At 41.9% G+C, this 72,089-nt stretch overlaps 2 protein-coding genes across 4 annotated transcripts; one reads left to right on the top strand and one right to left on the bottom strand.

Annotated features, from left to right (window-relative positions):
• Positions 1–29,324: 29,324 nt before the first annotated feature.
• Positions 29,325–35,051, bottom strand: LOC119741754 (insulinoma-associated protein 1a-like). Its single transcript, XM_038217636.1, has one exon. The coding sequence runs from the start codon at positions 34,221–34,223 to the stop codon at positions 32,850–32,852; it is 1,374 nt and encodes a 457-aa protein (XP_038073564.1). The 5' UTR covers positions 34,224–35,051; the 3' UTR covers positions 29,325–32,849.
• A 6,862-nt stretch (positions 35,052–41,913) lies between these two features.
• Positions 41,914–69,182, top strand: LOC119741694. 3 transcript variants are annotated; one of them, XM_038217549.1, is made up of 20 exons: positions 41,914–41,959; positions 44,907–44,978; positions 45,781–45,948; positions 46,234–46,394; positions 47,553–47,729; positions 48,518–48,735; positions 50,871–50,953; positions 52,111–52,307; positions 53,625–53,843; positions 55,741–55,851; positions 58,486–58,644; positions 59,163–59,367; positions 60,707–60,938; positions 61,963–62,132; positions 62,503–62,595; positions 63,647–63,780; positions 63,991–64,130; positions 65,562–65,745; positions 66,539–66,691; positions 68,465–69,182. In XM_038217549.1, the coding sequence occupies exons 2-20, from the start codon at positions 44,963–44,965 to the stop codon at positions 68,708–68,710; spliced, it is 3,066 nt and encodes a 1,021-aa protein (XP_038073477.1). In that variant the 5' UTR covers positions 41,914–41,959; positions 44,907–44,962; the 3' UTR covers positions 68,711–69,182. The 3 variants fall into 3 exon arrangements, 2 of the variants coding, with proteins under 2 accessions (XP_038073477.1, XP_038073478.1); XM_038217550.1 differs by having other exon boundaries at positions 41,920–41,966; positions 44,911–44,978; XR_005272766.1 differs by lacking the exon at positions 65,562–65,745 and having other exon boundaries at positions 68,465–68,601.
• Positions 69,183–72,089: the final 2,907 nt, after the last annotated feature.

Genomic DNA, 72,089 nt, shown 5'->3' with positions numbered 1-72,089 from the left:
AGGAAAGATTTTTTGAATTCCAGTAACAAAACTGAAACTGCAACTTACCATTTGTCTGTTTTTCCCCTTAACCATTTTGCGTCGGAGGACGTGATAACACACACGCTGTTTTTGTACACAGACACAGCTGACGGGTTCAAACATTAAGATTGCCTCGACTCGCCTCCGGGTGACTTCTAAACACGCTAATCCCTCATGTCTTTTGTACACACTCACAAAGTCCGTGAAGTCTGTGGAGGCAGACCGTGTGTTGATCTTGAATTGGCCGTTGTGCATGACCTATTGTTGTACAATTATGCTCTAGTGCACACCCTGGAGTATTGAAACATATGAGTTTTCGGCAAGAAATATTGTACAAATACTGTTGAAATGACAATTGCGAATCAGTATTTGAGGCGTTTGGCTGTATATCAGAAGTTGGTTGGAAAATTTTGCCTTTTGCAAAAATCGAAATTTTCGGCACAAATAATCCCGGCTCAAAGTGGTTTAAAAAAAATTCATATTTACTTTCAAACATCAAGACTTCTGACTTTAACAATTTGTAAGTTTCAGGTCAGTCTAGATGTTTTCTGCATTGTGCATTCAGGCTCATGACATTAGCAAGGCAACAAGAGTCAATCAGAGCATGAAATATCTGTATTTAACAAGAAAAATCACTATCACTCATCCACACTGGGAGTGAGCAGTTTGGGAGCATACGAGAGGGAGTAAGCTTTACTATGCCGATGTCATGAGATACCGGCCAATGGATTAAGTAGATTGGCTCATTAATATGTATGATGTGTAATTATGAATTATGCATGACAATAGGCAGCCAATGGGACAATGAGAATCCTTCTCCCTGACGCACACCCTTCCCATACTCCCACGTCATTTTGGTTGTTGATTGTAGCTGGCCCAATCCCCGGTTCGTAAAATACCGAGCTTTCTTTGGAACAAACTTTTGGATATTTGGTATTTATAACACCTCTGTTGATCCTACTGTCTCAATACAGCTTTGCCTTTTATCTCATGCACTTTGTATTCTGGAGCCTCACGGTGTTCCTTTATGTCCTTTAACTGTTGCCATAATTCGTGACTGAAGCCTGTCCTGTCATTTAAATGATTTTAGCAGCATCAAAAGCTTCAAAGGGTGAGCCTACCTTTTATCCTTGATGAGTTTTCTGTAGCCGGCTCGGTTCGGATCGGTTAATGTCAAACTTCCATTTGCAATTGATTTTAAAAAAGAAAAAAAAGAAAGAGAAACGTGTTTTGGATGTTGGACTTGTATAATGCCAATTACATCCCCGCGGAAGATTGGAAAGTCCACCTTTGCCTTGGGTTTGGGACCCCGAGCCATCAGGCATTATGCCTGATTGATCACGCAGCAGCTTTCTTGCCTTTTGTTGATAGGCAGCTCAGTGTACACGTGTTTGTACACTGTCATGTATATGAAATCTCTCCGCTCTCTCTCTTAATGATAGCCCTCGACGTCTGATCTAGCCCCGTTGTTGCAGGGCTTGAGCCCTAATCAAATGAAGACACGGAATTGAGCAAATTTGTTGACTCGGTCTCTCCCCACCCTTCCAGCATCCAACGTTCATTTCGGGGCGGAACGGGAGGCGCGACACTCTGTGTGCCTGGGACGGGCGAGAGGCAGTGTCTTTGCCTCACAATTAGACACGGTCGTGCCCCAGATGGCTACACTTAATTAGTTTATGGATTCCATTAATGCCTGCCAGTGCATTCCTCCGATTCAATCACCCGGGCCTCTAAACTGCAAATCAGCATGCAGAATCTGCCAAACATAAGCCAGGCAAAAACAATTTTTTTTTTTGCACTGGTTCCTATTCTCCTTTTTTTTTCTTCAGTTCATCTTCCTTTCCAATTGAGCACATAAAACTCAGAACTTTGTTATTGATTAACAGCCACAATAAAAAAAAAGGTTGAAGACAAAGTTTTGTTTGTGCGTGGGTGGTTGAGAAGTTATCGTAATTTGCGAGATACACATTGAAGTAATGGAGGAAAAAAATCCACAGGTATTTGGGTCCAAGCTAGATGCATGAGGATGCACTACAGATCCGCGTTATTTCAGTTTTTGACTGCCAGCCCTGATTTCTCGGCCGAAGCTGATCACATCCTCTTATTTTGTTTTGAAACTCTGCAAGATCTCAGATCCGTTCTTGAGCCTTCCCTTCGCTTTCTCAACTCCCCCAGCAAAGAAACAGTTCCCACTCTGTATCCCTTTCCAATAAATGATTAGGTAAGGACGCATTATGAATGCATACAACTGCTGATTGCTTCCCCGGCAATTTTGATGTTCAAAGTCCTCTTTGTGATATTTGAGAAAAACAAATGACTTAGTAGTACTCCTGGGCCTGATAGCTGTGTGGGGGGTCCATACACAGACCTTGCAGAAATCCTCATTCAATGCAACAAGTTTCTCAACAAATACAGGGTGAGTAAAAAAAAAACGAAACCCAAATGTCTGGACCATTGTTTTAGTGAAGTTCTGCATGTAGCGCTTCCAAAATCTAGGGTATGAAAGCCCAATTCATAAGCTTTCTTTTAGTACAAGAATTATTCAAATCACTCATGTACTTTTCAAGTTACAGAATTTTAAACACAACCACCGTTTTATAGTTCTGTCCATGGATCAACAGAAGGTAAGTGTTCTTTCAGCAAAACAAAAACAAATCACATAGGGATGTGTGTGAATTGTTTTGTTTTGCTGAAAGAACGCACACTTTTTTTGTGATCCGTGGACAGAACCTTAAAGCGGTGGTTGTGTTTAAAATTCCGTAACTTCAAAAGTACATGAGCGATTTGAATGATTCTTGTACTAAAAAGAAAGCTTATGAATTGGGCTTTCATATCCTAGATTTTGAAAGTGCTAAATGCAGAACTTCACTAAAACAGAAGTCCTGACATTTGGGTTTCGCTTTTTTTGACTCACCCTGTATATGCACAAACTACAGCATACACTATCAACCGTTCGTCAGTGGTTTCAATAAACAATCAAATTTACACAACATGGCAGAACAAGACATTGTACTGCCCATTATGTATTTTCCATTTCCACTAATGTGAGTGGGGCCAATTTGGGACAGAAGTGCTGAAATCACCGTCACTGCACTTTAATGTGCAGGAGAAGAGCATTGCGCGTGAAGTACATTGACACACTCAGTGATGACGTCAGTTCTCGCACGTGAGGTGCATTCGTATGGCCGGTGTATAGAACAGACACGACCGCGCAAGCTTTGTGTTTATAACATGAGTCATACTAAAACATTTGTGTACTTGTATACAAATGTGAAGGGGTGGATTTTACACAGGGGCAGTGGAGTGGGTCGGAGTAAAGGAGGAACAGTCTTATTCTGGTCCTCTTTTGTGTAACTCCTAAAGGCATCAAATTAGGTTTTAAAGAGACCAAATTTTGCAATAAATCACCTAGGAAACCGACTAGGTGCGTTATAATTACTGTTTTTTTTAAGTTGAACAAAGAAATTGACTGGAGCGGGGTTCGAACCTGCGACCTCCGGATTACCGTTCTGGTGCTCTACCAACTGAGCTATCCAACCCTATGTTGGCGATTCCCTAATATTTGTTAATGTCTTTGTTCAAGGGCGCTTAGTCAGAAACCATTAACCTGCAAATGCCATGTAGCCAGGGATCAGGCCCAAAGTCACGATGCTAGCAACATCAGCAATGTTGCAAACCCGGAAGAGTAGCAAACAGGGATCACTCAGAGAGGAGATGGCTTTGTATTACAAATTTTCAAAGAAGCCACACATGGAAGCTGACTAGGTGCATTATAATTTTTTTTTTTTTAAGTTCAACAAAGAAATTGTTTGGAGCGGGGTTTGAACCTGCAACTTCCAGATTGCGGTTCCGGTACTCGACCAAATTGTCCAGATAGATTATAGAAATGAATGACTTTACCCAAGTTTTTGATCATTGTTAACACTAGTATTACAATCTCCACATCACCATCACTACCATGTACATGCATATCTTCACCACCACAGTAACAATCAAAGTTGTAATCAACACCCCCAATTTGGTCCTTCAGTTTCACATCAAGACATCATTTTTATAAGCTATTCAAAAGTACTGTGGTTCTCTGTTACATCGTTATTGCTATTCCTTGGTTATTAGCTAATATCTCCTGTTACTTATGACCTTGGTTGTAATGAACGTGTCACTTGACTCAACTCTAACAATAGTGACCGTTTTAGCCGATTTTCGGCTAACTTTGACGGATTTGTTGTTAAAAAAGGAGTTTGACAGAAAATTTGACAGAATAGATTGTTTTGGGGGCTGATTTCTGGCAGAATTCTGCAAAAATGGTTATTTAACAAAAAAACAGCAAATTTGAAAAAAAGCTAGATTTGTTTCAAAAAACTTCAATCTTTTCAAACAAACCCTTGCAAAATAGGACAGGTTGCCTTGTCTATATGCTGAGGTTCACTGGGAATCAGATTTCGTCGTGACGCAACCTCGCTTTGACTTAAATTTACACAATTTCATAACACCTTTATATGACTATAGATTGTTTATAATGTAATTTGAATCTTAAATAAGGCAATATTACAACGTCTCCATGTGATTTTAAGTGTGTATAGTGTATTTCGAGTAATTCATGGGAATTTGGCAGATTTTTTATAAATCTGACAGATTTTTGATCAATCTGACAGATTTTTGAAGCGCATTTAGCAGAATTTGGCCATGACCTTACGGTCACCCTGACTCTGACTCTGGTTAATATCAGTTCAATCACCATCATGCTTAATCCTCTCTCTAAACCCTTCCCAATGCCCTCTTCCAGACCGCATTCCTTCCCCCTCCCTTCCCCCTCGCCTGGCTTTTTAATTTTTAATTTCTTTTTAATACAGTACCTCCATGATTAGAGGATTAGAAGAACAACTACAAGCTTATCTAGTACCTACTTTTTACAATATCATAATCAGGGTTGCACAAGATACGGTCTCTTCTGCAAACACTTCCAACTTAGTCTAGCAGAGGTTCCAGCAATACGCTTGAGTATTGCATCCTCAATTAGAACTGTGCTGGTACAATGCGGTGGTATTAGCTTCTAATTGTTTTAACTTAAGTCTTTTTCCCATTTCAAAGGTGGCGCTTCTAACAAGTCAGGAAGTGACAATGCCCCGCCCACCTTGACCTCGGCCATTCTGGATGCTCAGATCCAGGCCCACCACTCCCGTGCTGGCACGGTCAAGCACTCCTCCCAGGACAAAGCGCCCCTGGCTGGCAACATGAGTGCACCGAGTGGAGTGTCGCCCAGTGGTGTACCCACGGGTGGCTCCGTTGGTTTGGCCTCATCATCCGGAGGGACCCAGGGAGCACAGGCTCCAGGTACGGCTGCCGGTGCTGGGACCGTTCAGCGACCCACCAGGCTTGTTCATCCGGAGAAGCTGGTCAACCTTGCCGCTAGCACTGGACAGATTCCAAGACCTGGTGAGTCCACTCATTGATGGGATAAAAACAGGCAGGTATGCTTTATACTTGCTGTCCTCGATGCGAGTGGAATACCTCAAGAAGTGTGCACCATCTGTGTTGCATACTCCTGGCTCAAAAATGGAGGCTCATCTCATTGTCCCAGAATATTAAGAGATTTTGTCCTTTAACCCTAAATTTCTTAGGTGTGTGAAAAATCATATTAAAATTGGAAGATTCAGGTCTAGAAGGGTTTAACTCTGGTAATATTTAGAGAATGTATCTTCTTATATTGAGATATTGAGAGGTATGTGTCATGAGGTGTTTAGAGATTGTGTCCTGGAACATCGAATAGTTTCCTGGGATATGGAGAAATAGTGTCTTGAGATATTGAGGGATTCGTCCTTGAGATATTGTGTTCTGGGATATAAATGTACTACAATATCGAGAGATGGTGTTTTGGGCTGTGAGAGATTGTTACAGCATCTACCTCAGCTTGGGAACTAATGTGCCCCATCGGGCTTGATTTGTTTTTTACTGTAGTCTCTGGCTCCATGGATGAGAAGGTCACCCTTGATCCAAGCAGCGCAGGCAACACCCCAGTTGATCCCACCGCTGCCACCATTCCACAACTCAAGACTCGTTCCAGGACCAAACGGGCCTCTTCGTCGGGGTCAATGACCTCGGAGTCCACACCTCCCGAAAGTCCCGCAGACTCCAAGAAAAAGTGAACATTGGAGCCGGTTGGTTGCAATACCGTAAAAAAAAAACTTCCTTCAAAGTTGTGTAGGATTCCGTCACACGTTCTGCTGGGATTAGGAATCATTGACCAATTAATGATCGGCTCAACTGTGTGGTTGTGTAAGGTTGAGGGTAGAAGTATCAATTTGTACCCGTCATTTATACATAGATCATGTCCTTTAAAGGACTTCTTACGCAAATAATCCAGCAAGGATGACTTGCTTCATGATTGGTTCCATTTCTTGAACCATTTGACAGTGTTTGTCAGCCGAATGTGATAGGCGTTCACTGTCACAGAGCAGAAGTCTTGCGGCTTTGTTTTGAAAATTTGAGCCACGAAATAGCAACATGCACCTTTGATTCTCCACTGGTTGCATTGTAGTCTTTTTTTTTTGGTCAAACTTCAAGTTATTGTCATTAATGTAAACTGAAAACTATTGTATAAGAAACAATTTAAAAATACATGGATCATGTGGATCCAGAAGAAAAAAAAATTATACAAAATTTTTGGTTGCAAGGCATCAATGCAATCACGACGCGCACGGCCTGTGCAAAATGTATGTACCAATTATGTGCTATGGTGATGTATATTTGACAAAATGTGGTCATCAGAAACCACTAATTTATTGCTGGTATTAAGTTGTAGTTTATCTTTGAAATACCATACTTTTATGAAGTCTACCGACAAAATAGATATAATTATGTACAAAAGAAGAATAATTTAATACATCTTAGTCGTGGTAATTTTTGATGTTCAGTTTCACAGGTGAGTTTCTCCTTCTTTCTTTGTTTTTTTTTTTAAAGAAGAGAAACCAACGTTGTTTTTTGTCGTTAAATGTCAGGAGTAAAACGTGAGTTTGTTGACTTGGGTTTGGCATTAGGGAAAGGCTTGACGTGCTGAGCTTCTGATGGTCTTTATGTACAGAAATCTGTCATAGTAAATACACTAGCATTCCTATTATCTCTAATACTCAAATGGACTGTCGCGTGCAGTTTATGACAAATCATATCCATTTCGACGTACACTGCGAAGAGTAATCCTCGATTTGCTAGACAGAAAAAAAGGGGGGAAAAAAGCAAAAGTGCTGCAAGTTTGTGCATTAGAATTGATAATTGATGCGGTGATTAATCGGCGCGTCGGGTCCAAAGTGCGCCTGATGGGTACAGTGGCGGACGTTAATAGCCTGGTTTAATGCAGGCTGATCCGCTTGCTCTCTCAGTGTACATTCTCCGGGCTCATTTGTCATTCCGGCAGACACCTTCCTCTCACTTCCTCCGTCTCCCAGCGTCCCGTCCGTCCCCCCCCCCCATGTCCTCACTGGAACCGATCCTGTGGCATCTTTGCACTGGAATGAAAGGGGGTCAACACCGAGTCCTGCCGTAATGGCTCGCGTTGTCGGGCGTGTTGTCACATGACACCTGCACCGAAGCAAGTGGGACATCTTAACTGGAAATCAGCCGTCAAGCTTTTGTCCTCTGAAAAAAGGAAATGGTTGTAGAGATTTTGGCATATAAATTCAGCATTTATATGAAAAAAAAAATCAAACGCTGAACTGTTGATTAAATTCAGGGAGTCGGGTTGGCGTAGCGGTACTTTCTTCGCCTTCCACCGCCAGGTTCGAATCTCGCCCGGGCCAACATGTGGATTGGGTTTTCAGTCCCTACCTGATTCCGTGGGTTTTCCTCAGAATATTCCTCTGGGCTTTTCCTCCCACCTTTAAAACTGTCATTTCTTCTCATTGTCTTCTCTCCACAGGTTTCTTCAGGCTTTCGGGCTACAGTGCCTTGGGCACTTTTGAGGGATCCTTGGTTTCATTACCAGAAAGAAATAAAATAAAAGAAATTCCTGAAAAATGTATTTCTCTTATTCTCCCACATGGGTTGTTTTTGTTAATTCAAATGAATGGTTTTGTTTTGATGTGTAGGAGTTCCTAATTAAGACAGCAGGAATGAAGTTGTACATTCTTGGCTTTTTGTGCCATAACTATCTTTGGAATAACATCCAATTCCCAGGGACCTGATGCCATCAGTGTCTTCTCCGGACAGTGAAGTATTTCTAGTATGCAACCTTTCAGTCTTACCTAACAGTGTCTGTCTAAGGCACGTGTCTGGAACATAGTGAATGCCCAAGGATGGGAGGAATTCTGGCATGTCTTAATTAAGAACTATGATTTGTTATGTGCAGTGCTTACCAGAATGTACCGTGTGTAGGTTTGTTTTTGGATGATGGCTGCGTTCGTGAACGATCAAGAAATGTCTGTTGTCCATAAGCAGGATACTTTATCATCATTTTTCTCTGCCCAGTGATCGAAAGAGCTCCTTTCTCTTACTGCACAAGCACAGGTTAACTTAACCGGATTGCCTCGTATTCTGTAAGCTGATGGGCAGATATTGATCACACGTCTTGTCCTTGTGCTGTATAATTTATCATCATTTTCCTCAACCTGGTGGTAAACTGGAGGACAAATTATCTAACCCATCTTATGTCATATTTGAGAAATACAGTAACAGAAATTATCTGGCTGTGGTTGGTCACAGATCAAAAGACTTGTCTGCAGTGTAATGATGGTCTTTGAGGATTCAGTGATATCTCTTCAGTGAAGGTTTGCGATGCGATAACACCATGAAATGTGGAAAGTCTCTTTTGAGAAGATCAGTATATCAGTATCGGAACGTTGAGTTTCACAACCAACCGGTTCTTTTCAGAACCTAACATCTTCTCATCAGATTGTCCCACATGGTGTTATCGCAAACCTTCACGAGTTTACACTACCCCATGCAAGATTTCAAAACTTACTCAGTGATATGTCATTCTATTGCTAGCGACTTGGTTTACATTTATTTTGTACATGTACTTGAATGTCTCCTTAATTCCACATATCTATATATTGTATTTGTTTCCTTACTTACATTTGCCCCCTTTTTATTATTTTATCAATATTATTATAAAGAATACAGTATCCTCATGTTATCGTAAGGTGAACAGACTTGGAGAAAGCTTCTCCCACCTTATGTGACCACTTGACTCACATTGAATGTGATCTATTCTCACTAAATCAAACATGTTATGTTAGAAGCTTAATATTTATCAAGTATTGGAAGAATATATCAGTTTGTCGTTCGATATCAGTGTAACATAGGTATTTAGCCTCATCGAAGCTGACTCTTCAAATTGAGTCATCTCCCTACCCCCAATAAATTCAGCAATGCAAATCACTCTTCATAACACTTCGCAATATTACGAGGTTGCTGTTGGTCATTATCTTACCTGAACGTATTGCCAAGTTGTGAGAAACTCGTATAAATTTTGGTTGGCAATATCAATATTATCATGTAACGGAGGAGGGAATTTCCCCGATTTAGTACCAAGGACTAGGCAGACTGAAATAATCCGACTCCTACGCACCGGGGCAGAAAGCGCAGTCACGCACCGAACACAGTGAGTGGTTTGTTGGTCTGATTTGGCGGCCAGAATTTATTGGGGAAATTTCGAGAAAAACCACTCACGACTAAATCACATCCTGGCCCCTATATGTAATTCCGTTTCTCATATATTGGATGACGGGCGAGCGACATTTGTCGGCATGGTTGCCGGTTTTACGCAACCGTGTTCGGTAGCATTGTTCTCGCAGTGATGAATTTGTTCAGTAAACCTCACTGTTTGAACGATGAATTTTGGAATGAATACTCTAAGTTAGTTCCAAAATGCAAGCCAGTGATTGTCGAATGTATATTGAATGGTTTGGATTTTTACTTGATGTGGTAGGACCTGGACTATATTATCTCGTATTCGTATAGTCTGTACCAGATGACTAATGGCCCAAGCCCACTGTTTGGGAGATCAATTACGCAAAGTGATAGCGTTTGATTGATGGAGAGACACAATTCTGCCCGTTGTTGCCGCTTCTCATTATTATATACGGGGCGCATGGGTATTAACTCTCAGTTTAGTATTTGTATATAATGGCACTCGGATTAATAAAATGATAAAACATGCATTTGATGCATCTGGTGATGTGGGACGGTGGGCGAGAACGGGGTTCTGAATCAACCGGGCAGCTTTTTGTTCCTCCTGATTTGAAAGAAGATCCTGTGGCGTATCCGATGTACGATGCGAATTTACGCATCTCGTTACGGATGGGTGTAACCTATACTGCCAATTTTCGAAAATGTGTCAGCGGCTCTTGAAACTTTCACTGAAATTTCCTGGGTCCAATTACCGGCAAATGTTATCAAATTCATGGGCCAGTGCCGACGTGTTATAATAAGCATAATGGCAACTGGCAACAAAACCAAGCTGAATGGAGCGGCGTTTATGTGTTGTAAAGTTTAAGTGCAAATTCTTAAATTATGCTGAGTGGTTGATAATTCGTCATGATTTTTTGTATCATTCATGATATTGAGGTATCATTCATGATATTGATAATGTTTAACACTTGTTGACATGTATTCGGATAGTACCATTATACGATATCTAATAATAACCAGATAATTTTGTAAATAAATATAAATATATACTTAAAAACCTGACTCTGTGTGCCGTTGAAAGTGATTAGTGTGTTGAAGACATTCGCATGTAAATAGAACTTGATAGATGCCGATTCTTAGAGAAAGAGTTAATTGCAGTTTGTACAAAATTACTTCCGGTTGTCAGTTTCAAAGAAGAGTAATTATAATCTGGTTTGGTTTGCTCTTGCGTTGACTTATATCCATTCGTGATATTCCGCCAAGGAATCGGCTGATAAACTCGCCCCTTGAACCCATTCCCCTTGTAAACCATCCCCCGTAATGAACCGTGCGCGCTCCCAAAGGTTTTGTTTTGGCCGTTCGTCATCAATCCTACTTTAAGTCCCGTCAGTCGGTTGCTCAAACCATCCGACATCTCTCCACTTGTCGGGCCTGATCAAACCTAATTGCCACGACATGGATCACGGTATTAGTATATCGGCGTTAGATGGCCTGCATCCTCTCTCTCGGTACAGACGCGGGCCGCTTCAGTCGCGCTACCCCAGATGCTAATATCACTGCAAGGTCTAGTGCCTGATTGCGGAGGGCGTAATATTGACGGTGGTTGAGAGCCGAGTTAAAGGGGGGAAAGTCTCGTTGTTACGGCTCTCACTCGCACCCAGACGCGCCAGACACAAGCCCCGGGGGATTTCTCTTACATTGCATCGCCACCCGAAAATCACCAAACCGAAAATGACTCATTGATTTCACGCGCCAAAATAGTCACCATAGCGACAACTGGGCCAGAAGAAGACACGATAATCAAAGTGGTGGCATGCAGACTGGTATATCGGTTAGCATTCTTCTATTCCCCCCCCCCCCCCCCCCGCCTTGGGTCTCCTAACCTGGGGGGTATGGGATCGTGTATCAAAGGTGCCGACTGGCAGAGACAAAAGCCTCGTCAACGTGAGTCATTGTTAATTTACTCGGCGCGGTGTCATTTAATTTCGAAAACGTCGCAAATGAATCATTTTCGCCCTGCAATTGTTGGAGGATTAATAACGGGGTCCCCCACCGATGTCGCCGGTCGGAGTAATAAAACTCGAGCAGGTTGGCTGATGGAGGGAGGGAGGGGGCCTGGTCGCAATAATGTAAGGCCTTGGGCTTCGGGTTCAAGATCAACACCAAAATGTCTAAACTTTCTCTTATGGATGAAAATAATACCCTGGCTCAGATCCGGGGGGTATCATGCTGATTAAACTCATCTCAATTTTCACTTCTTTGTTTGATTCCCACAATATCCGTAAATCTGGGTCTCGACATACTTTACTCATCATCATAACAATAGGAAGGCTGGAGAGACGTCTATAGCGCCATCGTCTAGTATAATTCATTGAATCAACGACGGACAAGTACAGTGAAGACGACAAGAGCCAGACTTTTTTTTCAAGCCGGCAATATTCCTTAGCGGTTTAGTTACTTGTCGAAAAGTAACTAAGTTAATAGCAAAGTTACTTACTTTGTTACTTTAGTATAAACCGTTTTAGTAACAAGGAATTTTTAAAGCATTATTTATAGCCTACAACAAACTTTTGCTCAGTGGAGTTCAGCTTAGATTAGAGTACATGCATACTACCTTGTAAACCCCATGTTGTCATTCAAGGAGCAACCCGATTGTTTTTCAACTGGCAAATTGTCAACAAATCTCTTTTAATTTCTCCTTTAAGGAACGTAGGGACATTTGCAGTTACCCTGAAATGTACCTACCGATGTAAACTGTGAAAATCCACAAATCAAACTGAAGATAGGAATGGCACTAGATAATGTGAAATTATTCCGCCTGACATGGCATCAGCGGCGTGGCCAGGATTTTTTTCAGTGGGGGAGGGGCACCGGCATGTTAGCGGGAGGGCAACAAGGACGGATTCACAACAAAATGTGTCCAAATTTTCAGGGGGACGGCTGGCCAGCAAGTAGCTGGACATTCGAAAAAAACGGAGAGGGGGGGGGGGGGCTGTACCTCATTTGACGTTAGGGTGTGCTCTTTCCCCCTTTTCCTTATCTCTTTATTCGTAGTTTCTTAAGTCTGTATGAGTGAAGGGAATTAGCATCAAGTTATAAAATTCGTCTACATTCGTCTACACTCGTCTACAGGCCCACCCTGTATATACATTAAACAGTTTGTAAGCTACTCATATGTCAAGAGATATACATGCAGTACAGAAAAGGGGGCCGTATCATAAGTCCGACGTCTCATAGGTCCGACGCCTCATAAGTCCGAAATTTCAGACTTATGAGGCGTCGGACTTATGAGGCATAAAATTTATTTATTCCGCCTCATAGGTCCGACGCCTCATAAGTTCGACGCCTCATAAGTCCAACTTCGGAAAAACAAGGCGTTTTATTTGTCGGACTTACGAGGCGTCGGACTTCGTGCCTTTATTTGGTTACGGGATTCGATTTTGTCGGACTTATGTGGCGTCGAAGCTATGAGGCGTCGGAGTTATGAGCGGACCCCCAGAAAAGCACAATTTGCCGAAAGTTGGCATCGCAGAACCACAACATCCACTTTCGTAAACAAATGTCGCATTTTTCTTTATGGACCTTTCCCTAAACATCTGTCGCATGGCGCCTTGCGTGTTAATCCCCGCCCCCGCCCCTCCCCAGACATCGTCGAAACGGACGCGTACCGCGTTGTTTCTGTGTGTCTAGACGCGTGCTCTCGTAAGAAAGCCACTCGTCATACCAGTTAACTCTCAACACGTCCCCAGCTTCATTGTCCCATCGGTGTTCAGATACAGTCGGTCATCACTTCGTTTTTTATACGGAGCCTGATATCCTTGCCGATAACTCACAATGATGATAGCAAACAGGTTGGATGTCAGCCTTCAGTGTATATAGCCACTCACCGGTGTTTAGTATGAATTCATACCAAGGGATATGGCCACTCATCATCATCATCATTATCATCATCATCCTGGCTACTATGCCTAGTGTCTCTGTGCAGTCATTTAACACCATTAGCAGGCCGTGTGGAAAGCGACTCACCCCGTCTCATCCAAAAACACCGCCGAAGATTCCCCCCTCCATCAACCTTTCTGCTCCTTGGAGAGCGACTTCCCTTTTAGCGTGATGGCACTTGCCTTTTAGCAACGATCATCCTTTAGGAAGAAAATGATCAAAACGTGTTGCGCGGGGCACAACACTCTCTTGCTGAAACTAATGGATGCAGTCGTCTGGAATGATAGGGGCCTGAGAAAAGCCGCTGGGACAGCATGAATGTCATCTCCTAAAACCCCTCGCCTCCTAAAAAAATCACTCGCCTCCCAAACCTCGAGAAAAAAACGTTAAATGGGAAGGCGAGAAAAGGAGCATGCAAAAGTCCAAGTTGAGAGAGAAAACACAAGAGCATGCAGAACAAAATAACAGATAACTGTGCATGACCAAACAGAAGGGCAGTATGCATAAAACAAAGCCGGGTATGATGAGAAGAAAAGACAAGACAAGAGTAGAGAAGACAACAAAGAATAGAACAGAACCGGGAATAGCTGAGAAAAGCAGTTAATACGTGGATGACCATGGGTAAACTAGGGCTGATTCGCATGGCGCATAGTTGAGCCTCTAGTGCAGAGAGATAATCCGCTTTCACACTATCTCGGGGTTGACGTAGGGTTGAAAACATGCGGCGTTTTCACAACCCTGCGATTGATTTCACCCCGGGTCGAACTCAACCCTGCTCCAGACTAGGGTTGAGATTTTCAACCCGGGTTGAAACTCTCGCAGGGTTTGAAAACGGTAGTAACTGAGAAAAATAAGCTCGGTTTGCACGAAACAGGTGTGAAACGATGAGGGGTTAAATACAGGGTTAAAATATCAGAAAACAACTCAACCCGGGCGGCACTGGGTTCGCCCCGAGGGTTGATTTCAACCTGGGTTGAGAGGATCTGGTGTGAAAAGACTTTATAGTTAATATAAGCTGAATAAGGCTGAGAACAGAAAAACGATGGAGCACTGACTTCATTGTAGCACAGTTGTGTAATGCAAAACCAAACTGGGCAGGGTAACAGCCAGGGCGAGCGGGTATACACCAATCTGGACACACTATATCACTTCTAGCACGGAGGCCCCCTCCAATGGCGAAAGCATTGTGCTAGCTATTGTTCAGATAATCAGTCAATGGGCAGGATAGCTTTGCACAATAGAGGGCGCAATGCTTTGGCCATTGAAGGGGGCCTCGTGAGTGTACAGGGCACGTGAATGCCCGGATTCGTCTATTGCAAAGCGAGCAGAACACAGTGAGCGGAGCACAGTAGAAGTGACAGTAGAATAGACAATGGAGCACACAGAGTTACAGCTGAGAAGAGTTAGAGGGTAGAGCGCATCAGCCTAGTGGAGTTGAGTGAAGCAAATGGAACCGAGCAGAACAAAGAAGAGAAAGTAGAAAAGACCACAAAGCTGATGGGTAGAGCGCAGACAGGCCTAAGGGTCACGGTTGTGAGGTGAACTGAGCAAAGGGAGAAGAGAGCGAAGAACAAAACAGAAAAAGAACATTAAGGAGTTGAGTGAACAGCAGGATGCAGCTGAACAGAGCAAGAGTATAGAGCAAAGCACAGCCGATACAGTTGTGAGGTGCAAATTCCTTGTCATGTATCACATTCTCAGCAGGCAGCCGAACCTTGCCAGTGCCGCCTCCCTTTCAACATAGCTTGCCCATTTAATGGACCACCCATACTGGAACTTGTATCCTTGTGGAGTCATTCTTTTTGTTCTCGTGTACCGTGTTCGAGTTTGAAAGTGTACTTTCAAAATGCTCATATTTTAACCATAATTAATTTCCTGGGCTGTAATTCAGACTTAATATCCCTTACATAAAATACTTCAATTTGCGACATATCAACACACCATGGAAATGCCTAGTTTTCGAGTAAAATCCATATATCTAATTCGTGATAACCTTGTGGAGACGTATTCACCTATAGAAATTGCTCTGTGGAGACGTATACAATTTTTTGTTCCCGATTGTGCACATGTCTCCACAGGGTACCGTGTACCAAATCTCATCTCCGCACTCTGCGACGGAGTGTTCAAAGCTCACACCAAACGCAGCACGGTGATACACTCCTCAGCATCACACTAGATTTTTTTTTAATCGCTTTGATGTTCATGCGTTGATTTAAAGGGTTGAAAGAATGAACCCTACGAGCTCTTTAACGAGTTTTCTTCACATTGACATCATCTCAGTTCCTTCTTCACGAATCCCAATGGGAACTTTTTGTTTAAATTAATGGCACCAGGGCGTCACGTCTTATGTATCGGCGTTACTGTCGGTCACCTATGACGTGCACGAACAATATCTCAAAGGTCTCGCGTGTTCTTTCTTTTCACCCCGACTGAAGAAATTCCCCTCCACTTCTCCAGGGTGCAAATCTCGTCTGATTTTTTGTAAATACCCGAGTGTTTGCCCAGAGCCGTCTTGGGACATGCTCTTTAGAAAATCAGTTTGCTGCTGATGACGAGAGAGGAAATGGTTTGGTATTGTCTGAAGCACAATGCAAATGACTCGGTTGATTGACCGAACGGGAATAAGGTTGACGACCATAGAGAGGAAATCTACAAAAAAAAGGGGGGGAGGGTCAGTTTTCAGCAATAATTGTACTGTATGAATGAAAATGCCCTATTTCAGCTTTCAAAATGATTTACGTTAATGGCCATGGCAAAAAGTTACAACTTTTGATTAATTGTTCCAGAAAGTTGTGTGTTTAAAACGATTTTGTTAAAAGGAGTTGAGCTAGCGATATCAGCCATGTTCCCATACCTCCATAGAATCAGGAGTCTCTTTCGATTAAAACAAACTATGCTTGTTCATGTATATCGTATAACACATCAGATTATTTGGGACGGGTTCTCGTATGAATTTTTTGTTGTGTGGTCGTACTAAGAATTAGCATCGGACTCGTATAGGCCTATGGGACTACGTGAGTTTGCAACAACGGACGCAATTGCCGACATTCACTTCTTGCAAAATGCAAGTAATTCAAGGTACTGTTATGGTAAACGGTTGGTGGGACAAGATGGCATATCGCCCCGCATAATATTATCCCCTCCCCGCAGACTCCTCCTGACGAGCCAAATACCATACTCAGACAAATCTGAGTGTATTAGTATTTTGAAGATTTATTGTTGAACTTGTGGGGCCGTATCGTAAGTCCGACGCCTCACAAGTCCGAAATATCGGAATTATGAGGCGTCGGATTTATGAGGCATCGGACTTATGTATTACTGGATCATAGCTCCGACGCCTCATAAGTCCGACGCCTCATAAGTCCGACGCCTCGTAAGTCCGACGTCGGACAAAAGAGGCGTCGGACTTATGAGCGGACCCGAACTTGCCACCGCGGTTCAAGTCCCACATAAAGAGAACCTTCCCGCACGAAGTGATCGGAGCATCTTTACATCGCTGACCTCACAGACTCTCTCCAAATTCCTCTCTTTATCGTTTATCATCTTCCCTATCTCATTCTCCGCATCACCCTGTTACCACCCGTCTCCAAAGACATGCATATGGGCCTTTGTCTTGTCATGTCCTTGCAGTTGTTCCTCGGATAAATGCGCAAGAATTTCCGTTGGGCGCGTCTGGTCTATTTGAGCCTCTATTCACTGAGCTGGCCACTCTAGTCGAGGCAAGAGTCTCTAGTTTCTTTAATGGCCATTTTGTTTTGTGTGTGTTGGTCGATTGCTTGCTGAATTTCCGCGCGTTGTTCTGCCCAGTGAATAGCCGATCTGATACAGGGGCCTATACATTTGACACCTGTCGCCTGTGCCACTTCATTAACACGGTTTAATCTTCCACCACGACTCTTAATAGACTGGCGGATCTATGCCATGTTTTTACGACGGAACCCCCCCCCCCTCCCTCCCCTTCCTTCGCCCATTTATTAAAATATCTACACCCTAGCATCTGAAATTGTATATTGACAAGGAAGTGTATGAACAGTAACAAAGCAGAGAGGATGTATAAGGGGGTGTATTTAGATGGACAGATGGCGTGTAAGCCTCGGAGCGAACGAGTATCAATGATTTGCTTGGATGTCGTGTAACAGAGCCGAGATGACTCAGCTAGCCCCAGCCTCTGAAGGATGCACAAATATTTGATGTTCAAGAAGCCGCCAGAGTTTGTGAATTCCGATGTTGTCTCGCTGAATGATATAAAACTCCTGCGACATTTTGAGCGAGTGTGTGTCGGATCGTTACGTCGACTTTCTGATCTGTTCCTACCTGGCAAGGCCCGCTTGCGAATTGCCGGATTCACACGGATCAATATGATGGGTATTTTATTCGAAATTGGTTCATTGGGCACATTTTTACCTCCCTGTATAAATGGGTTGGAAAGTGCAAGTTGTCTTGGCCCCCTGTCGAAGACAGCGACGCTAACAGTTCAGATTTTATTACATGCAGTGGACGTTATTATTAGTAAAGTGATAGTCCCTTCAAGCCACCGACATCATCAGTTTTTGGCTCTGTAGAAGCGGGTGATATATCATTTCCCACGTTGACAAACTGTTCGTAGCTTTTACTGATGCCACAGTCACCAGGCTTTTTGTCATCCGATCTCGCTCGCCGGTGAACCGAGTCGTAGCGCGGAGGCCGGTGCGATCGCGCGTTGAGCCGGCGTGCCGAATCGCGGCAGAGATGGAAACAACAACGGGACCCGGGAACGGGTTACTCAAATCCACCCACGGGGCTACGGTATAATATGATTTGACGTTTGAACCTGGACAGATGGGATTATACACTGCTAAAGTAGCAGCCTGCGAAACAAACAACCAAGAACATAAAACATACAAGCGAGACTCGATCTTTCTAAGCTGCCGGTATCATATCCGTTTCATTAAAACATGAAAGGGTGATTGTAACGAAAACGCAGCTTCGATTTATCACTTTCATAATGTTTCAGGAAAAGAGAAAAGAAGCAAAATGCGGGGTTACTGCAGTTTTAGGCGGGAAGAGAGGGCGCAAGTTCCGTTGACTGGAATGACGACATAAACAAATTGGATTTTGCAACACCAGCCACACCGGAGTACAGCCTGAGTCACACCCAGCTGCACTTTAACTTTTTTTTCCCAGTCAAATCTGGCGACAGTCTTTGCGCAACAAGCACACGTCTCCATAATTTCTAGCCTTTTATATTTTTAATTTGCGAGAACTCATATCCTTTAAAATCGACTTTTCGAAAGTTTCTCCAACTCAGAAAACAATTGGGTTCGGGAACCCCTCATTGGCCGGCCAGCTTGTCCTCGTTCCCGGTGACCTATCAAAGGGTGCTGTTGACCTCTAATTTCGTTGAGCTCTTATTGGACGGATTGTTACCCAACTTGGGGTCAACCTTTTGAGCACTCAACATACCGTGTGTGCATGAATTGTGCGCACAAAAATGTATACATTGTAAATGGAAAATGATACCGGCAACAATGCTTTGCGAATCTGCGTTTCCTTCACAAGATTTGGTGAAACGTATTAGCGGTCACCAACCTTTTCAAAAGGGCGCTGGGGACAGGCGGAGGGAGATAGGAACGTGAGAAGAAAGCTAGCCAGGAGGCGAGCTATTTATCAAGAAGAGGCCAGAAAACCAGCCGCTAAATCTGGTTCAGCACTGCAAGGTTTTGTTTAAAATGAGGCAACATACTGCCAAGCTAGCTTCGACAAACGAAATGCGTACTTACGTAATTGCTTGCCAACCTACGCAGTAATAACGGCGCGAAAGCTCTTACATACCGTTTTGCAAGTGGAGCCTCCTCTTCGTGCCAATATGGCGGTTCTATGCAAAGAGCAAATTCCCTTTGTCCACGTGTCTCCCCGTTCTGCCAGGGAGTTCATTATTTTCTTTCTTTAAGATTTTGTCAAAAGAGACATTTGACTAAAATCAAAGGGTCTTATTCAATAGTTGTGTTGAATATTATACCTGCAAGTGTTTACCGGAATAGCGCCACTAGCTATATAACTTGACGCCGCGCAGTATCCTGCCAACTTGCTAACATTGCCCAAGGTTTATCCCAATGGCCCATCGACACGCATCGTTTGGAAGCACTCATGGGAAATAAAAGCGACACTTATATTAGCACAAAGAGTGGCGCTGAGCCTATTGGGGGAGGGTCCCCTAGTTTCCGTCTTGACTATCGGTTTGCATTTGCCCGGCGCAGTGCGGTCCCGTGTGGCCCAGGCAAATATTGCCTGAGCGAGTACGGAGAGACGGTCTGGGCCGTGTCCTCATTGTCTTGTCCGGTACTAACACACTCGGGTGATTATTGCCTACATGTGGCTATCCGGAGCCTCATGGCTTCTTGAAGCATCTCTCTCTGGCTTCATTTCCTCCGAAATAGCCCCATCTCCTCTGGGGTTCCAAGATCCGGAGGATGTTATCTTTCGCTGTATTATTTAGACATGGCATACTGATGCCCTTCCCGCACTTTCTCTTTTGGCAGAGGGGAGCAAATATTTGACCAATTTGCTAAATTCTGATGGAATATGACTGAGGCAACAATACAAGTCACTGACCGCAGTGCATTGGCGAGTACTTTTTGTTACCTTTTGCTGGGTATTATTACTTTCCGCGACATCCAAATGCAAACTCTCGATAATGAACCCCGTCGCCGGAATTGAAATTACAAATGGAGCTATATCCAGACGCTATACATAATGAAGAACTGGCCATTAGCGAATAACCCATGCTTTCTGTCACGAGTAAAAGTAATTTCCCCCGAGACGGAGCACGATAGTTTGTAAAATCCTGGCTGTGATTATATTGCATCTGACAGCATTTAAATTTGCGTCACCGAACACTCAATTTCACGGCTACAAATCCATTTATGTAAGTAGCAACAGCGCCAGATGAAGCAAAGGGAGTTTAGATCTAATACAAACCTGAGAAGTACTGGTTTTCTCCCCTCCGCCTTTGAAAGTATGTTTAATCGCCACGTCGAGATACTCCTGCTCGCCTATAAACTGATTAAAAAGTGCCCTCTCAACGGACGGCGCAAAGGTGTAACATTGTAACAACGAACTAAACACGATTAAAGGCATTATTCCGCACAATTGGAAAGGCCTGGGAAATATGAGGGGTTGCAACCTACAAGTCTCCATACTTCTGACCACCTTTCCCTCTTCCTCGGACCAATAGAAATATTATCAACAGTTTCTACGATTAATTCAAGACTAAGGTCCTGCCCTGGACTGCACAGCTCCAGCCTTTGAAAACAAACATTCAAATAGGCCTACAATCTCCACTATAAACAGGTGCATACCTATGTTCCCCAATACCAATTTTCCCCAACCCTAACCCTATAACTCTAACCCTATAACTCTAACCTAACCCTAACCCTAAGGATTTTGGGGGAACATAGGTATTGGGGAACATCGGGTAGACCCCCTGTAAACAACAAGGAGATTCTGGAATAAGGCGATTTAAACGCCACGATTTATGTATGACTTTCCAACATCTTGTTTTTAAAGAATTAACCCAAATTTCCCCGTGTTATCCTGTGGGGATTTCACTGAGGACAGTATCCCCGTCTCAGGTTCAGTTTTCAATCGGCAAAGACACAGTATATCAGTCTAGTGTTTCAGAACAATCTGCGTAGATTGGCTACTGATCTGCTCACCTACTTAACGATTTTAACATCTGTTTGCTTGCCTCCCCATTCCAACTTTTACTCGCTGATGAGCAAACTGTGATTACAGAATCCAAGGGTTTGAAGGGGCAGGGAGAAAGAGAGGTGGGGGTTGACGCCTCTATTTGAAGGCAGACCTAAGGTAGCTGACGGGACAGGGAAACGCCCATTTTGGGATTCAGGTAGCAAAATGGGAGTTTCTGATAAACAAAGTCTCACCCCTAATTAAAACATTTTTTTTTTGTGAAGGTGTGGCCAACCGAACACAAAAGGCCTATCTTCAAGCAATCTTTCACGGGGGTTGAATCAACAACAACCAGAAGTTGAAGTTGTCTTTCAATCAGATTCCTCGGGCCGCAGGACATGGGCAGAATCATGATCGTCAGAAGTATTCTGATTTTGGAACAATTTTGTCATGTCCCCTGAATTTTGTCGACCCCTCACTTGACCGTCATCGCTTGTTCATGGGATTTTCACGGGCTTTTTGAGAGCCAGAACTGCATGGGCAAATTTCAAAGCATGCAGACAAAACACTAAATCTTCCCCTTTAATGTATCAGTTTGCAGGCTGCTATATTTTATTAATTCATCTGGAGGCGGTAATTTATATGTTTCATTTCATAATTTCCTAAATGCAATATCGTATGTCAATTTTGTTAGTAGACTTTCGTGGCTTTGTGACAATGACGCAGTATACTGTCCGCCTTTGCCAAGATATCTAGGATGGGCACTTCCACGACTTCAATGGAGTTATGAAGAGGTACGGGCCCTCTCGAGAGAACTGTGCCCCCTCCCGCCCCGCCCCCTCCCCCTCCACCCACCAAAGTTGGCAAATTGAATAGCCTTACCAGAAAAGTGCGCCCCTGCAGCGAATTAGACCTAAAGTTACACCACCCACCCATCTCAACACCCTTCTCGCATCCAGCGGAAGCTTCAAGAAGTATTGAAGGTTTCTCAACCTACAGACCTTTGCATTAAACGGAAAGTGTTACCTCCAGGTATCTGTAAAAAAAAAACTCCCCAGCGAGCAGCTCCTCGTATTGTTTTCCATCCCCTGAAATTTTCCGGGGGCTCATTTTTCACTTTTTCATTTCCGTCGTCTTGGTGCGCGAGGAAATCGACAACCAGTTTCGGTTGCACAGTATGGAGTATGGATTCGCGCATCTGATGTCATAGTCTTGTTTCAAGGCGCTTGCCAATACAGAACTGTTGACACTCTCTCTGATACTAGAGAGCAATCCCACTTTTCCCCTAGGTTTGCCTCTTCACACGCAACCGGTTAATAATTTCTTAGAAGATGTCCATAGAAGGAGACTGGAGGTTGAGGCCTATATACTCTGCAATCAACCAAGCTCATATCATGATAGTGGGGCAGATAGGGGAAATATTTGGGGGAGTTGTGCCTTTGATGATCATGACAAGCATGGCATTTGGCACACAGTCGGAGTATGTCATGAGAAAGATATTTGGCTGTAGGACCATTGCAGATTTGTCCTTAAAAAAAAATATACGTAGAATAACAAGTAACCTTCATTTTCAAAATGGCTGTCATTGCTTTTTAATCTGCCTGTATTTTTCAAAGGACTAATCTGCGATCTCGTGGCATACTCAGACTGTTTGTCAAATGCCATGCTTGTATCATCAAAGGCACGATCCCATCACCTATCTGCCATACTGGTCTTTCACGAAAATGCAAAAGAAAAGTTAATAAACAAATATGCAGGGAAAATTGTCGCTAAACAGCAAACGACATCAATCGGCAAAGCAGAAGTTTTCTTCTAGACTCAGTTTTTTTTCTAGACGTCAGTTAATCATTCAAGAGCAAGAAAACCACGGACACCACAGCATTAAGATGTGTTTCCGTTACCATTTTGTCACAATGGGGACGTAGCTGTTTTAAGTGTCAACATTTAAACCGTGAATTATATTTCAAAATAAATACACGATTAATCAAGTAAACAGACACAGACAACAGCCGCATAAATCATCGTGCACAGCCTAAATAAAGAAGGTTCACTTTTCCAAGCAATTTTCATTACTTGCCACACTCCGTCCATAAAAAAAAAAATCCAACCCGGTATAACTGACAGCTTTTTGAAGCGCCCTCTTTTGACAGAGCATCCTACTGTTCACTTCATCCCGGACGGTCATCCCTGCAAAGTCTTATCACGTGATAAACTTTGTGCGCATTCGGATTTCACGCATGCGCGATTGCAATCCGGTGTCACGGTCTCACTTCTCCGGCGTGCTAGCTTCTCCGGGTCGATTTGGCGGATAACTGAGCACGTTACAGTGCACGTTACATGAGCACGATTCATGCTCATGTGTCCGCTGTGCTTACTTTTCCCATGGAGGAAGTCTATTCCTTCCTCCATGCTTTTCCTCGGGCTGTTTTCTGAAGTCTACCAAGCCCATTACAGTGAGGGATGACACCCAAGAATGTGTTATGTAACACTTCCTGTGGGTCAAGTCATTCCATGGTCTTGCAAGCATTCTGATTTGTGTTCCCAGCGTCATGCATGTGTGTGTGTTCATGGAGGAATAATTAAGAACGAACTCCTTGGTCCGTGTTCCTTGCTCGTTCGTGGTCCATTTTGTCCTTATTTTTGCAACCACGGCTTAAAATAAATGTGCATTTCAAATTCAAGTCTTTAATATTGGGAGTTAATAGTGCGCGCCACGAAAATTCTATGCATACAAATATCTTACGTACACAAGTACAGCCCCGAAAAACTCAGCACACTAATACAGTGACGAAATTGTACACTACTGCGCAATTTTGTGCATGCGTGTTGAAGCGAAAATTCCGTTTTGGAGAAGCTAGCACGCCGGAGAAGTGAGACCGTGACACCGAGCTTCATGGGACCAAAAGAAACGCAAAGCATTGTGGGTAGTTTGGTGTCATGATCAATTCTCGTTTAATTCGTGCGCATGCGATCTCAAAAGAGATCTCAAAGAAATTTGCCGTAGATCTCAAAGAAATTTGCCTTAGATCTCAAAGAAAATGTGCCGTTATCAGCGCCCTTGCTGCGGTTTGTATGAATAAACCAGACCGATCTATAAAATGAAAGGTCTCGACAAAGGACGTAATGTTTATATAAATCGGTGGAATCTTAGTGAAAGGGCTTATTTGATTAGGAGTAGCAGCCAACCAAGCTCACTTCAAGCGGATGCAATACCGGATGTAATAACGATGTCCATTAATAACCTACATGCTCATGGTCATATTCTCTTGTAGGCACAATCCAGCACTTGCTGGGCTTATTGATGGAAGACCTTAATTAAAATTTACTAAATATCCTGAAAATTGGCTTTGAAGAGATTTGTGTGGGCACGCACGCGCACGGAGACTCCACATTCTGATGGCAACGCGTTGCCGAAAACCAGACAGCCGCACGACGAGAGTTACGACAATATTTTGTTTTCTTGCCGTGCCCTCGGTGGGTGTAATGCCTAACGGATGGGGATAGACTGCGAGTGAAATGAGGCAATTACTCGGGCAAGGCTGGAGTGCCACTCGTTCATGTCGTATACTCGTCTCATTCCCTCCTCTGCATCAACGAGAAGGGCCTTCCGTTGCTAGGGAAATCACGTGGTGACTCCTGTTGGCCTAGGAGTCCTCAGAATCGCAGCACTTGTCAGCTCTTCCATTGTGCGTGCGTGCGCGGTGGACGGATGCCTCGTCTCACCCATCCCTGGAGACACTCAGCCGCTAACCCGACCTGAAACAACGGGGGAAAATTCCCTCTTCCTTTGGCTTAGGATCGCATCATCATCTTCTTCTTCCCCCACACGACTAATTACCCATCCCTGATGATTTTGTCCACAGAAACAATGGAAATTTGAAAGAGAAACTGAGCGATGTTGTGAAAGATGCGCGCAAATCCGCCGAGCTACTTGAGAGAGCGGGGGGGGGGGGGGGGGGGGTGAAAGAGACTTGGAGTGGGGGGGGGGGGGCGAGAGCCGAACACTCGATTTTCAAGATGAACTGGAAAAGCAAATCAATCGAATTATGATGCCGACTGAGCAGGGATCAAACCGTTATTTTACTCTCGAAGAAAACAAACATCCACAATGAACAGTGTGTTCACACTGGCATTTATGACGTGTTTCGTGCGGAAGGGACAAATAAATGACAAAGAAAGATGGTTGTCCTTTCTTATTATGTTTTGGTGAGAGAGTTCCGGTGCACTTTGTAATTTGTCACATTGGGGTGATTTCAAGTTGTACTGTTGTTTTCCCAGGGTAAATACGCAACGGGTAAAGACTTTCGACTTTCTTGGTTGCACTATCTCTCTGTTTCAGCCGTTGTCAATCCACGGCAAAATGAAGGCCTACATCATGTCGCAAAATGTCTAGTCTTAGCTAGATGGCGTCCCCTTTTCCTGTTTCCCTCATGTAGTGTCCAAGATGTTAATTTTGTACTCCCCTATCGTCTGTTCGGTTACCACTCGATAGTCCGAATGTTCCATATAGTCCGAAGGTTCGATAGTCCGGAGGTTCAATAGCCCGAATCCGAAGGTTCGATAATAGGTCCGATAGTCCGAATCGACAATAATTAAGGTTCAACAGTCCGAATTGACAGCATTGAACATTATTGTCAATTCAGACAATTGAACCTAGTGTGCTTTCGGATTAATGAACCTTCGGAATATTGAACCTTGTTTTCGTTTCGGACTATAATTGAACATTCGGATTATCGAACCTTCCGACTAATGAACCTTCAGACTATCGCATCAAATGCTCTGATTAACGAACCTTATTTCGTTTTCGGACTAATGAACCCCCGGGTATGGGAAATGTATGTGTTCGGGCTATCGAACCTTGATGAACAAACCTTCGGACTATTGAGCGGAGCGGACTCAGTCTGCTCTACGGCAGATGTGTCCAGCCCAGTTCAATTTTCTACTTTTAGCTGCTTTAGTATACGCACTGCTAATTCAGACACATAAACGGCAAGGTTTTTTGGCAACAAGCAGTTGGTATTTCACACACAGAAAACAAATGTTTTCTCGTCCTGTACTAAAGGTCACTGTAACTCAACCGAAAGACGGTGGAAAAAAAGAGAAAGGTAAAGATTTCAATTTCCACATCTATACCAAAATGGGGAATGTGTGGTTTAAAAATGTGGAAGGCGACATTTTGATGGGGGTTGGGGTTGGTTCGATTGGCTAGCATTTGTAACACAAGATGGGATTCCGGATTCTCTCAATCCCTGTTCTCAACCCTAGACTATAGTATTATAAAAATGATCAACAAGAGCAGGACACAAAGTCATTTAAAAAGATGGGGCTTAGTGTTATTGTAATAACGATTGAAGTCTATCTGGAAAAAGAGGTACGGTATTAGCTCGTACTGATTCTCCATTGAGTATGACACTTCAACGTAAAAAGTAATGATGAATATTAAAAGATCAGAATGTTATAAATAATATGATTGTAATGTTATTGCACTCTTGTTCACGGCACACGTTTTTTGTTAAAAAGGATAATGCAACAAATACAATGTGGTTTACTGTGAAACAAAATTCTTCGAAATAAATCTATGAAAAATGATAGGCTATATTAAGGGAATCCACACCCAAACGGAGGTGAAAGTTGTCAAGTTCTTTGCTTTCAAACAAAAGAACAGGTTTGGGGTCACAAATGGAGAACGTCAGTTCAATATTTAAACTAAAACTTTGATCCTTTGTCCACAGTTCAGTCTGTCAGCATTGCAATCGTCCCACTGGACATGCCGTTTTGTAAATACGCGTTCCATATGCCTGTGAGTTCTGTTCCCATCTTTGTGTCCGGGGCAGTGAAATGCTGGTGTGCCGTGTGTAACCGGTCGCTCGATCGGCGCCGCCGCCGTCTCGCCTCGACCCGCTGCAATAAAATGTTACGAGATTATTGTGTGTAATTCGAGACGGGGGGCTCGAAAACAGCATGTCCATGCGCTTATGCATGTCACACGGTGATGTTATTGAGGTTTGGATATGGCATTGAACCATGCAACTTTAACCCATCATTAAAACGCAAGTTGGCACTCGGACTATGGCAAATCCCGCCCTGCAGTTGTTCACGACGTGCGTGCAGTTACTTTGTGAGTTCAGGCAAACCACTTTGTGCTTTTAGTGTGCCCTTTGCTCGCGCACACAGTGATATTAATCCGAATGTAATAACCTCGTATTGACGAGTTCTGGTTCTGCCACGGACGTTTCGCGCAGCAGCTGCAGCTGTAGTCAGGTGCCGGTCAGTCATTATTAGTCAAATGAGCCTTAGCAAACGTCCAGACACGCGACACGCGCAGCCTGTCATCCTGGTCACAGTTTGAAGTTTCCTGACAACAAAGCCTGGATAGCCAGATAAACGGCAACCATTGGCTATGGCTAGTAGTAGTACATCATAAAATTAGTTATCGTGATGCTAAACCATTGTGATAATCTTTTAGGGCGGTGGGAAGAGGTGTGATACAGCTGCGTAGCCAGGGTTCTCATCCTCGGGGGGGGGGGGGGGGCAAAAATGTCATCTGTGCTTAAAGGTGGACAGGTTCCCCCAACGCCCCCCTCCTCTCACGCCCCCTTTCCCCACCGTATCTACGCCGCTGGTGTGATAGTTGTAGGGTACATACCTCCTATAATTGATTGATTCATACTCCTTACTCGTGCTAATGTGCAACGACGGCAGTCTTACAAGTAAATCGGCGGAACGAATCGAATTTCCCTGTTGAATAATCGGGTTCGTAATCGAATTCGTAATCAAATCGTTATCGTATTCGAACCGGTACTTGGTCGACGTAGTCTGTGGAATAGTCGTGCAAGGGCGGTTCCAGAACACAATTTTTTTGGCAGGCCCCCAAAAAATTTGGTCTCCCCCAAAGTGGGTCAAAAACATTATGGCGTGGGGTTCGGGGCCCGCTTAAGGGCCCCGACATTTTTTAGGATTCTAGATGCTCTGTGGTGCGATCTGAGGCAATTTCTGACCACTTTAACCAATGTTTTTTTGAGGAAAAGATGGCGGTGTACTCATTGCCTGCCTGTATTGCGACGTCACTTACAAAAAAAAGGGTTCTTTTTGGGGGGGGGGGGGTGGCCCCCTTTGCCCGCCCCCCCCGATCCGCCCTTGTTGCAGTTTAGCAAGCGTAGTTTGCTTCTTGACCTCCAGATTCTGACCATTCAGCGGGTGCCTTCTATATTTGGTCTTTGGTAACCCGTTGCTGTCATGGCAGCCAATTGACCAATCAACAGCTTAGGCCGAATTTCTAAAGTCGACTCCGATTTGCTGGCACTTGGGGTCGCATACAAGTTGCAAGCTCACATAGACGTTGCTGCGGAGCTTCAGGGCTCCGTTTAACGATGGATGATACTCGGACTAGATCGATGGGGGTGTGGTGGGGTGACGAATCCAGACACGTGATCACTGTACACATGGCCCCCATCAATGGCGAAAGCATATTGTACTAGCTATCGTGCAAAGCTAGTGCCCCTAAAGCATAACGATTTCGCCATTGAAAGGGGCCTTCATGATAGAATTGATAGCGTGTCCTGATTGGTCGAGGGCCCGGCAGGCCATGTGCAGTGCCCCGTTAAATTAACGACATGACTTGTGCTTGAGTTTTATTGGGGAGAAAGAAAACTTGCTATAAAATGTTATTTCTCTATCTGGCCGGGGGAGGGGGTGGTCCACAATAAATATAAGGGTGGAAATTATCTTTTGGGGCGATTTTGAGGGGTGTTCATTATTCATTTTGAAGTGGGGGGGGGGGGGGGGCAGGGGCACAATAGTCCAATTCCCAACTGTTAAAAAAGTTGGTGTGTGTGTGGGGGGGGGGGGGGGGGTGCGCACCTTAATGAAAATATTGACAATTTTGCCCCTTTATGTGTAATTGTGTGTGCATTATGTTCGAACTTTTGTGTTAACCTTTATGCCTCTATTCCCACTTCCTTAATTCTCCCTGACTAGAACCCTTCCTTCTTATATTCAACTTCCCCCCCCCCCCCTCCGCAATGTTTGCATTTAATTGGGCAAAACATAAAACAACGACCCTAAAAAATATACAATATTTTGCTCATCATTTTATTTACATCATACAAAATGATCGATCTAAAACGGTGTATTATAACAAGGCCTATATCCACATGATAAATGAAGGCATCTTTTCGTTGTACAATAGAATACTTTGAACAATTGTGTCAACATTACTTATGTTTGTTTTAAACTCACTGGATCAGGAACCATGAAAGTGAATGTCTTGGAAAAGAGTTTGTCGTAAAATTGGACGACAAACAACATAATGAGAATAATATTGAATATATATTAACGTAAAATTAGATATAGACTATGGCAACATTGACTTTACTTTAAAGTTCGAGCGAACTATATAGTCAAAAAACAATACGTAGAGCTATAACGAGTACATATACAATGCAAACGGTTGGGTTGTATGACGAGGAATAATTTATAAGTACTTAAATAAGAAATAAAAAATCAATCATTAAACAAAATGGAATGACTTAGTGATGACATTTTTTTTACGAAGTGAGGCATAGACGTTGAAATACTAAAAGCATTTTAATAAAAAATTGGTGCATATATAATGGTACGAATAAATAATTGTTACCAGTGTCGTGTAAACATATCGCCATAATATAATGCCATTTTAATTAATAAATACATTAAGCTTTTTACATGCTTCAATGACTTGTAAATCAAGCACTGTGACTGACAACGAGTGCCTATAAGAACTAAATAAAATTTTCTGTCGTTAACATATTGTGAGTATATTTTTGACGCAAACATAAAATAAATAAGACAATAAATAATCTCCGTATATTTCAATAAATAAATTAAACGAACAAAAAAGCACACTTTCTTGAGATACAAGGAATTCTAAATAATTTCTACGAGGCAAACTTGAATATTTTTGTGCCCAGGAGCATGGCATTTCAGTAACATGTCCGGTAGCAGATCTTCGCTACGTTTTCTTGGGAACAAAATGATATATCCAATTATGAAGAAATAAATAACAGAACGAAAAAACATTATCAATAAATAACGGCAATGTGTTACTGGCTGTAAATGTTAACATTTGGTGATAACAATAATCAGTGACGATTTATAATTCATCCCATATATAACGAACAAATAAATAAGATACTGAATTAAGATATGATTTATAAAGTAAAACCTCGCACACAACAATATGCTATTTTTGTTTATTAATGTCTGTATATGTTTGCATTGCTCGCCGACAGAGCCCAGGACACCATGCGGGTTTTCTGAACACAAAGACCGGCGTGACAAAGTGAGCGACATGATCACAGCAATATGGACGTGTTTTGACATCAATCTGTAGTTGTCAACATGAAATAATAATTCCAATCTCCCATTTTCAATCTCGCTCCCTTCGCGCATGGCTGGGCGCATTCAGTGTCGCGTGACCCAGTGACACGGGATGGGGATTGGCCAATTCATAATTAATCTACTCAAAAAATAAGGTGTGCCTTCATTCATTTAGTCCGCTGTTATGGGCAGAAAACTCCAATTATAATATTGTCCATCACAGTTTGATAAACACGCCGGCCTTTAATAAAAGATTTTTTGGGGGATGAAATTCCGTGATTCTCGTCAAGAAAATCTAGGTTCCAAATGAAATTATCAAATTAACTTGTTTTAACGAACATTTTATGAAAATTCGGCTTTTGAAAAATATGCCATCTTTGCTTAAATTCAAACAAGATTTGCATCTAAAACAAAATATATCGGTCTTGTCTTTGCATTTTATATGCAAGCACTGGTTCAAAAATATTACAGACAGCTGTATGAATGACGTGACCATATGGAATGTGAAAACGTACAACGATATTAGCCTACTAAACCGCACTTTAATGCATTATAATGCAAGTTTAAAGAAAACCTTTTAATTTCCGACGCAAACAGGGAAAAATAACAGGGTCATTATATTATAGGCACATTTTTAATTTTTTAGCATCTTCGATCAATGGAATGTTGAATTTCACAATATTCGAAATGGAATGAAACATGGTAGGCCCTACATGTGGAAGAGCTATATAACCACGAAATATACTCGTTTTGATCCCGTTCTCCAGTGACATTTGATGATGGAAACAGATAGCGATAAATAAATCCCCTTCCAAATTACTGTAAATAGTCAATAAATTAATTTGTTCTATATTTACATATAAATTCACAACCAGCGGAATGTTGACAAGTAAGTTTGTTTTTAAATGCGAATAAATATCAGGCTAACAGCAGTAGTAAAATGACGTTAGGAATATCAAGTGAATCGTTGAAAACATAATCACAAACATATCAGAAGCAGATTGAAATATCAATGACAAAAACTTATCCAATAATATACACTATGTTATCCAATTAATACTTTTAATTGAAATTTCAAATGAATCTTATTCTGGAACTTACGTTTTGCAGCTTGCGACGTTGCGTCCGAAACGAAGTCCGATGGTTTCGGACGCAACGTCGCAAGTCGCAAAACGTAGGTTGCAGAATAAGATTTATTTGATATTTCATCTTACGCTACTGGACGACTGAGAACATTTCAATACTTTTAATGGTTCCCCCCTCAAAACAAATCAACTCGATCGTGGATGATTGGTGAAATCTACAACACGTAGGTGGCTATTATGCATTTTGGTGTAAAGTGATCATCAAACGAGGTAATTAAATGCGGTTTAACCCGAAACAGAAACATAATGATATTGCCAGCTGGATAAACTGTTTTTTTTTTCATTCTGGTGTTTTTTTTCTCTCTCGCGTGCGTCTTTCGGCATGTGTCACTCGCTTGACTACAAAACCCACAGAAATCAATGGCAATACAAAATGCTGCCACGACGGATTATTGATATCATTAAGTTTAATAGCACACTTTTCTCGACTGGAATGCATATCGATTGGACTTAGTGGGCACTGTTTGTTCCTGATATAGGGATGAGGTATTTTCTACCCGTTTTGAGATCATGTGGAATGTTGCGATTCTAAATTATCTTATGATTTCTTTAACCTTTCGTTGTTGAAAACTGACTTTTTCCTTTTTTCGCATTATTAAAATTTTTGGAAGATGTTGTGGAAATAAGTTCTTCTTTTTTCAGTCTTGAACCACGCAAGACGAGTAAATATATCTTTTGTTCTGTCAAACTATTTTGTTCTCAATTCTTAGGATATAAATTTTCCAACAAAAACCCCTCAAAACATGAACTTCAATTTCGGTGTGAAATCGATCGAAAACGGATTAAATCACATACAGAAAAAGATGCAACCACATTCGTCTTACGTGTTGATTTTTTTTTTGGGACCCTATTAGAGATGGCATACGCTGTGATTCTGTACCTAACCGATCACTTTCCCGGTACATACGAGCAAAATGATTTTGTGCATATATTCGAACACAGAGCAAAGAACAGAATAAAAACCTAAAACTGTCTTTAAAAGACACATGTTTATATAATTATATCTTTTTTCTCCTTTTGTGCAAAAATATTGATCTTCTGATAACAAAACGACGGTAGGTTATTGTTACTCGTGGCTTTTGTGTGTTATTCTACTCACGGCTGTGCAGGCAGTTGTTGGAGCAGGATGACCTGTCTGTTCTCAGACGGGTGCCTTTTGTTGATGTGTCGTGTCAGCCCTGGAGAACTGGTGAAGTTGCAGGAGCAATACTTGCACGGGTAGATCTCACTGGAGTGGTGTAGACGCACGTGCTGCTCCAACGCCATCTTGTTTTGGTAGGAGCCGCCACACACGTCACAGGTGATCTCCTTAGGGCCCACGGCGTGAGTCAGGACATGCTTGGCCCGGCTGGTTAGGCTGCTGAACGTCTGACCACAGTACTGACATGGATAGGTGTCCTCCTCACCATGATGTTGCATGTGCTTACGGAGGTTGGCCGGACGACGGAATTTCTTCCCGCACTGATCGCACTCGTACTGCCCCTCCTCGTTGGGCGTGGCTCGACCGGGGCTAGGGGTGCTGCGACTGCTGTCACTTCCGGTGCTGGTCAGGTCATCCTTGATGAGGGTCAGTGACTCGTCCGACTGCTCGGTCCGATGGGTCACCTCGAAGGTCTTGCTACCGTCCGGTTTGGCCGGGGATGCAGGCAGGATGCGGGGAGAGTTGGGTGTGGATCGGCTATTGGGTCGAGGTTTGTGCCATCTCCGGTGGGATGCCAGATTAGCTGGGCAGTTGAACACCTTGTCGCATTCGGGACAGCGGTACTCAACGTGCACGATACGGGAACACTTATGTTGGGCTAGGGAAAAGGGGTCAGGGTACTGCTCTTTACACAGCTGGCAGACGAAATCCCCGCCAAGGCTGTTATCTACCCCTTTGTCACCGTTGCATGCTCCATTTACACCCTTGCCATTGTCATTATCTGGGCCCCCATCGGTTGGAACATCACCACGGATGATGGTACCATGGACAGGAGAAGTGTTGTCTTCGTCAAAGTTGAGTTTACGGGCGGCTTTGGGTTTCTTGGCCTTGTGCTGTTTTCGCTCGGTTTCCTCCGAGAGGGGTCTCTTTATTCGGAGAGGTGGTGGGACACCAGAGGGTAGTCTCCGGGGCGGTGTGGTGGGAGTCACGGTGAATGGCCACAGTGTTTTATCCCTCTCGGTGTTCAGTGATGCTGGCGATGAAGAGCTGAAGGTGAGTGGCGATGGGTAGGAGCAGGTGTTCAAATGGGGAGAACTGACAGGGGAGTAGACAGACTCCCGGTCAAATCGAAAGGCCGGACTTCCTTTGACCAGCAGCGTGACTGGGCTGTGACCATAACCCGAGTCGGGGGAGTTGAAGGGTTTGGTGTAGCCATCCATGCCATCATTCTCGATGTAGGCATCGTCTTGATCTTCATCGGAGCAACGAGAGCGATAGGAGACGGATCCTGATTTCTTGTTTCTCTTCACCAGGAACCCCCTCGGCATCTTCTCGCTTGAACAGGGGGCACCCGCAGACTTGCAATACGAACCGCCACCGTATCGTCAAACTGCGTGCCGATATAGATGCCAGTGCAGGAAGACAACAAAAAAAATCTCAGTTGCCGCCAAGTGTGAAATCGGACGGGTAAGCGGGTGATGGGAGATATCAGCAGAGGGGTCCGCTACCAGACACGGGCCTCATCATCAGAAACCACGATAAACGGAGATCACAGATTCCTCCTTAAAAATGCATGGGAAGGACCACAGGTGGCGATAACACGTCTGACTTCCCGTTTTCATGTGCCAGAATGCGGGCATTAGCCGGCGTTTTGCACAATTAAATGTGACGCGCAAATACTGTCACTCGGTCGACGAGATGCTAACAAGTCAGCAAGCCTTCTGGTTGGCTCGTGGAGCAGGCAACGGACCAGTGAATTCCGTCATGGGCGCTTATCGTTAAACTGTCGTCTGCGAAAGTCTCCAAGTCCCCGCCCCCTTTTTTTCTGCCGTCGGCACGGGCCAGCTTTTAGCGCCGCGCGCGGGGCTCTAGAGCCGGCCGCTTTGCCAGGCAGCTGCAATCTCACCGCACGTTCCCTGGTTTGCATGTGAGGTACAGTTAGCTGGCTCCTCCTTTGTTTGATCGTGAGGGGGCACTATACGCCGCGCCACTGCACGGACACGCGTCCGTTCTTTGTTTTCAGCTGGGCAGATTGGATTGTAATCGCGTACTGGATGACGGGCCTCAACACAGCGCATGTACCAACTAATGAGACAGCCACCCTGCGGCGAAGCGATTATTCCTCGGACCCATTCGCCGGAGTTGAGATTCTCCCGAGACAAAAAAATGAGCAAAGAAAGAAAAAAAAAGGGGAAGAAATCTGCTCCTCCTGGGCCAAATCTCAGCCGGTTTTCTTTGTTCTCATGCTACGGTGATCATCGAAATTCTTGCAGTGGTATAAAATTTTATGAAATAAGAGGCTTGATAATCGATGGCGTATAGGCTTATTATGCGGATGCGAGGCTTGCAAGGGGCCAAGGGAGGTGACGGCATTATATGTGATACATCACCGGCCCACGAGAACCGGTCCGGAAACTCAGCGTGCAACCACCACCATCCCACATACCGGGTTCTGATTGGAAAACATCTTCCCAGATAATTATTTTTCCTGATGTTAGCCAATCAGTGGATTTTTTAAGCCTAGGGCGCTCAGGCGTGTAACAAGAATGTTTCATTTCGGTGTTGCAGCATAAAAAAGACCAGAAATTATCTGGTCGGGAATGTTTCCTAGAGCGGTTACGCCACGACTGTTAAGCCTTCCTATTGAAAGGAAAGCTTCTAATTATATGCCGGTAATTAAATAGCGGGAAAAGTCCAATTTAAAAGGAACGAGAAAATCCCCTGTTTTAATGAGACCATTATCGGACATGCTTCGCAAAGCATTGTCATTTAAAAATGCAAAACATGCAGGTTAACAGAACAGGTGTAGTTTGAAATTGAAACAAAAAATCCCCTCAGTATACCCGAGTGTTATTAAACACGTTAACTGGCTAGGCCGGGAAGTGTTTTAGGTGAGAATTGAAGTGACGTCATGATGACGTCATCACATGTTACAGAGTTATTTCAAACAGCCGAAACATCTGTAGTTTTGTCCGCGTGACAAACACGGTTCTAGTTTAAGTATATATCTGCATTTGCGTGTTTAACCTGGCTCCCGTCAGTTTATTTTATTCACTTAAAATGCAATTAGGAAACCATAATTTCGTTGGTTTTTCCGGTTTTTTTCCTCGTCATTTGAGTCGAACCCTCTTCCCCAGACACCCCCAAAATGAGCGTCCCTTCGGAACGGAAGCGAATCATTTACGTGTTAACGAGGCAGTTGTGTATAAGTATACAGTTCAAATACCAACTGGTTTTAGCACTGATGCACTTCAACATCAAATCAACCTCTTCCGGATCAGCATATTTTACCGAATTAAATCGCAAGAGTGGTGAGCGAACAACTGCTTAATTAAGCCTGTATATTCACAAAGTTGCTGTTGTTTTCGTTATTGTTTTGCTTTGTTCCATTTTCACTAAAATGTTTCGCAATTCCACCGAGTCCTCGTCTGCACACACGTAGTGGCAAGCCGGGTTTGTTTTGATTTTTGCGGTGATGTTTCAATCTGCATGCGCAATCAAAAGATAATATCGGAAATCCTCTAAAGTCACGAGAGAAAAGGACGTGGTCCGAATCGTGCTTTGTGATGTTTCGATTTGTTGGCTGTGTAATTAACGGACCAGTTCAAGTTTCGACAATGGAATCGATAATGATCACTTCAGAGTCACTCGTTGAGCAGTCAGGACGTAAATAGGCAACGTTTAGCCTTGGTGAACCACTACAGCGCCTAACGAGTTATTTTTCGACTGTGGAGCGATATCGAACAAAGGGAGGCCATCGTCCGTTACAACTTCTTTGATTTGTTTGTACGATTGAAGACAGATATTAATCATGCTGACGTCACGCTTTGTTAAGATGTGCGCTTTCCTATATAAACGGAGCCAAGTGAGGAACGAGAGCCGCCAAGCTCCTATAAGAAAGCGCACATGTAAACAAAGCATGACGTAATTATGTCTCATGTCTATATTGCATTTAGAAATATTTATACCATTCTGTGTATTTTTCGTTTGTTCTTTGCTTGAGAAAAAAATAATTCTAAAACACCGTTAATTTGTTTAAAAAATATTCATGATTAACGCCGTATGCCATCCAATTACGACAATACCTTCATGTTGACAAAAAAGTAATGCTTGAGAGGGTCCAGCTTGCAAATGTGAAACGATTGTTGAAGTCTCATACTATAATGGTCCGAATACATCATACAAAAAATCCGAGATTCAAGTTAGTACAGATGATGCAAAGAGAAAGAGAGGAGTAAAGGACATTGATAAAAAAAAAATCCGCCACTTAGACAAGATTATAGGTCAGCAGCTGGGGGCACGTCAACAGGCGGTGTTATACCGGCATCTCCCGGCCCAGCCCCATTGAGATACTCCAGCTAAACGGAGGTCCAACAACAACATGTCGAGTTAATTTAGCTGTCAAAATGAAGGGAGAATCATCACACAACGCGGGCCGGGCTATTGAGGAGGTTTTTTTTTACCTCTATGATGGAATGACAATGGATGAGCAAGAGGGAGGCTTCTTGGTTTCTATGGTGATGGTGTCATCACTTGGGTCATTAATCTCCAGCTTCGTGTTGACACGGGATGAGACCCTTCCTGCTTGCGGCTTATTACTTGTTAAAGGGAGTTCGTCTATAACAAGAAAAAAAGACGAGGAAGAATATTTATACCTGGCCGAAGAAAATGGAGTCGAAAATGAAGTCTAAAATCGCCGGGGATATAGCATCCACCGAATCGGTGCTACGATTTACAGTTACGTTTTGGGAATTTTACTGTAACTACCTTGTGCTTGCGCCGTATAAAGAACGTATTTACACTGAACGAATCGACTTGGGTAAAGGTTGGCCTGCAAGAAATCATTTTGACGTAATCTATATCTTCCTTCTACATGTATATGGCATAGTTTTGACACCAGGGATGGGTAGATTTTGCTGGCCCATTGCAAATATTCCTTGCACGAAGTGTTAGTGAAAGTTCGTTCATTCCAACCTATAGGAATTATTGGCAAGAATGGTGTTTGACAGCCTCAAAATGATTGCAGCGACATAGGAAACACAACTCTGGCCCAATCTTTCCAGAAAATCCGAAGCCAGTTTTATCCTTTCACTTCTCGGATAAAAAAATATATATAATCCGAGATGAGCAAAACCTCTCCCGTGCATACAGTCCCCTCATCTTCTCAGACGGAGTATTTAGAGGACGTTTTTTCAAGAGGTTGTCTGCATTACATTTTGAAAGTGGATTTTCTTCCACTCAGGAAAGGCAATCAGAAATCTCCCAGCCTGACTCTCTATATTTTGTTGCATTTATTCGTTTTCTTAATTTGCCTCCGTGGGCAGAGGTGAGACTGATTTATGTCAAGCCTATCACCAAGTTAAAAATCTGAATGGCAGGCTGAAAATGAATGCCCCTCATTCGAAAATAGAAAACAAAAACAATGATTATTTTTATATTTATTTCCGATAACGACCTAGCAAAATATACGCACCGCGACTGGTTTTGCAGTCGTTTTTTATGTGTCGTGTTGTATGGGTTCTGATGCAACGAATATTTCAAACCGTATCTTTTTGTATAGCAATGGGTGAGGTTTAGTAAGTGCTTCCTTGATAATTTCAATATATTTTCCGAGAAAAAAAATCAATTCAACAAAAAAGTTTCAAGAATGATTCGTAGCATCGAAAAAAGAGGGTTATTTCAGGCAAGCATATATTTTACTTAGTTGTCTGCTTTCACTAAGATATGTTTCCGTCGCTCCTTCAAAGGGGGTGGGGTTGGCCCTATACCCCTCCCAATACCAGTCACTTGTCTTTGTTCTCATTATCAATCATCTTAAAAAACGTAGCCGTGTCCATGACGCTCGATGTGCTCTATCGCCTTTTTCTTTCAAACATGAAATGACAGTCGGCTTTGTCACAAAATGCTTAGGCGTTTTATTTTTTTTGGCATCCGCTCGCTATAAAATGTCAAACGGCCCTGATATTTCGGAGGATCATTAAATCTTCTAATTCAAAGAAAGGGGTTATTATTGCTATTGGCGGAATAATTAATGAGCTTTTGGAAACGATATGTTCAGAAGAGCGCACGCCCCACATCCCACATAAAAGGAGCGGTCTGTACTGGCTTAATTAGCATACAGCTGTCCATGCGCCGTTATATACGGGCTCAAGCGATAATCGCTTCATTATAAAGTGCACGGTGCGAGAAATGCATGCACGTGTTGCTCGAATGGCATTGAGACAATGTATAACCGTCGTACGAAATGCACAACACAGACGATAACTGAGACAACTTAATCATTTTGCGATCTGAGATCGAATTGTGTGTACAATGTTATTTTGCTGAATATATTTTCATCAGTAGTTTGTCTCGGGGCGTTTCCCCCAAAGTTATAAAATATTCATAAATCATTTGAGGTCTATTTGGAATTCCGTGCGCCTCCACATGAATACATTAGCCTACATACAGGATACATCAACTCATTGAGCTGATCTGACAACCGAAATCGAACAATTTCAATTTATTAAAAACAAAAATCAACTGACAAACGAATAACCAAGATCAAAGAATGTTCTTACTTTGTCTGAAATTTTTTAACGACCCAAAAAGAGGTTGAAAGGGAAAAAGTCTACTTCCCCTTGAAAATCATTTTATCACATAATTTCCTTGTCCATCATGTCCTGGGCCGACTTCTAAAATGTATAAATTCTTCCAATTGGTTAAACAAATGCTTCCAAATTTTAGGCCCTTCATTTGCATTTATCCCAATTACAAAGTAACCGACCGAATTGTTATCAAAACGCTTACTGGCACTAAATACCCCGTGAAATTATTCCGCCTGGTTTGCTGTCCAAAACAAAATTTAGGGCCTATACTAGGTCATTCCAATTAACGACTAGTCATTTGACTGATTTTGGACGAAATCTTTTTTCGTGATCAAAACATTGTGCATGGTTTTCCACTGTTTTCTCGAAAAGTGTAAGATCCAGTGCGCTGAAACTTCAACAGGTTAAGTTTTGAACCTTCTTTGGATTTTGAGTGCTGCCCGGTATTGGAAACGAAAAAAAATGCATGAAAAGCAAAAAATGAACTTATATGCCTTTAAAAAAAGGCAGGGTAGCGTGCGAGATGTATCCGGGGTATCAGATGTTGGCTAAAACATGCTAAAATAATCGCTTAGCTGTATTTTTTTCAGTGAACTTGAAGGTCACACGTACCCTAAACCAAAGTTGTGCTGAACAAGTTTGCCAGTCAGTAGGCCTAAACAAAGAAAGAGAGCCGCTACGGCATTAGGCACGGCCCAGGCCCGAAGCCGGGTCACCTACGCGTACTGCGTACGCCGGCCGATCGGCAGTGCAACAGTACACCGCGAACATCACACTTCAGGCAACTTCTGTATAACACGGTGTAAACTTTTATGACATATTACGGTTTTAATACCAGTTGCTTTGTTTTATTACTTCGGGGAGTGTGAGATTTTGGTGAGGGGACGACTGGATTTGGCACATGGTATCGTGAGACCTCGGGGTTTTCATAATTCACAGTGAACTTTTGAAATTGCGTGGGACTGTAACACCATGAACAAAATGCCCCCCCCCCCCAAAAAAAGGGGAGGGACACATTGGTAAGATGCAAACAAACCGGATGAAGGAACCCGCAAAACACACAATCCTTAGCCCTAAAAGGGCCAGGTTATTTTGACCATCTCACAGCCGGGGGGGGGGGGGGGGGGGGGGGGATTCCCCCCCCCCCCCCAGATTTCGGCCTTCGAGTGACGAAAAATTATGAAACTCGGTACATGCATAGAACAACTTAATACAAACATACCCAATAAATTTCATGACTATAGGTTAAAGGGTTTAGGAATTATGGCTAATTAATTATTCATATGCACCAATGGTAATTCTGCTTTGTGTACACTACATATGGGGAAATGATTCAGTTTTCACGGCGCTTAGCGCCGAAAAAATTTCGCTGCGCGGCAACCATTATCGGAATTTTATGTTTTTTGGTATCAAGAGATGTTCAAAACTCGAGGCTAAAATGTCAGAAAAGCTCGGGTCGGGATTATTTTTTTTTGCAGGGGTATCGCGGAAAAAGTTGAGCGGGGAAGGGGGGCGGATTTCGCCAGCCCTTTTATGGTTAAGGCTTAATTCATTTGTTTTTCCATTAATAAAACAAAGGTACGGATGGGCTTGAGGTAGTATCCCACCCTATCCTCACCCCCTAAAAATTGCTAGCGCTGAAAACAAAATCCCAGAAAAAAAACCTACAAAATTCCCGTATTGAGCAAAGGCTTATTATATTGTCTTTCGAATGTTTTTACTTTTTCTTTAATTTTTTTTGTTGGATCTGTACATGTATTGTGTGTACTTTTGGATGCGACTTACTTTAAAAAAAAATGTATACTACATAATGGTGTAGAAATCTCTGTCATTTTAATATACAACAATTTTATAATTTTTGTAAATAAAACTGCAATTCGGCTTTTGGCCGTGAAGGATTAATGAAATAAACCATGAATAATAATAATAATTGTCACATTATGTCACATTCCCCAGCCCCAATTTCTTTTCAGCTTTTTCAACCTTCAAATTCCCCGCAAATTTTCTAAAATCCGGTGTTCAAGATTAATCAAGAATTTTCAAAAAATTAATTTAAAAAAAACCCATGAACAAGTTCATTACTTGTATTTTTCAAAATTTAAGATAAAAAAAGTTTTGCGTTTTTGACCTCAGACTGATAAGAGTGTTGTTTGCCAATACAAGTCCACAACGGAAACCGTCTATAAGAATTTAATAACAAAATGGGGTGCTGCGTAGCACTAGTGAAGCGGTATTAAATGAAAATATAAATTTAACTATAGTCATGGAGCTGTTTTATAGCTCCATGGTATAGTGCTCACCAGAATTTGTAGCGCCGATAAGAATTTTTGTTGGTGACATGCGTCCGTCATCGAGGGAGATTTCCCCTCGTTAAATAAATTATTTACACAGCGCCCTCAATATAATGTTATTGCATGCTGCACTATCAAGTCGATCGAGTCAAGGCCTTTCCGGTTCGCGGTCAACTTGCGGACAAAAAAAAAGGTGGTTATTTTTGAATGGTATAAATTTATAACATTAAATTTTATTGACAAGACAGCACTAACCGTACGACATTAATCTCAAAGATCTTGTGGTAGGGTTATAGGAACTGACCATAGCACATTAGCAGCTGGCTTTTAAGTTTTAGTTTTAGCAGACGACACGGACGTGTCAACTGTCATGTCAGACACACAAAGTACAGCATGTACAGCCAGCCTGAGCGGACATAAGTTGATTTTGAGTAAATTGAATATCGTGACTAGTTAACCTGTTAACTGTGGGAGATATTTAGGAAAGAATTTGCAACCTGACGCCACTTTTTTCTTTAAATATCATCTCAATAAGGGTCAGTCATTGCAAAAATGTTGAGAAGACACGGATGTACATGATCTGGGACTGAGAAACATTTCTAATTTTGGAAATACTTTGAAAATTGTCCTGACTCTCCATAGACTTTGTACACATTGAACCGCTGAAGTGGCGTCATTGAACCGCTGAAGTGGTGTCAGGATGCAACATTCTTTCCGTAATTGGCATGGCAGTGAGTTTCTCCAAAAAGGCAAAACAGATTGCAGTATTTTTCTCGGGGGTTACAGGTCATGTACATTCGACTTTGATTTCTCTGGTTATTTTCCAGGTAAGTATCCATGGTATTTTCCATAGTGATTATCAATTGAAAATAGAGCTGTGCATCGGAACCGGGTACCCGAGTACCCGACCGTTAATTTCAGGAACCGGTTCCAGATTATGGAATCGAGTGCCCGTAACCAATTTTGCAAATTACTTTACTTCTCAATCTATGAACAAGAAATGTTTCGAATGTCAGTGGGAAACTTTCAAAATGAAAAACAGGATACATGGAAAATCAAAACCAATTTCACATTTTGTGATGCTTGCGAAAGTTGCAGTTTTCACCACATAGCTAAAGAGCTCACTGTATACACCCTATCAAGCCGTAATTGCCAAACCAATGTGGTAGTATTATCATGCGGACCTTTATGAACAATTGGGGAGTCAGGTTGGCGTAGCGGTACTTTCCTCGCCTTCCACCGCTGTGACCCGGGTTCGAATCCCGCCTGGGCCAATATGTGGATTGGGTTTTCAGTCCCTGCCTGATTCCGTGGGTTTTCCCCAGAATATTCTTCTGGGGTTTTTCTCCCACCTCTAAAACTGTAACTTCTTCTCATTGTCTTCTCTCCACAGGTTTCTTCAGGCTTGCGAGCTACAGTGCCTAGGGCGCTTTTGAGGAATCTTTGGTTTCATTACCAGAAATGATTAATAATAATAATAATAATAATAACAGCAACTTCCCAGATTGGAATTTTTGGGGTGGTTAGGGTTAACGGGTACCCGGGTACCCCGGTACCCATATTTTTTTCAATAGGGTACCCGGTTCCTGTACTACCCGTAAGTCCACAACCCTAATTGAAAAACTTCCCAAAGTCTTCAAAACAACTTTTCCCCACATGTATATTACCACAGTGTGTCTTACAGGCAATTTTTTGAACCACATCAGATTGGGGGTACGCTGTACCCTCGCCCCATAAATGGCTCAAAATACCGGACTTCCTCCATATATATGCAAACCACTCACCAATGCATGCTAAAATCCTGAAAAGTTGCATTTCATGAATTTGAAGTCTAGACGAATTTCCCCCCTTTTTGATATTCGCTATGGAAGCTGCCCCCCTGGTTAATAACGAGGAAAAATTTATTTCTGTGTCTGTCGATGTCTAACGTATCTACATCCTGTATTTGAAATGGTTTATTACCATTGGACCAATAGCAGCCGAAAGCTGAATTGTGGTACAATTTAATAGAAACATCATAAAAGTTGCACACAGGCCCTACTAAAAAACAGAGGACATTAGCAATGTCTTTGATCTTTTAATTTCACCTGGGAAATCAGCCAGGTAAGTAGTTTCCATAGTGAATATGAGGTTAAAAACGAATTTTCAAATTCGGGAAAGAAACACGACTTTTGAGGCTTTTTAGCAAACATTTGTGTGTTGCTTGCAATATGGAGGAAGTCCAGTATTAGAGAGGCGTATGGGGGGGGGGGGGCTATGCTGTATTTTGCATATCGCAGCAAATATTCGGGCCACTAGTGGGCTAGCTAGGCTTGGAGGATCCGTTCTGGGTGTAGACCAGTAACTAGGCCCCAAATTGCCTTGTTGTTTTTCTCTTCATAGTTCATACTCGGAGAGAGTTGTGTGGCTCCTTTTCAGAGTTGATAGATTCGAATTGAAGGGTCCCAGTACTTAGGTATGCACTTGTCTTAATACTTCAGTTAAAATTTGGATTGGACCTGCAAATCGCTGTTGTATTTTGCAATGTAGTGGGGGGGGGGGGATTTTTCAAAAGATGATGGACTTCAGGACTAGTGCTTTCAGAGGTGATAATCTGTGGAGGGAAAAATTACCCAAAAGTCATCAGTCAAACCCCTCCCCCCCCCCCCCCCCCTCCCCTCCCCAAAAAACAAATGTAAAAATTGAGCATCGATCTTGTCGGAAAGATTGTTGTCGATTCGGCCGACACTGGATGTGGATGTGTACAAAATTTATGGGGAGTCTTGAAAGTTTTTGGGTTCATTTATTTGGAAAGAATGTTGCATCTTGAGGCCACTTCAGCGGTTGTGTACAAAGTCTATGGAGAATCAAGAAAAATTTCTAAAGTAAATTTCTAAAGTAGAAAGTATTTTCTAACAAAATTGGAGATGTTTCTCAGTCCCAGATTCATGTCTTTTCGTCATTGTTGCAATGACTGACCTTCATTGGGATGATATATGAAGAAAATACCAGCGTCAGGTTGTAACATTCTTTCCATTTGTTTTGCTTAGTACTGTGCAGTCACATGCTGATGTCTTTAATTAGCTATTCAATCACACATACTGTGAGATTTATTATTGAATCTAGCATTTGTTTCTACATTTTTTCTCTCGACACAGCTTGGTGTGTTTTGCAGATCATTGGTTTCCATGAGGCAATTGTAAGGCCACAATGTCAACTGCACAAGGTGAGTGGGCAATTTATGTCCCAATTAGTCTGAAAATTTGGGACTCTCATACTGTGTGTATGTGAGAGTCCTAAATTGAAATTTTGAAATATGAAATTTTGACTCCTTTGAAATCCAGTGCCTTTTAGTTACCACTTTATGGGTTGAACGTTCACAATGCACACGTAGCCAGTGAGTCAGTATTTCATAGTCCTAAATTCAAACTACACCGGCACAGCTGCATTCTGCGCGACGTCTTGCATTACTTGTGACGCGCGCGCCAATCTCCATGTAAGGAGTTGTTTACGACTTGGGCACTACCATATAATAGCTACAGGGGTGTTTTCAAAAACATGAAGTAAACTTGTTGAAAAAAATCGTTGGAAATTTATAATTTTTGACTTGTTTTGACTTTTGGACCGAAAAGTTTTGAATTTTTTGACCGAAAAGGTATTTATGAATGGTTTCGGCTCGGGTTATTATCAGCATCCAGACTCCAACCGGTCTTAAACAGAGTGTTTAAAACTGGCCAAGCATACATTTATTCCCTTATTTAGTATCAAGCATGGTTTGAAATCATTTTGCCTAGTATGCTGAGACTAGGAGGAATGGGAGACGCTTGAGATGATTGGTGGCAGCAAACATCATATTTTTCAACTTTTGCACATGGTGTCTATTACCTTTAATTAACAGATATCAATTTTACTGTAGCCCGCATTAATTTTGTTATAATTCATGATATTTGTTTATGGGAGCTTTGTTTCTTTATTAACAAATCTCACTTTGACAGTGGGAAACATTTCATACTTTGTTTGTGATAAAGGTGAATTGTTCGTGATTGGCGTGGATGTGGGCGGGACCAACACCGATGCTGTTTGTTTGCAAGGAAGTCATGTCGTTGCCTCCAGTAAGGTGCCAACTACCGAGAACGTCACCGATGGATTGAAGCAGGCGCTGTCCAATGTTATTACCGAGTCAAGGCAGAGCTTGGGTGAGTTGCGACCAGCAGGATTCTCATTCTTGATGTGAAATTGTCAGCTGGAAACGCATCATTGTTGAGTTTGGCCTTATCAAAAAAGATACAATTTTTTTTGGGCTGAAGTTTTTGCACATTAAGAATTTATGTTGCCTTTGTATGCAGCATATTTTGGCTGGTAATTTTCATTTAAAAACAAAAAGAATTATCTTACATAGAGGCCACTAGAGGCCTGCACTTTTTTACCGTGGTTCATTATTGCTGTTTTTGTTTTGGTTTGTTACTGTTTCCAATTTGCAGGTAGAGATGTTCCTGTTAGCCGCATCAACATCGGCACCACGCATTTTGTCAATGCCGTCATCCAGAGGAAGGGCCTGACACCGGTTTCGGTCATGAGGCTTTGTGGCACATCCTCCCGCCTGATGGAACCATTTATTGACTTCCCATTGGATCTCAAGCAGGTTGGAGTCCAAGTACACTAAAGGCTAAAGATCAAACTTAATTAGAAGAGTTTCATTTGCTTTTACTGTAATTTTCAGATATGGATGGATTTGGGGGTTAGTATTTTATAGCGAATATTGTTACACTGACCTGTTTAAAATTTTGTGTTAATAGACGTTGGAAAAATTAAGAAAAAATGCATTTCTTGTAGTTTGGTTCCCTGACCCTACTTCAGACGAAACGGAGCAAGACATCAGGGAATTGTCATGTCAGGGAACCAGACTAGCTGGCTTGCACCTGTTCATGGATGTGTAACCGATTGCAAACAAAATGTGGACTAACTGAACATGCATGGACACATGTATGACGCGTGCAATTGGAACATTCTTTTTTTCAAAACCAAGTTGAAGTTTTGAACTCCTTAAACCTTGTAAGAATACATATTCGTTAGTAACCTTGTGTGAAAAAATGACGTTAATTGCATTTACCGTTTGTCTTTTGTGAACCTTTTTACTGCGGTACCCGATTTACCTTTTTGTCCACGAGGCGACTAAAAATTGCATAAGAGCACAATGTGTCCCCCAGAGCCATTCTTTCCATGAGATCCAGAGCTGAGACATGCGTTGCCTTGCAGGGTTGCCAAGTAGAGGGCAGAGCTGCAATTGTGTGATCAGTGAAGGACACAGTAACTATACTAAAGCCCATAGAAGATTTGCATAAACATGTGAAACAGAAAAATAAAGCTTGAGCTAAGGTTCAGTCAGTTTTAAATCTGTGTTGTCTATATTTCATGACGTCTTTATGGTACCATTTCAGCTCTTATGCAAAAGTCTGATGCCTCGTGGACAAAAACGTAAAAAGGTTCACAAAAGACAAACGGTAAATGCATTTTTTTCTCACGAGGTTACTAAAAAATATGTCATTCATTCAAGGTTTAAAAGGTTCAAAACTTGAACTTGGTTTTAAAAAAAAAATTTGCTCCTTTGCAAATTTTTTTTTCCTCAGCCTGTATGAGATTCATTAGACTTTGTGTAGGCTTTGGAGATTTGAAACTGCAGCCCAATTGTCTCTGGCCTGTATAATCTATATGAGATACAGATTGCAGTATGCATATAGGCTACAGGAAGTTAGACAAGGACTAGTTGCTTTCTCCCTATTAAAATGTCCATTCTATTTAGATTGTGTGTGCCTCGATTCATATGGTGAGTGGTGGGTACCAGTACAACGGGGAAGAGATCACCCCATTGGACGAAGACGAGATCATTGGCTGCATCCAAACCATCCGAGCCAATGGCATCAACAATGTGGTTGTTTGTGGCATCTTTTCTCCAGTGAATCCTGCTCAAGAGTTGAAGGTTTGTCGTTGCCACACATATCCAAGGTTACTGGGATGGTTTTCCATTTCTTCTGCTATGCCAGAAAGCATTTGAATTTCATTCCTTGATTTCTTTCTATTACAAACATACTTAGTATAGACCCGTTATATCTTGGTGATCATTTATCTACGGGCCCAGTTCCTGTAAGGGAACAAAACCCACTTTAAAATTATTTGACCTACCAAACTAGTTGGCGACATTAAGAACATGCAGGTATGTCATACATAAAGGGCAAGGTTTTGAATTTTTGAGGGAAATTTGGGAAAAAATGTTGCAACCTGACTCCACTACAGCGGTTAGGTACAAAGTCTATGGAGAGTCAAGAATATTTCAGAAGTATTTCCTAACAAAATTGGAAATGTTTCTCAGTCCCAGATTCATGTCTTATCATGACTGACCTTCACTGAGATGATATATGGAGAAAAATATCTTGCAACATTTTTCCGAAAATTGGAGGGACAATGACAATGACAAAACCAAAACGCAACACAAAAATAAAAACGGCGATCACCGCACGACGTACCGGTACTGTGAACGCGCAAGGCGTGCTGAACATGCTGAATTACAGGGCACCAACCGTAAACGGCGTAGAAATACCGTAATTTCTACCCAAAGAAACTGTTCAAAACATTACAAAAAAATGTTGTTATATTGAGAGAAGTCTGCTTTAGGTTGAAAAGGTCATGTTTTTTAGTAATAAAAAAACACCCTTGACTCTAATTTGCTCGAAACTTAACACGATTATCTACATCTTTCCTGCCACAAAGGTTGCCGAGCTGTTTAGCGCCCACCACCCGTCGGCCAGTGTCACCCTATCCCACCAGGTGGGCCAACTGAGCCTCCTGGAGCGGGAGAATGCTTCTGTACTCAACGAGTGTCTCAAGCCCTTGTGTGCCCGGACTGTGGCCACGTTTGCCCACACCCTGGCAGAGCTGGGCCTGAATTGCCCGTTCTTCCTGACCCAGAATGACGGCACAGTAATCAGGTAACGTTGCCCTCAGTCTTACAGTTTACAAATATTGACTGCTTCAAGTAGTTTGGTTAAACTACCTCCCAAGGTGATCCATGAAGTGGAACGTACCATATAGCACCCTGTTATGCATATACACACAAACCTCTGGTTGCTACGATGGTTTGTATGTACTACTTTTTGCAGCAGTTGTGTAGTCTTTTTGGCTGTGGCACAGCAAGTAAGTAAAAACAGTGAGTGCCATGTGACTTCCTCTCGGCCAATCGAGATACAGAATCTGTGGGTGAGGTGTTATAAAAATGGAGTTGTTACATCGTGTGCTTGGATACTGTAATTTCATTGGTATAAAATGGCCACGTGTCTGGACAATAAAAATGCATGTCACACACTGAGGGTGATATCGCACTGCGTTCATTGCATGCGTTGCGCACGCTTGTGGAACCTTTTGCGCAGTGAGCAATGCCAAATGCTCAGTTTCATCTCTGGCAGGACCTCAAAACCTTCAGTTATCAAAGGTATAATTATTGTATATAGTTCATAACCAAAAGAGTAGTCAAGCACAAATAGTGATTTGAGTGTTATAATAATAATAAAAAAAAGCTTGAAGTAACTTAATTTTGGCAATACTACTGGTAGATGCTTAAAATCGCTCGAAATGAAAGGAAAAATGCATTAGAAGGAAGCGGTAAACTCACACAATTTTTTTTAGAAATTACAAAAATATTTTATTCTGTTGGCTACAATTTTGCCAAATAATTTTCATGTATGTTAGATACCGTGACATCACAGTGATTTAATTTATTTCTCACGCAGTAAGTTACAACCACTTACCTTTTGTAGTTGTTAATTGACATGACATAACAAAACGATTATTGCCTGCTGTGATGTGGGATTGCCTTTTTTAACCCCCTCGGGGTGCACAGCTTCGCCTCGATCGGGTGCTGTATGCCCCTCAGGTGTTTAAAACATCATATCCCACACCACAGCAGTCAACAATTGTTAATTAGTGACTGGCTAAGCCTTGGAGGCTTGGTCAAATGTTCATTCACATATGCATAGACTGTTGCAGTCTACTGTTTACCTTTTATTTCCCAGGACTGATACGAGGATTTTTTAGAAAACTTTAGAAATCTGTAGAAATCACAAAAGTTCTTTTTGTTTTTGTTTTTTTCCTTTCTAAAAATTTGGTGAACACGGTTTTAGTGTTTGCATTCAGGCTGTGCTTGAGCAGCTGCTTGCAAGCATTGTGCACAACATCATTTTGTTTGTATCACTTTAGCGTGGATTGGAACAAAAGGGTTTCAACTTGGCTTTTTCACTGAATGACATCTGAATGATGATTATTATGAGTGCATCCAAAGATGTCATAAATGCCAGCTGGAAAGAAATTGTCATTAGTGTTTAATGATCTGTTAAATGAAACCAGTAATTGCAGTCACCTCCTGCCGTATTAACCATATAATAATAAAATAGTTTATTAGAAAAACTGTGTGCGTCATGTGCTGAACAACAGGCAGTACTGCCAGTTTTACCGTGTTTTTCCCATGTTTTCCCCTTTGTCAGGCTATTTCCTGATTTCAGGATATTTTGTGTGGATCGTTCCTGTATTTTAAAACAATCCCGTTTGAAATCCGAAATTCCTGAGGTTTTACCGTCAAGTTGTTTTTACTTATAAAGGTTTATATATGTATAGAATAAAAGAAATTGGTATTTTAGGGGTGCGTTTAGGTAAATTTATGCAAACATACCATAGACCTTTTGCTGCTTTGTGGCCCTCGGTGACCCTGAAGCCCTTTGCCGATTGTTTCGTGGATTTTTCATTTTCTCCCAATCTCACCCCTGTCCATAATTAGTATACAGTCCAGGACTCAAGCAAATTGTAGGGGATGTTCCTGAAAGTTCAGGAACTCTTTATTTCTTTCCACCGAGCCTCCTTTCCAAAAGGTGATGAAAGTTGGAAATGGTTGAAATTGGGCGTTTGACCAACAAATAATGCATTCTTTTACTCCAAAACCTCCCCCACTCCACCCCCCCCCCACACCCCCACCCATCCCCACCAATGACTACACGTCTTACAGTCACATAAACTTGTGATGTACAGAGAAACTATAATTCCGATGATAACCTAGATGTTTGCCATTATGTTTCAGTTCTGATCAAGCATTGAAGTTCCCTGTACACACATTCTCTTCAGGACCAACTAACAGTATGCGGGGAGCTGCCAAACTCTCAGGTGGATTTCTTTTTAAAGATATAGTTCATCATTTGTAATTTGTGCATTTTGTTCGTTTGAAGCAACAAAAGTGTTCAAAATCTAATGAAGGATACTGAACAACAAACCTGATGAAGTTTCAGCTCAGCTTCAGCTGTATATTCTGAGAAAAAAACAGCATTCTAGGATCTCAATTTCAAATCAAAGTTGCTGAATCATGTTGAGAATTGGGCCTCAATTCAGCGTCCGAGACACGTTCTCACTGAGCCGATTGCAGCTATACGCGATGTCGCGCACTGATCCAACGAATTATAGCAACTGCGCGCGCGTGTGCGTCGTGCCAATGCTTGCGCGCGCTTTGCCGAATAACAAAACGAACTACTAATTTAAATTTTCCCACGGTGCGTCGAAAGGCCTTCTTTCGTTGATTACTTCAAAATGACAGCTTGCCAGAAAGAATAATTTCACAGGGAGTTTAGTCCCATTACTATCTTTCAACCAAGAATGTTTTTCAACAATAATTACGCCAGTTACTTTTCGGATTGCTGCAAATGATTGACCATAGCTTTAATCAGACACGCCATTTTGGTATTGTGAAAGATTGTGATTTTTTAATGATTTTATCTTCATTAGAGGCATGTAGGATCATTTGCATTTATCCTAAAAGTAACCTGCTTTTGGATTAAAGATTATACTGGTATTAAACACCCCGTGAATTTATTCCGTCTGATTTTCTGTTTATAGAAGAAATAAAATTGTTTAGCTTGTTACCAGCGATCAGTCAATTGACAGATTTTTAAAAATAATGCACGCTATGGACCAAATGGTACATTGTGATCAAAAGGTTGTCCATGTTTTTCACTGTTTTCTTGAAAAGTGTAATATCCACTGAGCTGAAACTTCAGCAGGTTGGTTTGGAACATTCTTCTTTGGAATCTGAGTGGTTTAACAAAGTACATGAAAGCAAATGCCTTTAAAGACACGTATGAACATTAGTAATTACCAGAAAACGCACACATATGGGATCTTTGCTTTTCATGCATTCTGTTCATTTCCAATAATAACACCACTCAAAATCCAAAGAAGAATGTTCAAAACCTCAGTGGATATTACACTTACCGAGAAAACACTGAAAAACCATGCACAACCAATTGATCATGATACTGACTTTTTCCCAGGTGTTGGGGACGGCATCGTTGTGGACATCGGTGGCACTTCCTCCGACGTCGGCTTCCTACAGGGCGGTTTCCCCAAGGAGGCGTCGACCAAAGTCAAAGTGGGAGGAGTCAACACCAACTTCCAGATGCCGGACGTTGTCTGCAAGGGGCTCGGAGGGGGGTCCCTCGTAAGATTCTCTGAGGCAGATGGACAAATTGTGAGTTGTTCAAAGCATTTTAGCGATATGATTGAAAATGTAGAAATGTGGATGCATTCATCTTTAAAACTATTTCTCTTTAATGATGTGCAAACCCGACCCGAAACCGAAACCAACCCGACCCAAAACCGACTTTGGGTCGGGTCAGGTCAGTTTGTCCATCTTTTCAGTCGGGTCGGGTCGGTTTCGGTTTTGCATTTTCATTTTCGGGTCAGGTTGGGTCGGTTTAGCCATCTTTTGAAAAAACCGAAATAAACCGAAATAAACCGAAATAAACCGAAACAGTTGAGACTTGAGAAATTTAGGTGATGCAATATAATTGACAGTCACTGTGTCCGCAGCCCATTGTGATGTGGCCAACGAGCGCACTATCAAGTTCCCACGGTATTAATTTCCCCAGTCGGATCGGGACTGACAGTAAAATAGATACCTTGTAACAGTTTGTTCAATAAGCGGAGTTACTCTCAATCAACCCACTGAGTATGACAGAGCGAGAGACGATGGTTTTGCAAAATAATTCATGCCACGTGGTAAGGGCAGGCACAAAAAAGTGATCACTTTGTCCAAGCCAGGTATTCGGGGTATTTTTCGGGGGGTTTTCGGGTCGGGTCGGTTCGGGTCGGTTTTACCTTATTTTTTGTCAGGTTGCGTTGGGTCGGTTTGAGGGAGTTAAGATCAGTTTTTCGGGTCGGGTCGGTTCGGGTCGGTTTTACCTTATTTTTTGTCGGGTTGCGTTGGGTCGGTTTGAGGGAGTTAAGATCGGTTTTGGTTCAGATTCAATTTATATCTCTAATGTTTCGGGTCGGTTTGGCCTGGTCAACCCGACCCGATGCACATCATTATTTCTCTTATCTTTGGAAGTTTTCATGAAAGTAGTGATGAGAGCTCTTAAAAGTGTCCAGGGGTGAAACGTTACAGTGCACAAGTGATGCATGGAAAGGCATACGGCACTGACGATATTCAAGTGAATGAAATTTGGAAGGAATTACCCTTGTCATAAGGATTTTTTTCCTTTGCATGTTCGCAAATGTATAAAACATTACAAATGATGTAAATTAAGTTCAAACAAAGGGAAACTGACTTTAAATTTTTAATTTCTTTGTTCAAATTTACAATTATTAAGTTTTATTATTCCACACACAAAAATATTTTTGATCACCGAGTACATCGAGGACAGCCCGACTACATTTTCTTTTTTATCAATTTGTTGGATGAACATTAGAAATGGCCTTTTTAATGGGACTTTAAATTATAAACTTTGGCCTGCTTCAACGATTCCTACCGTATGTTGACCGTACCTCTGCTTTTCTCCTCCAGACCTCGCTGACTGTCGGGCCGGACAGCGTCGGCTATCTGCTCAGCAAGGAAGCCAAGATCTTTGGTGGTCAGACATTGACCGCCAGCGATATCGCAGTGGCGGCCGGAATGGCCTCGTTTGGCGACCCTGCCAAGGTCGGCGGCTTGCCCAGTGACCTTGTCCAGAAAGCAGTGGACGAGATACACGATATGCTGGAAGATCTGATCGACCAGGTCAAGGTAGGTCATTAGAGGTCACATTCATGGGGTGATTGTTACGTTTTGTGGCCTAAAGGTAGAAGGAGATGAGCTATTACAGTTTTGACTGATATTGTGTGCAGTTTAACTTGTTGAATGATTACACAGAAAGTTTGAAATTATTACCTTTTCTTGTTTTTCTGTCACAGATAATGAAACACCGACAGTCACAGGTTCCTGAGAAATAAAACTTGAAACTGGAAAAATCAGATGGTACAAAAAAATCAGATCGTACGAAAAAATTGAACGAACGAATTCAAAAATGGCAACATGGTTGTGCCGGGTCCGTTTCTGATAAGGTCCAAGGAGCTTCGGGACCCAACGAGCTGACACCTTGTACTGTTTGACACAATGGCTTATTTTTTCCATTTTTCCATTTTCAAGGTTTAATTCTCAGGAACCGTTGACTTCCAAGGTTTAATTATCAGTCAAAACAGTATAACTGACCTCCTACCTTAGGCCACGAACTTATCAATCACCCCTCGTATATAAGATGCCAGCTTATTACATACAAGTACATGTAATTGATTTAATGTTTACCTTACTGATGCCGACTCCATAATGAAAAATAGTAATAATGACACTGGTATTCACTTAGACTTACCAGGTATTTTGGAAGCTGTTTCTGAGATCGAGACATTCATGATCACAGGCCCGGATCCGGGGGGGGGGGGGGGATAAAAAAAAATACAGCTCTGTCAATTTTTTTTCCCCATAGAAATTCATGAGAAAAAATGCGAAAACTACTTGTACCTATTCATTATGATACCAATAAAGGCCATCCGGTCGGGGTTTATCTCCGGTTTCCTTGGCATGAAACGACTGAGACTATTTCTATTCCCCCTGGACGGGATGCTAGTCCATCACAGGTTACTCCACAGCTAATGCTGGTACCCATTTATACTCCTGGGTGGAGAGAGGCAAGTGAGGGCGAAGTGGCTTGCCTAAGGACACAACATATAACCAGCAGCTGGATTCGAACCCCTGACCTTCTGATCATGAGTCACAAACCCTAACCACTAGGCCACACTCCCCACATATGACACCAAAGTAACAACTTTTAATTTGTGGATTCTATGACTTTTGTAAAAGGTTTCTGATCTGAAGATCAGCCAGTTTGTTATATTGTTACCATGGTTACTCTTCATCTGCGTACGCTTTATTCAAGTTTCTTGATCCATTTTGATTCCTGTTGATTTAACAAAACCACATTGGATAATCTTGTTAAAGGTAGAGTAGATTGTTTGCAGCTATCCAAATTATTGATGAAAAGCTTACTTGGTTTAAAGATAGGAATGGCACTAAACTCCCTGTGAAATGATTCCTTCTGGCATTCTGTCATTTTGAAGAAAACAATAAAAGAAGGCCATTTCCAAAGATGCGTCAAGTGCTCCGGATTATGATTTCGGGCGCAATTCCAAACATGACTTGGCAACTTTGGAATCGAAATCAAGATCCTAGATTATTGTTTTCTTGGAATATGCAGTTCATCAGATTAGTTGTTAAGCACGCGGCTTTAGATTTTTGAGCACTTTTGTCGCTTCAAACGAAAAAAAAAACCAATGTACTAATGACAAATAAGCTAGCCTACCTTTAAAATTATTTTTTACTGCATTCACTTTTCTCCCTTGGATATAGTCAAGTTCATCACAAGTCCCTGCAAGTCCATCACAAGTCCTGCAGTCCCAATTCCAATCACAAGCTATTCAAATAAGCTTTGACAAAGGCATTCCTTTGTTACTGTTCATCCACTGTTATTTGTGACTGGACTTGTGTTGGACTCGTCTACATGCCTACGTTCACCTGGCATTTGAATCCTTTAATAAACACATTCACAATCATCCATGAGAGCTGTATTCTAACTTTTTTGTCTGTACAGTTGAGTGCTGCTGACGTGCCTGTGGTCATCGTTGGTGGGGGGAGTATCTTAGTGGATGAGAAACGAGGACTGAAAGGAACGTCTAAAGTCATCAAGCCACCACATTATCAGGTTGACCTCCAATCCATGTACATTCAATATCGAATATCAAATCTAGTAAATTGTCAAAGAGTTTGAATATTTTTATGCATGTTGGTAGACTTGGCCAAGTCTGGGTTGCGCTCGGTCTGTATCTAAATGTGCCAAAGCGCATACACTGTAAATTGTACACGCCTAACCATAATGCGCCCTCATGCGTCAAATCCAGACCAACATGTTAAAAACGTACATGTACATGTTATTTTTATGTGATGCAGCAACTTGGTCAATCTGCCAAGCGTACGCGCTGGTTTGTTCCACGTTTGTACACAGTCTATGGAAATTAATTCTCGATGTGATTGGCTTCTACAGATTTAGGTAGAAGCCAATCATATCACAGTATTTCAAGTAATTAGCGTTTTTATTCTTAAAAATGCGCGCAGGTTGTTTTGATATTATTCCTTACACGCAATCAGCGTTGTCTGCGTATTCGCGCAGCCAAAAGTTCGCGGAGAACGCACACGCATCCCATGGTGAGGAGTAGAAACAGATACACGCACGTGTACGTTCGAATGCTTTGAAACGGCTCAGGGTACACACAACACGCAGCGGAATCAATGAATCTCAACATCTTTTACAGGTTAACCACAATAAAAATTCCCTTTTGTTTTGAATAACATTTGAATGTCGTGTTCTTAATAAATTCAATCCAAGAGCAGCTGATCTATGCATTATCATCCAAATATAATGTGTTTGAAATCTATAAATTAAGATCACGTTTTTAAAACTTTTGCAGTTTGTTATCCAGCCTTCCATACCTACTGAAAATAATAAATGAGTCTTCAAACATTGGCTACTTTGATTGGTCAAGCAATGTTGCTGCATATGCATATAGATGGTGTTGCATATGCATTGATGAATACAGGCGCGTGCACGCGAGGGGGGGGGTGCTGATGGCAGATTGATCAAGTCGGAATTGCTAACTTTTGCACCACATGTATGCACATGCTCTGAAATACATGCACACACATGTACGTGTAATACGCGTGTTGTACAATGTACATACAGTGTGTGCGCATTGTTATCCGGCACTGAAGTGGAACGCCCGCTGAAGTGTACCTTGTCGCGCTTCTGGAAAGACGTAAACTAAGTGATTTGTGCGATTTGTTTTTTTAAGATACCGACTGAAAGCAATTCCGACTTGAGTCAAGTCTAGCATGTTGGCTGTTTCATAGCTTGTATTGAAACTAAAATAAAATAAAATGGGGGGGGGGTTATATGTCATTGATGTGTTTGAGGCAGTGAAATTGTAAATAGCCAGGCTGTATAACATGAAATACACTTTCCAAGCAAAGGCTTGATTGTGGAGAAATTCTGTTTCAAATGAGGACACCTCTTTCAAAAGTCTATGATAATTTCTGGGATTTCTCAGTTGTTTGTTTGATGGGTTTTTCAAGTTGACTGCCGGCCGATGGTCCAGCTGGACAGTATCTGGCTAAAACAAAATAAACAGTGACTTTTGATAACTCCCATCAAACTTGAGGTTTTGACCGCATTGTCCTAGTGGAACAATGGAGGCCTCACGTCAAGAGCAATATAAGCAAATCAGTGGAGATGTAAAAGAATGGACCTACAGGACTGGATAGCTCATGTAAAATTTGATGTTAAAATGGATAGTGTCCAATCTTAGGTACCATTTTGGGCTCCGTGCACAAATACCCCCTCAACGGTAAGAACAGGAGAGTTTGAGGAGGCCACTGGGAGGAACAGTTGAATGCATTGTCGTTGATGCCTGATGCTCACGTGAAGACGCTATGGCTTTGTGCACATTCAGAATAAAATGAGTACTTTGAACTTCATGCTATACGCCCATGTACAGGGTGCTTCAATAAAAAGGAAACCCAACTTTGAAGAACCAGTATGGACAGACTAAATGTTTACTGGCTATAAACCTGGTATCATCTGATAGCGTAATCTCTATGCTTTTCAATGATACCTTGTTTACATTTCCAGGGTCATGCATCGCTGAGCGCCACTGTCATGAGATTTTGATGCAAAATTGCAGTTGGTTCACTTTCATATCGAACTCAATAGGCATGGTGTGCATGAGAATAAGTATTCAAGAAGAAGACACGAGTGCATGAAAAGAAGCCAAAAAAACAATTCGGGTTGGTTTCAAAACTTGATTTTATTGTTTGTCGTGAATTTCTTGTTTCGACCAAGCCATGTTCAAAACAATGTGCCGTTTTCCCGAGGATTAACATTCAAGCCATTTCACAGACAGTTTCATAACAATAGGCACACCGTGCCCAGTGGTTTTTTTTTTATGAAAGTGACCCAACTGCGTTTTTGCATCCAGTTTTCAAGACAATGATGCTCAGTGATGCATGACTCGGAAAACCTAAACATAGCATCATTGAATAGCATAGAGATTACGCTTTCAGATGATACCAGTTTTATAGCCAGTAAACATATCGTCTGTCCATACTCATTCTTTGAAGTTGGGTTTCCTTTTTTTAAACACCCTGTATAGTGTGAAGCACGCAGTGTGCCCCACTCACGAGGCTCTTAAAGCACTCACTCTTGTATACAGGTGGAGCCCTTGGCCGCTGGGCATTTGTGTTGGTAACACACGTCATCTTCACTGGTTCATTCTGAAACCATTAGGTAGCGAATGCAATTGGGGCAGCCTTGAGCCAAGTCAGCGGTGTGTGGGACACTGTGGTCAGCCTGGACCGAATGACCAGGGAGGAGGCTGTACAGGAAATTAAGCAACAGGCCAAGCAGATTGCCGTTGAGCGTGGTGCTCAGCCAGACAGTGTACAAGTGAGTTAAGTGCAGTTTGGAACCTAGTCTGTTACTCAAGTCTGCATTTGTTTTTTCTCAATTTTGTCTTTATCTATTCTGCACAGCCTACAAGTGCGAAAAAGTGGTCAGTCTCGTTTTGAAGGATTTTTTCCATAGCTGAACCTGGGTTTTAGGAATTGAACTAAATAAGTTTCGTCACAAAGGAATACTGTAAAAGCAAACACCGTTTTCGATCATCTCAGTGGAATTTGACTGAAGCAAATGACAACCATGTTCAACTTTTTTGGAATCTTTTTGTAAATTCATAATCAAAAACAACCGTCATGTGGCCAGATAATCATTACCGTGGTATAAATGGTTTAACAAAATTATAGATAGCAAACGGAACGCACCACAATTGCTGAAATGCAAAACTTTCCACATTTTCACAAGAGGACCAACCTGTTCCTTTGTCACGTTAATAATCTTGAAAATTGTGTAGGAACCAATCCTCAGTTTTAATAATGCAGTAAAATAAATTGCATCTGATCTGGCAGATCACAGAGGTGACGATTGTACCCCTTGCCTACATCACCAACAATGCCACGCGCATCAAGGTCAAAGCTGTGGGGGATCTGACCGTGAAGGATCCAACCGTGAGGGCTCAAGCATCAGCGGGAATAGCATCTCATGAGATGGTAGAAGATCACAAGCCTATCAGTGATTCCCATACCGACAAGCCTGAAGCTAGGACTAGCCAAGGTAAAGGGGGTAGAGGAAAGGGGCCTAATAGGCTTTGTTCACGAGTCAGCCATACTAATTTGAAAGCGAAGTAAAATCTTTGTTTTTGGAACTTGCGAACAGAAATGAAAGCAATGAAAAGAAGTTAATTACTAATTAAAACCAGTCTGCTCTTTTGAATAATTTAAAATTTGTGACTAAACACAAAGACTTGCAAATCACTTGTGATTGCCTTGTGATTGAGTTGCGATTGGCTTGCGATTGACTTGCGATGACTTGTGATTGACGTGTGATTGACTTGTGATTGACTTGTGATTGACTTGTGATTGAATTGTGATTGAATTGTGATTGAATTGTGATTGAATTGTGATTGACTTGTGATTGACTTGTGATTGAATTGTGTTTGAATTGTGATTGAATTGCGATTGACTTGGGATTGCCTTGGGATTGACTTGTGATTGACTTGTGATTGACTTGGGATTGCCTTGGGATTGACTTGCGATTGACTTGTGATTGACTTGTGATGACTTGTGGTTGACTTAATTGTGATCTACCATGAAGTCTGAGTCTAGTCTTCCAGCCATATATGTCATTCCTCCAACATTCTCCTAGTCAGAAAGCCATTCCATGAGATACATTGGGAGTCTTACATCATTGAGAAACCGTATTCTCAACAAATTTGCACTTTCAGAAACCACGAAGCTACCAGCCCCACCACCATCGGAACAGCCATACTAATTTGAAAGCGAAGTAAAATCTTTGTTTTTGGAACTTGCGAACAGAAATGAAAGCAATGAAAAGAAGTTAATTACTAATTAAAACCAGTCTGCTCTTTTGAATAATTTAAAATTTGTGACTAAACACAAAGACTTGCAAATCACTTGTGATTGCCTTGTGATTGAGTTGCGATTGGCTTGTGATTGAGTTGCGATTGGCTTGCGATTGACTTGCGATGACTTGTGATTGACGTGTGATTGACTTGTGATTGACTTGTGATTGACTTGTGATTGAATTGTGATTGAATTGTGATTGAATTGTGATTGAATTGTGATTGACTTGTGATTGACTTGTGATTGAATTGTGTTTGAATTGTGATTGAATTGCGATTGACTTGGGATTGCCTTGGGATTGACTTGTGATTGACTTGGGATTGCCTTGGGATTGACTTGCGATTGACTTGTGATTGACTTGTGATGACTTGTGGTTGACTTAATTGTGATCTACCATGAAGTCTGAGTCTAGTCTTCCAGCCATATATGTCATTCCTCCAACATTCTCCTAGTCAGAAAGCCATTCCATGAGATACATTGGGAGTCATACATCATTGAGAAACCGTTTTCTCACAAATTTGCACTTTCAGAAACCACGAACCTGCCAGCCCCACCACCATCGGAACCCACCCTTGCCTTGCCAGACCACCAGGTGGACCCGGCCACCGGTGAATGGATCCTATCAGAGTTTGACGTGGAGTGTATCGCCATAGGGGCTGGTATCTTAGGCTGCGGGGGAGGGGGAAGCCCCCATCTAGGTCTGCTCATCGCCCGTAAAGTACTGCAGGAGGGAAAAAAGATAAGAGTCATTGCTCCAGAGAGGTAGACAAACTTGAAAAAAACCCTCAAAGTTATTTAATGACGGTTGGTGCAGTAAAAAGGAATTTCATATCCTCTTTTTTAGACTTGAAAACAAGTCGGTAATTGGCCGGGTTTAATTCACCTACACCGCCGGGTACCACTGACGTATACGCTGCATACTGTCGATTGCGGGTATCGCACATGCGGGAGCGTTTCCTGCATCCTCGGCCCCAAAATGCGTGTGCGTCGACTTGAATAGTCTGTACCTCGGATTTGTACAAAAGAATGAGGTTTGCTACCAAAATTTGATGGAGCACCCTGATTGGCTAAGAATCAGGAAGATATGAATATTTATATTACACCTGGCAGTTACTAGTCTCAGTGCACGTGTATGTACACGTGACATATGGTGAATGCACGCAACACAGCCTGGAGCGAATCAATTGCTTGAAGGGTCGAAAGCTAATTCCTGGGTGTTTGTTTATTCCATCATATTATATTCTTATTCGGAAAAACAAGATTTTGACATTATGTTTCCAATTTACCACTGAGTGTTTACTTTAATGAAAATTGTTCGAATACAGGGAAACAAATAGAAACAAGCATGCATTGACCGAGTGAAAGATATGCCCACTCTAAGAATGGATGCTTCCACAGGAATACGGATGGGCATCATTGGCCCTCTCCATGGAAACGTAGTGCGTATGCGTTTCACTGTGCGCATAAATTAATAACCGTCCAAATTTATATTAGTCAAGTTGTTAGACATGTCGAAGCCAGGAATTAATGTAAACAGGATACAAAGTGAGGGGCCCAGACAGACAATACACGACTGTCTGTATAATGACTTGTTTAAAAGTCTACCTCTCATTTAAGAGCAAAACAGTTCTTTAGTATTGACACTCTTCCCTAGTTTGACTGTTCAGGAGTTATTGCTTGTGCACACTGATTATACATGTATGTCATGATTGAACATGTACGTCTTCTGGTTTGTAGCACTGTGCATTTGTGCCTCATGTTTTTACTTTTTCCTTCCTGTTTGCAGACTAGGACTTACCCCCGAACTGACCGGACTAGTGGTTCCAATCGCCTTCATGGGAGCTCCGGGGGTATTCATTGAGAAACTACAGGCTGGTTTTGAGTCCACCCGGGCAATAGAATGCATACAGCAGGTGGCACAGGCTGCATTTGGAGACAGGATACCAGACAACATAGGTCAGACCATAGATTTGCCGTTATACAGTGTGCCAAGTTCGTGTCTGCTGGGACCGATTTCGTGGCTCTGCTCAACAGTTAGCAGAGCAATTTTGCTGAGTAAAAGCAGAAACGTTTGCTAACGGTGTGGACATGCTAACAGTTTCACAGCATGGAGATTCTATTGTTATGAAACTGCCAAACATGGAGCACAGACAGATCTCATTAAAGAGATGGAGTACATTTATTACTGTGATACATTCCATTATTGCATTTGCTCATTGCTAACTGATTTCTCCCACGCTAGATGTATATATTGGGTACATAAATCTGTTGTGAATGAGTATTATTCGTGTAATCTGGATGATTGTTTCGTTTACGTGATCCCCAGATGGTGTTCAAGTGAAGAGAGACAACGGTGTGGTTTATGTTGATGACTTTCCAAAGGTGGGGAGTGGTTCGACTCCCCCCTCACCCCCGGCAGGTATGTTTGCCCGTGGCTGTTATGCCAATGAGTAAAGGTTGCTGGCATATACAGGGTGACCCCCCCCCCCCCCCCCCCCCCCCCCCCCCCCCCCCCCCCCGAAATGCAACCCTGAAATATTTGCTGTATTGCAAAAACGTGATCTGTGAATATGTTTTTTTGGATATCAGATTAAAGCTGAGAGCTTTTTCTTTCAAAAACTGAGAAAAAAAATCATGACAACAGCACATCAGTTTGCTGAGAAAAAGCCAATTATATAAGAAATGAATTTTCATCCTTTCCAATGGTGCTTCAAACAGTGAAACATGTTACTGTATTAAAGCCCACTGTGCAATTGTCTATCATTTGTGCAATTTCTTTGATATTTTGACATATTTATGATGCTGAAAAGGTTTAAAATGGGACTAAAAAGGATAAAATACCTGTTCAGGTGGAAAATAAAAGGTATTTCCATCAAGTTTATTGTACTCTTGTCATATTATATTAAAGATAGTGATGGCCCTAAACTCTCTGTGAAATTATTCTTTCTGGCATGCAGTCATTTTGAAGAAAACAATAAAATAAGGCCATTTCCAAAGATGCGTCAAGTAAAGCATTGTTGGAGATTTCCATTAGTAGTTGGTTTGTAATGAGGCGAATCCGTGCTTAGATGCAGGCAAGCGTTGACTTGACGCACACGTGTGCGCAGTTGCTAATGTTGGTCGGTTCAGTGTGTGACATCGCGTAGCTGCAATCGGCTGAATGAGTACGTTTCCCGGACGCTGATTTCATGCGTAACTTTCAAAACATGACTCGGCAACTTTTGAATTGAAACTGATATCCTAGAATATTGTTTTCACGGAATATACAGCATTCACAGAGCTTAAATGTCATCAGCTTAGTTGTTAAGCACCCATCTTTAGATTAAGTTTGAGCACAAATGACAAATGATCTACCCTATTTTTAAGATCTACAAAACCCCCTTGGATCTTCCCAACAGCAACACTTGATCGGGCATACGTAAGTAAACTGGAAGGTATGATTGATTTACAGCTCTTTATATGTCTCATAGGCTGTAAGGTGGTTGCCTTAATGAGTGCTGAAATAGGGGGCACTAATGCCATGGAGCCCTTAGCAACAGCGGCCATGTTGGATTTACCCGTCGTTGACTGTGATGGAATGGGCCGGGCCTTCCCAGAACTTCAGGTAATCGTAACAGATGTGACTAAAGCGTTTGTGCTTAAACAATTTTTATGTACTGGAAGAAAAAAAGCTGAGTTTTGTAATAAATATACATACTCCACGAGTGTGATTATTTTCTGCAGTAGCTGGCCCATGCCATTACTTGGGGGGGGGGGGGGGGGGCTTGAGTAGGTTACTTAATTATATGCCATTTGTTGTGTCTCTTCCTCGTAGATGATTATTCATTCCATTTATGGTCATCCATTGTGCCCGAGTGGCTTAGTTGACGACAAGGGTCGTAGAGCGGTGACGTTTTCAGCCGAGAGCAACAAGCACTTGGAAAACCACTTCAGGGCCGTTGCAGCTGATATGGGGTATGACCCCAACATGCTCTGTATTCCTTATCCACTCCTCCATTCTGCTATTGTTCAGATTGCATTCATGATTGTCTGTTGGTCTGCCTATCTTTGTTTCTGTTTCTACTTTTTTTTTATTTTATTTGTTTTATTTCTTTCTGGTAATGAAAGCCAGGGGTTCAAAAGCATCTTAGGCACTGTAGTTTGCAAGCCTGAAGAAACCTGTGGAGAGAAGACAATGAGAAGAAAAGACAGTTTTAGAAGTGGGAGGAAAACCCCAGAAGAATATTCTTGGTAAAACCCACAGAATCACCCAATCCACATGTGGTCCGGGCAGGAATCGAACCTGGGCCGTAGCGGAGGAAGGTTAGGAAAGTAACCACTGTGCCAACCTGACTCCCAAAAGTAAGAGGGCCTAAGGTTTTGATCCTGTATGTAGCAGAACTATATATTGGGTTTTGCCCGCCGCCGACATATTTTCATAAACATTGCATAGCTGCCAACTAGTACGATTTTTTCGTAATTATTACGAATTGTTTGTTAAATTACGAAAATACGATTTGCCACTAAAACATTACGAATTTCCCATTTTCTACCTAACAAAAAAAAATGTAAAGTATCGTTTTTGACCAAAAACTTCTGGCGAAATGTCGCGGTAATGGATGGACTGGTGATAAGTCTAATAAGAATGCAGTCAAGCACCTGATAGACATCAATGCAGTGTGCGCAGTGGAGTACTTGAGGACCAGACTAAATATATTTTTCAATGGTGTGTCATTTGTGTGCATCTCGTGGATGTGTGGTTGTGTGTACTGTATGTGAGTACTTTTCAGTGACGATCGTGAGCACATTTAGTCGCTTATTGCCGGGATGAGACCCATCAGTGCGAGATTTTAATCATGGAATTTAATAAGAGTATGGTTGGAATAATTGGTAATAGAGTTTGAGTTTGTCACAACGGACAGAAAAGATAAATCAGCATGCGTTTGCAAGGTATGTTGGCGGGATATTTCTATTGCATACGGTGGCCATAGATCATTGTGTGTAAAAACATGATACGAACTCGAAACTCAACATCAATAGCATGCATCTCCAAAAAAATATGCGCACATGTTATTGATGTTATTATTTATTTGACTTCAACAAACAAATACAGACATTAAAACGAAATTAATTTTTTTTTTTTTTTTTTTTTTTTTTTATTTTTTTTCTTTTTTAAATTATCTTTTTTTTTTAGCCTACAGTACATTATTATTCACAACAAGAAGGGTATGCACATGTATGTGTACATGTAAACCATGTACCTGTTCTCGATGTTGGTAAAGCTTTTGATAAAACGAGCAGTTGAAAATGACCGCGCGGGTTGGTTACTAATTGGGATTTTGAAATGTTGGCAGCTATGACATTGTATTCTCCTGACGATTTCTTGACTATCTCCATTTCTCTCAGCTGCCAAGGCGCCCTTGCCATCGCCCCACTCAGCCCAGAGATTGTCAAGAAGCACACTATTCACTACTCAGTCAGCCGAGCCTGTCAGCTCGGCCGTGCTGTCTTGCAGGCCAAGAGAGACAAGTCATCACCCATTGAGGTCATCCTGAAGCATGAGAATGGCAAGTTGCTGATCACTGGCAAGGTCAGTGCTTAAAAGAAAAGAAGCAAATATTATGAAATAAATTATACAGGGAAACTGACTAGGTGCATAAATAATAAATCTACAGTTGAACAACAAAATAGACTAGATTTGTTGCCGAGATTTGCAAAATTGCTTATGTTGCTCGCATGATGCTTGACTTTGGCTGAGATCCCTGTCTAAATAGCATATATGGAGTTTGTGATCTGATAAGTACCCTTGATCATAGGCAGTGACAAACTGGGGAATGACCAACATAGGGCTGGATAGCTCAGTCGAGAGTAGCATTGGCATGGTTTTCCCAGATCGACTCAGGTAAAGGCAGACAGGTTAGCCGTGACAGCCGGGCTAATCAAACGCTCAATCCAACGGCCATCACAGTCCTCATGTGATGTCTGTAGCCGCGGCCGTAGCCACTGACAAAATGCCCGTTTCGTGCTGGGTTTTAGTTTGAGATTTACTGCTTTTCAGGCAATGGCATAACTCAAACAAGTTGGGCTGGAATTAGAGCCTCTAAAGTCGCAATGAACTTAATAATTAATGGCCTTCAATAAAGTTGATTTTTGGTCAAATTGATGTTTCCGCTGTCCGGCATGTGACGTATTTCCACCACTGACTCTGCTCCACGATCATGGTCTGTGGTGGCTGACCCGGGTGAGCCCTGAGAATGACGTCAGAGCGACACGGGGCTAACTCGAGTCAATCCCGGTGAGCTACTCAAACGCACCCATAGAGCCCTTGACATGAATCCCTCTCCAGTCATTTTCACACTTTGTTTTGTTCTTGTCCACAAAAGATCTGTGATTTGTCGAGAGTCATCACAGGTGGTTTCGCCCGTGGGAAGCTGATAGTGGAAGGAACAGGGCCAGAGTACAACGGCCAAGAGCTGGAGATTGAGTTTCAGAACGAGAACCTGGTGGCAAGACGCATCAGCAAGGACCACAGCGAGGTTGGTGGCGTTGTTGTAGTCGAGTACATTCCATGAGTATGAGTATGAGTACTCTGTTAAGAGTACGAGTAAAAGGCAATTTTTTTCCCCATGAGTACAAGTATGAGTATGAGTACCTAAAAATGTAAGAGTACGGTAGGCACATACTGAAATTTGTATCCTTGTGGAGACATTTCTTTGTTCTCGTGTACTAAAGTTTTTGAGTTTGAAAGTACAGTTTCAAAATGCTCTTATTTTAACCAGAATTAATTCCCTTGGCTGAAATTCGGACTTAATATCCCTTTTCTAAAACTCTACTATTTGTGACGGATCAACATACCTTGGAAATCCCTAGTTTTTGAGTAAAATCCATATATCTATTTCGTGAAAACCTTGTGGAGACGTATTCATCTATAGAAATTGCCCTGTGGAGACGTATACAATCTTTTGTTCCCTATTGTGTGCATGTCTCCAGAGGGCACGGTGTATCAGATCGAGTCTGAGTACAAGTACGTGTACTAATTTCCACGAGTAGGAGCATATGTCAATGTGTCACATGATCCCAAGGGCTTTTTGCTGTCAAACTAGATAAACAAATGCAGAAGCCTCCCAAACAGTAGAAAACTGCTGCTTTACTTAAATTGTTGGGAGAGAACATGTGTAAGAGTACGAGTACTCAGTCATGAGTCTGAGCATGGGTAATTTTTTTTCTTGTGAGTATGAGTATGAATACAAGTACATTCTCATGAGTACGAGTACCAAAAAATGTACTCAAGATCGAGTACGAGTACAACTGCCACTTTTGGGTGGTACAACATAGCACTGAAGTAAGAGTAGCACTAGAATCAACCACAAGTCGATCACAAGGAAAATACTAAGCCATTCACAAGTCCATCACAAGACAACTAAGATCAGGTCACAAGGTACAGTAGGGCAGAAACGGAATGTCTTTGTCATGTCCTTGCAACTCAGCACCTAGCATGAGACAGTGGACGAGGTGTGAATGATCTGTGGTTGGCTTGCTGTGAACTCATGAGGACTTGGCTATACCTCTGGATCTAGGCAGAAGAAATAACACAGAGGAAAAAGAAAACAGAGTTGTGTAATATTTCCAGATTTGTTAAAATTGGTTAAGCAGTTTGGTAAGCAAATTGGTTAAGCAGTTTTTTGGGCGCCATCTTAAAAAGAGAGTGTATGACACGTACACACGCTGGTTCCAAGTCGTTTGCACACATGTATTATACTAACTGGCTGGCGCCCGGCGGTTACATCAATGTCAGAATTACTTGGCTACGGCTTGATATTACACACATGTCTATGGTAGCGGCTGCAGCCACATCCCATAGACTCATGTGCAATTTCAAGCCGTAGGCGATAATTCGGACACGGCTTATATATCTAACCGATTTTTCAGCGTTACGGTTCATAAAATCACGGTATTTAATTGACAATGTAAACGATTTTGAGGAAATTCGTAATAAAGGGCAATAAATTTGTAATTCGGAATACAGCTTGTATTTTCGTTATGATTCCACCAAATTCAGATAGGTTTGCAGGTATGCACTTGTACTACATTGTATTACATTGTATTTATTCACTGAAGAATCAGTAAAACCATAGAGTGCTGGGGCGGTTTCGCATGCTACGGTGAGTAACAGGCAGGGTGGTTTTTGGCGCTACAGTGACTAAAAGGTTAAGTTTTGAAAAATCGAGCACCAAGGCAATTTTTGTTTATTTTTTCAACATTTTCCAAACGATTTGTCCAGGTCTTTGACTCCTTCAATTTTGTTCCAGGTCGTAGCGACGACCCCTGACCTCATCAGTATCGTGGACGCCGACCTGGGTCATCCGATCAGCACGGAGGAGCTTCGTTACGGTCTGCGCGTTGCAGTCTTGGTGCTGGCCTCGCCGCCATTGCTACGCAGCCAGAGGGCGCTGTCTGTGGTTGGCCCACGCGCCTTTGGCTACGATCTTGAGTTTACGCCCAGAGCTGACATGGCCGAGTATGTTCTGAACGCTCCGATACCACCACTTCCCTGAAAGTATCAACCAAAGTGGGAGACGTTTCCCACAGTGGCTGCATTTTTTAAGCAACAAAGACACTTTGACAGATAATAGTTGAACTTTTGCAAGGTGAAGTCTTGAGCAAGAAATCTCAATTGTGAGTTTGTGACAGTTCTTTTCAGAATCTTACAAACTCACAAAAGTGATTTTTGTCACTTGGTGAAACCGCAAACATACTCTTTTTGTACACTTTAACAGAACCGTATGATGAGAAGAAACAGCAGCAAATAATTATACTACTGAACTTCACGCTAAAGTACATCTTCAGCTGTTAAAACAAAATCTGCAATATGTTTTTTTAAATTTTTTTTTAGGTCTCTTATGTTTTACTGTTTTAAATATATATATTTTTATGGATACTATATGTAACGTTTTACTGATTGCACATAGGAGATCATATCTCATGTAATTTTTTACGTGACTAATAAAACGAATCTTGAATCTTGAATGTCTTATTCAATGACACATGAAAGTCATTTTTGTGCTATGCGAATTCCTCTCAGATTTGCTTGCACACACGTACTATTGCGCACATTACATGTACATGTACGTTTTTCACTTGGTTTCTTGTGTTGTCCGCACAGTGCTATGTACACCTGAACGGAGACTGTTTCAGAAATGTCAATTCAAAAGTGTAACAGTGCCCAAATGACAAAATGAGAGACTGTAAACATGTGGACTATTGTGCTAAGAGTCAGTTGGCACATATGGAATTTTGGTTCACTCACACTGAATTACGAAGCAGAATTTCTCCTGTGTAATGTACTCCGACTCTTCAAAGTAGAGTTTTTTTGTAAGGGAATATATATGTGCTTGACCGGTATTAAACAAGTACTTTAAAACCAGCTTGGTACCTGGACCCTGATAATGGCCCTTGCCCAGCCAGGCATGCAACTTTTCCTCGGCTCCGCTGATTTCCTCAGTTTTTACTTCTCATGAATGCCATTACAAATTGAAAAACACTGTACAGAGTCTTGTGTGGTTTGGAATTTCCTCGTTTTTTCAAAATTCCCAGTTGCATGCCAGCTTATCATACTTATTTAATACCGGCCAAGCACATATTTATTCCCATTCATAAATACCTTTTGGTCAAAGTCAAAACAAGTCAAAATTTCCCAAATTTCCAACGATTTTGTTCAACAATTTTAATTCATGTTTTGTGAGACGCACCCCCTGGCCATGTCTATGGTATGTGCCTTGCGTGCGTATTGCTTACAATCTTATATGGAAATTGACGCATGTCCTGCTGCGTGCTGGGCGTACTGCGCGGAGTGGGGCAGAATGCCAGAATTGTGTTTAAAACCAGCTAGTGTTGTATCAGTGGTATAAAAACCACCCATGTGATGGGCTCTTGACCAATAGGAATGGGTAACTGTATCAGGTATTTATGAATTGATTTTTATGATACATTTACAAACAAGACAAGTATTAAATACAGGCTGAGTCTATTCTATTTTTGTAGATCAAAACAAGTTTATTACAACTTTGAACTTTTTATATTTTCAACAATCAGTACTACTCAAGACTGAGATGAAGAATTACAAGTAATGACTTCTTATTGTTATTTGTATTTTTTTTACAGTAAGTTTAGACTAGTTTAATAACTTAAAAGAGTTAATGGCCATTGCATCTTTCAGCATAAATTGGTACAAATAGTTTAATTTTTATATTAAAACTTTGAAGTTCTTTATTATATAAACTTGCTTTATTTAGCAACTTATCAAATTTAATTTAATCAAGCAGCTTTATTTTTTATAGCTCATTTTTTATGTAGCATGCTTTATCTGAAATGACACTGAAACAGGAAACCCGTCAACCTTTCTTTCAAAATTGCAATTCTATGAAAAGTGCAACAGAAATGCATTTCAGAGAGTCTTTTCAAAACAGTGCAAGACCTTAAAATACTACATGCTAGTTGCCCCCGATGGCTGTCATACTTGTTTCAAGACTAGCCGGTTCCTTATAAGAGATTAAAATGGTAGTAGAAGTGGCTAAAAACAATCAAAATTCTGTAATTAAAACACAGACTTTTGTGTTGGCCCATGGAAAAAACCTGTGGAACCTGTGAGTGTTGCCAGAATGGTGGACTGAAAATGAATATTACTTTGACTTCGCCTATTGCTCTGTGCAGTTTTGTTTGCTTATGCTGCTACCAGTGCTCTATAGGCATTCATTAGTCTTCCTTCCGAAACTCAGACGGCCTCATTAAAAAAAATGTAATTTTAATATTTATTTGATATTAATGTCACCATTGCACAATTTGGCAGCTGACAATATTTTTTGGACTTAGATCAGCAAGTGTAAGATGCTATATTTTATAAGCAAGACGCTATATAAGCAGGACAGTATATGTGTGTATAATTCCATTAGTAATTATATGCTTAGTTGTATTTATAACTTGAGGTTATTCGGGTATTATTGTACTCAGATATTGCAATAACAATTGATTATATCAGAGGAAACTAGGTAAATATAGTCTCATATTATTTTCATTTAGAAGTGCTTGATCACAACATGAAAACATAAAAAAACTAACTATGCCAAAATGATCATTCTATGCTGAAGAAAAACCAAAAAACCACAGCAAACTGCCTTGAGTACACGCATGCTTATCAAGTGCTTTTCACTGCAGAAAGAAAATTTGATAAATGATTTTTTTTTCGTGCATGGTCTTTGAAGCAAAAACTGATCTGCAGAATAAATTGAAGCTTATTTTTATAATCCGACTTTGATTTTTACAACGTTGTACTCATTGCCTGCCTTTATTGCGATATAGATATCGGCAACCTTCTCGTGGTCTTCTCTGTAATCCTGAACTTGTTTCTGGAGACTAATGCCGATGACACGAAACCAAACCAAACGTAGGATGGAAACTCAGGTCCGCGGCCCCGAGCGGGCGGCAGCAGTCGTCGAAGGCGCGGGTGCCGCAATACTGCAGTTGAACGTCGAGGGTCTCACCACCGCCAAACTTACCATCATTGAACAGCTTGCATATACCAACAAAGCCTCTGTTATTTTGCTGCAAGAAACACACTGTGAAACGACGGAGAAACTAACAATTCCCAAATTCACACTAGCTGCACACATCTTGAACAAACACCACGGCCTGGCTACCTTTGTCAGACAGGACACAGAGTGGTCCCTGGAGGCACAGTCCGCAGATGACTCCGAACTGGAATGGCTGGCCGTGAAGGCTCAGGATGTAACTATCATTAACGTGTACAAGCCACCCCCAACACGCCTGACCAAAGCATCCCTACCAGCCGTCACTCACCCCTGCATCTGCGCCGGCGATTTCAACTGCCACCACACTGAATGGGGCTACTCCAGATCCAACAATGACGGAACTTGTCTT

This window comes from Patiria miniata, unplaced genomic scaffold (genome assembly GCF_015706575.1).
Source record: "Patiria miniata isolate m_02_andy unplaced genomic scaffold, ASM1570657v1 HiC_scaffold_5, whole genome shotgun sequence".
Taxonomy (NCBI): Eukaryota; Metazoa; Echinodermata; class Asteroidea; order Valvatida; family Asterinidae; genus Patiria; species Patiria miniata.
This window is presented reverse-complemented; position numbering and strand designations above follow the sequence as displayed.

What these genes read in the sequence shown, in the direction of transcription:
- LOC119741754 (XM_038217636.1), bottom strand. Translation starts at nt 34,223, where the DNA reads ATGCCGAGGGGGTTCCTGGTGAAGAGAAACAAGAAATCAGGATCCGTC.
- LOC119741694 (XM_038217549.1), top strand. An exon ending in TCCCATTGGATCTCAAGCAG is followed by an intron (nt 46,395 to 47,552) that starts GTTGGAGTCCAA and finishes CATTCTATTTAG; the next exon opens with ATTGTGTGTGCCTCGATTCA. An exon ending in CAGGATACCAGACAACATAG is followed by an intron (nt 62,133 to 62,502) that starts GTCAGACCATAG and finishes CGTGATCCCCAG; the next exon opens with ATGGTGTTCAAGTGAAGAGA.